Source organism: Manis pentadactyla, chromosome 6 (assembly GCF_030020395.1).
Source record: "Manis pentadactyla isolate mManPen7 chromosome 6, mManPen7.hap1, whole genome shotgun sequence".
Taxonomy (NCBI): Eukaryota; Metazoa; Chordata; class Mammalia; order Pholidota; family Manidae; genus Manis; species Manis pentadactyla.
Genome location: NC_080024.1, coordinates 118,231,306 through 118,303,394, shown reverse-complemented (window position 1 = coordinate 118,303,394; position 72,089 = coordinate 118,231,306).

Below are 72,089 nucleotides of genomic sequence, written 5' to 3'. Positions count from 1 at the left end.
ACAATTGCTCATACAGCTTTTATTAACGTATAGAGACATTAGTCTCTTTGAAAATGAAAATGAAATGAATTTAGATGACAAGAATTTCTTTGGTCACTATACTAATCTTTCTGCTCCTCTACCTTTGTTAGATGCTATTAACTGTATTTCATACTGACAGAGTTAAGGAAATTTCTTAAAAATCATGGTACTACTTCTCTTTATTTTTGTTGGGTAAAGGCTGAGACATTACAGAAGTATTAAGTTTCAGAGTAAGGAATTGTATTTCAGGAAAGGAAAATGTGGGTAGTGATATAACCTAACATGTGTTTCTTCTTTTATAAAGCCCCCATTTATCTGTACATGTAGAGAACAGTCTTATGCATGCGTCTTTGGGTCCTTCTATGATCATCGCCAAAGATGTAGGTGCCATACTGCAGCAAACTAAAATGGTCTCCTTTTTAAAAAAGGTCTTTGTGTTTAGGTTGAATAGATAGGAAAGGAAGAATGAAAATTACTCATTTTCTTCTCTCACCTTGACATGCAAAATGAAACATTCTAATGTCTTGAGATCCTCTTCACATGTGGTTGGTGTCAGGTGTAACTTGCTTTCTCTTGGACTGTGAATTGATCTCTGTTGCCCATGTTTTTGGTAGCTTATTTGCTGGGTAAATTATGACAGTCCAACTTGGAGCTCAGAATATTAGATGAACAAGCAGATGGACAGACATCATAGCAGCTCACCTTTTCAGAAACAGACACATTACAGCACTCTTTCCACGTGCTCATGTCCACCAGATGTAGACCTCACCTTTATCATTTAATTTTCCCAAATTTACTAAATAAGAAGAGTTGCTTCTTTTTCTCATTAGTTTATGTATTATTAAATCTAGTTGAGGAAGTGGAAAACTAATATGGGCTATGTCTCTTTAGCTTTCTTCGTGTAACAACATTTGGTAAATAGTTGAGGTCAGCATAATTTTCTGGCCAGGTCCAGACTACTTCAGATTATTTCTAGTTTGTTCATTTATTCAAGAAATGTTTATTGAAGGCTGTCAATAAATATTTATCAGTGTTGGGGATACAGCTCTGAATTTTATGAACAGGATACAGCTCAGAACTGGAGGTGCATTTTATGGGGGAGAGACAATAAGAAAATATGTAATAGGTTGGGAAGTGATAAATGCTATGAATAAGAAAGGCAGTAGGGTCAGATAATGATTCTATGTGTGACCTGCAAAGGGCCCTTTGATAACTTATCATTTGAGCCAAAACCCAAATGAAGTGAAGAAAAATGTCATGTATGTGTCCAGGATAAAATACTGCCAGTGAGAACAGCAAGTGGAAAGACATAGTGGAAGTGCAGCAAGGAGCCAGTGTGGTCAGAACGGAGAAAGGGAGGTGGTGGCAAGAGAGCAGGTGTAATCATGTAGGCCGCGATAAGGCTTCAGATTTCATCCTGGTCATTCAAGTGAAATGAGATTCCTCAGTTTCAATCTCTATTATTGTATTCAGATAGGATTGCCACCTATAAGAATCAAACATAAATTCTCTGTGGTGGAAGGTAATATCTAACTGTACCTTAAATCATATCTATTATGTCATATGAAATGTCTGGCATCCAAACAAAACATCCCATCACATGATAAGATATTGTGACTAAAAGCAAAGAGCATCAATACACAACAATTAAGAGAGGATCCAAATTATAGCATTATTATTATTATTATTTTTTTGTAGATAATTATTTTTTATTGAAGGGTAGTTGATACACAGTATTACATTACATTAGTTTCAGGTGTACAACATAGTGATTCAACATTTATATACATGATATTTCTAGGTACCAGCTATCACCATACCAAGTTGTTACAATATTTTGACTATATTCCTTATGCTGTACATTACATCCCGGTTACTTATTTATTTTACAATTGGAAGTGTGTACTTTTTTTTTTTTTTGTGAGGGCATCTCTCATATTTATTGATCAAATGGTTGTTAACAACAATAAAATTCTGTATAGGGGAGTCAATGCTCAATGCACAATCATTAATCCACCCCCAGCCTAATTTTCGTCAGTCTCCAATCTTCTGAGGTATAACAAACAAGTTCTTGCATGGAGAACAAATTCTTCCATAGTGAATAAGTTACATAGTGAACAGTACAAGGGCAGTCATCACAGAAACTTTCGGTTTTGCTCATGCATTATGAACTATAAACAGTCAGTTCAAATATGAATACTCATTTGATTTTTATACTTGATTTATATGTGGATACCACATTTCTCTCTTTATTATTATTATTTTTAATAAAATGCTGAAGTGGTAGGTAGATACAAGATAAAGGTAGAAAACAGTTTAGTGTTGTAAGAGAGCAAATGTAGATGATCAGGTGTGTGCCTGTAGACTATGTGTTAATCCAAGCTAGACAAGGGCAATAAAACATCCACGTATGCAGAAGATTTCTCTCAGAACAGGGGGGGTGAGATTCTAAGCCTCACCTCTGTTGATCCCCAATTTCTCACCTGATGACCCCCCTGCAACTGTGCCTGTCTTAGGTTGTTCCTCCCTTGAGGAATCTTACCCGTCTCTGGCTAACCAGTCATCTTCTGGGGCCATACAGGGAAATGTAAAGTTGGTAAGTGAGAGAGAAGCCTTATTGTTTGAAATGGTTAGCTTTTTATTTCTTTGCATATTTATGCCCTGTAGCTTCTATGCCCAGCATTTGTCTTGAGGTATCTTTACCACTTGGAAGAATTATGATACTCGGTAAATTTGATATGAGGCACGAATTCTATTTAAGGGTTGTAATTAGGAAGGAAGAAGAAAAGCTATAGAAGTAGCAGGCGGAAGAAAACATGGGAAGATTGATTATTTCTTTGACATATCTTCTTGTAGAGTAACTTCAGCATGTATAGGTTTTAAGCTACTACTTAAATTGCGCACACACATTAACATAATAGGAGTATAGTTACATAACCAAAGCATACCTGTAATTACCAGCCATCTCCAGTGAAACCAAGAAAACCAGTTAGGCACCTTCGGCATTTGTAAAAACTTATCTATGTTATAGTGGATATTGTCCAACTGAACTTGAACAGTCTGAGAGAAATCAGACAAATTAAAACAACCCGTTCCTGGGGAATGTTCACATCCCTTATGTTCTTTTAACAGTAAATAGTCTGTAGTTGTAAGATTTTGGAGCACTACACAAATTATAGCATTATTATAGTTAAACTTAAAAAATAACATTCTGCATGTATGAAAAAAAAGTTTGAGGAAACTTGCAGAGGACTGTAAATAAGATAAAGAAAAGGAAATCCTTTAATTGTAAAATTCTTTATTTGAAATTCCAAATTTCTTTGATTAGTTTATTAACAGATTCTGTGTCACTGGAGAGAGAATTAGTGAACTGAATGATAGGTCAAAAGAAATAAATTATCAGTCTAAATCATGGAGAGAGAACAGAATGAAATATACAGAAAAACTTTAAGAGATAATAGGAAATATTGTGAACAGAACCCCAGAAAAAATTGGGAGTGTTTAAGCAATATTTTGAAAGTTGATGATTGGCAATTTTCCAAGTAGGACCCAAAATATCAAACTACAAATCTAAAAAGCCCTACAAACCCTGGTGGAATAAAGAAAAAGAAAACTATACCTAAGGATATCACAGCAAAACTACCATAAAGGAAAAAAAAAAAAAAGGAGAAAAGAACAATATTAATAACAGCCAGAAGAAAAAGGGCAGCAATAGTACTGACAGCTATCTTCTCAAAAGAAACAGTGGAAGCCAGTTGACAATTGAATGATGTCTTCAAATTGCTGAGAGAAAATAACCACCAAGTTCAAAGCTATAATCAGTTAAAATAACCTGAAAATGATGGTGAAATAAATATTTTGGAACAAGCAAAAACAGAAAAGTCATAAACAGCAAACACTCCTTCAAGATGTTGTAAAGAAGGGCTTATATAGGTAAATTTAAAAATCAATTGACCATATAAACAAAATGATAATATCTTTTAAAGTTTTAAATATATATGAAATTAAATTAAGCCACAATAAGTAGGGAAAGAGCAAATAAAGTTAAAAAGTCTTAAAGCTCATGTATTGTCTGGGAAGAGATGCAAATATCAATTTATATTAGATGAGAAAGTCAAAGATGCATTTTATAATGTTAAAGATAACAGGTAAAAGATGAGTGTAACTCCTAAGATAATGGGAGAGGGATAACAAACAAGTAAAAAAGTAAAAAAAATTAGATGGAACAAGTATAAAACAAATACACAGTAGATTAAAAATTGTAATATAATTATATTAAATGTAAATTTAAAGACAAATATTGTCAGTTAGGATAATAAAGCCAAGTTCAATGATATGCTGGTTAGAAGAGATCTTTAAAATATCAGCATATAGAGAGGTTGAAAACAAAAAGATAGAAAGGGTATAGCATACAAATATTAGCCAAAGAAAGTCAGTTTAGGTATTTTAATGTTAGACCAAATGTATTTAAAGGCAAAACAAAACTCATTATCAAAAATACCATAGGTATAATGCTAAAAGTTCAGTTCACCAGGAAGATATAATTGTTCTAAATTTGAATACTTAATTATACATGATCAAGATATATAAAACAAATAAATATAGGAAAAAAGAGAAATCAACCTGCAGTCATAGTGCGGCACTTCAGTAAGCCTTTCTCAGTATTTGATAGAATAAAAAGACTGAAAAAATCTATAAAGTTACTGAATATTTGAACAGAACAATGAACAAAATGGACATGATAGAACACTGATTCTAACAACTACAGTGTGCATAGAAAATCTATCAAAATTGACCATACGCTGGGTCATAAAGAAAGTCTTAACAAACTTCAAAGAATTAAAAAAATATATGATCTCTGATCATATTGGAGTTAGGTTAGAAACCAATCACATAGAAGCAACTGGAAAATATCTGGGAATTAAAAAATAATTCACTTTTAAATAACTCATGGGTGAAAGAAGAAACCACAAGGGTAATTAGAAAATATTTTGAAATCTCATGAAAAATAAGGCATCAAAACTTGTGGATGAAGCGAAAGCAGTGCTTAGAAGTAAACATGTTAGAAAGGAGGTAAAACTAAAAATCAATGCTCTAAGAACTATCTGCCTCAAAAACATTACAAAAAGACGGAAGGATAACGCTAGCCACCTGAATCCAAGTCTCCCCCTATATTCTCTCTCAAATCATAAGAACAGTGAAAACAAATCTCACACTACCTACATTTTCAGCATTGCAAGGAGGTGGGTATACCATGAAATATATTCCCTATAAGCATGAGAAATAGACACCAAAGTCCAAGAGCTTGCACTTTTGCTATAAACCCATGGATATGTAGAGTGAGTCAAGGAGCCTTAGGGACAGAGGAGAAGACAGAAGACATGGGTGAGGCGTAGAAAGACATGTACTCCTTCAGATTATTTCTAGTTTGTTCATTTATTCAAGAAATGTTTATTGAAGGCTGTCAATAAATATTTATCAGTGTTGGGGATACAGCTCTGAATTTTATGAACAGGATACAGCTCAGAACTGGAGGTGCATTTTATGGGGGAGAGACAATAAGAAAATATGTAATAGGTTGGGAAGTGATAAATGCTATGAATAAGAAAGGCAGTAGGGTCAGATAATGATTCTATGTGTGACCTGCAAAGGGCCCTTTGATAACTTATCATTTGAGCCAAAACCCAAATGAAGTGAAGAAAAATGTCATGTATGTGTCCAGGATAAAATACTGCCAGTGAGAACAGCAAGTGGAAAGACATAGTGGAAGTGCAGCAAGGAGCCAGTGTGGTCAGAACGGAGAAAGGGAGGTGGTGGCGAACTTGTTTGTTATACCTCAGAAGATTGGAGACTGACGAAAATTAGACTGGGGGTGGATTAATGATTGTGCATTGAGCATTGACTCCCCAATACAGAATTTTATTGTTGTTAACAACCATTTGATCAATAAATATGAGAGATGCCCTCACAAAAAAAAAAAAAAAGTACACACTTCCAATTGTAAAATAAATAAGTAACCGGGATGTAATGTACAGCATAAGGAATATAGTCAAAATATTGTAACAACTTGGTATGGTGATACCTGGTATGATAGCTGGTACCTAGAAATATCATGTATATAAATGTTGAATCACTATGTTGTACACCTGAAACTAATGTAATGTAATACTGTGTATCAACTACCCTTCAATAAAAAATAATTATCTACAAAAAAAAAAAGATAGAAGACATGGGTGAAAGTCTAACATTAACAGTTCATGTTCCACAGAGATCTGGAACTTGGTAATAAACAGCACCAGCTTTAGGGGATGAATTTGAAAATGACCAGAGGAGGCAACCCCAGAGAAACATTGCTTGTGGAGTAATTAGAAACGTGGAAAAGGTGTGGTGGCCTTTGAATACATGGAAGGGAAGTAGAAGTAGGAATAGAGGGGGAAATTAAGGGAATATTGTCCCCTTGAACTCTTCTTGAGGAATCTAGTGAACGCTTTTCCTCCAACCTAGAGATAACCAGGAAAGACAACATTCATTATATTTAATTGTAGAAATAAAACTAAAACACAGGGTAGGGCCAGTGTTGGAAAAATTGTGTGTAAACATGGTATGTTCTGACAAAGTAAAAACTTGATACTAAAAAACTAGGAGGTAAATGCAGAGAGAAAAGAAAAAGCAGATCGTCACTGACTGCTGGATAGGAGGTAGGAGTAAAAGGCTAACATTTAAACTGACAGCCCAGACGGTAAAAATTTGAGTAAAAAAAAAAGAGGATTAAGAGGACAATAATAAGCATACATATAGAGGTAACCATTAGACAAAAATACAAACATTTCTGATACACAAAAAATAAATTTGTAATCAACAAAGAAGATACACCAAATAGAGAAACACAGCATAAAATAATACATGTAGTAATAGAAAGTAGGATGATATAATCGAGTTGATACCAAGCATATCTCGGTGAATCTTATTAATTAATAAAGGTGAAAGGGCTTAACTTGTGTATTAAAAGAAAAAGATTTGCAATTGGTTTACGTAGCAATAACCAATGCTAGGGTATGTACAAGGTGATAGAGCTAAAACACAGCAATTTAGAGGGCTAAAACTACAGGGATGGACGAAGATTCAGCAGGAAAGTGGAAATAATAAAGCACATGTCCTGAGCCTGAAGGATATTTCTGACTTTAAGGCTAATCAAGTCATGTGAAAGGGGCCTTTACACCGAATGCTCGCATATGGCCATTCAAGTGACATCTGAAGAATATAAAATGGACTGCTTGTCAGGGCATCCATACTTTAAAATTGGGTTCTAGTGTCAGCTCCTACTGTATGACTTGGGCATCTATATTTGGATTACAGAGAAAAAAGTTAATTTACTTTCTGTTCTGAGGCAAATCCTATTTCTTTCTGGGTCTTGAAGTAACTGTTTTTTTCCTCTACATTAATGCTTGGCATAGTGGGTTTCTATCTAAAATTATTTGTGGAGATAGAAGTGTTTGCTGGAATGAACAAAAATTTGATGTATTTTAAGACGATTTAGATGCCTGTTTCTCCTAGTTGTCTAGTGCCAGTTGAAGATTATTGTTTTTGGCCAAATTGCTAGGAGGAAAATATTAGCAGCATGTCCCTTTAGGGAATTTATGCTTTCTAACTCTTAGTAGCCTATGACCTCTGAAAGGTATTATACAAGAAATAGAGATACCCTGGAGCAGAAGTGGTGGCCAGTTTACTTGAAAGAACTCCTTACATTTTTTAACTGTCGAGCTAATTAGGTAATATTTCTTATTAAAGCTGCAAAAAGGTAGGACTTGAAGTTTGCCATCTAAAATTTTTATCCAATGACTGATTTGATAATTTAGGATATTGTGACATTTTAATTTCAACATTTGGAAGGGGAGAATTATCCTGTAAAACACTATTATTTGTTGAGGCTTTGAGACCCTGGGACCTTGCTTTACAAAATCCAAATGAATTCCAATTCCAAACTTCAGCTAGATTTTGGGTTATTTGGCTGTTTACAATATCTCCATGGTGATTTCCCAACACATTTCACACTTAATCTTAAAAATGAGTGTTTTCTGCCACATCTTCCACCCACTCTTTTATTTTTTCTGCAGAAACTGTTTTGGGTGATATACAATAGTTAAATATATTCGTGTATATTCTGGCAGTTATGTTTACAAACAGATGTAATTGCCTAGCAATATGGTTTGTTATTTCTGGGATTAAATCTTAATAATTAAATATTGTTTTTGAAAACATAAGAATTTAAATACAAATTTTCTCACCATCATCTTCCTGGTTTTAATAATTATAAATGAGTTTCCATAATCTAATGCATGAGACTCATCATTATAGTTATGCCAGTAAATATGGGAAAAAATTTGAGACATATTCTTTAATACCAAATCATAGTGGCAATAGAAAACATTTAATTAGTACTTACTATGAATTTAACTGATTTACAAACATGATTTGATTTAATTCTCACAATAATACCCTGAGGCAGGCAATGTCCTCATTCCAAATTTACAGATGTGGAGATTAAAGCCTAGAGAGTTTAAGTAAACTTCCCAAAGACACCCAGTCAATAAGTGATGGATATGAAACCAGTATCTGGATGTTTGCTCCCAAAGCCAGTACTCTTAAGCTATATGTGTTTTGTCACTTAGTGATTATGTATATAGATAGTCTTTCTTTGGTTTTAAATTGTCTGGAAGCTATGTGTTAAGAAATAAATCAATTGTGGGTGAGAATGGACTTTTGTAATCAAATTTTCTTTCAGAATATTCTTTATATGAATATTACTGATAGTAGATAGTTTTGTTCCCTGCTTCTTTGGCTGTGAAACTGCTGTGATTGGTGTTACACATGGATTCACCCTGGCAGGTCATAGCTGCATGACAGGAACCTCTACTACCAGCCTCCCTGACTCCTGTGTGCTCTGTTGCAGTGACCTGCTGGCTTGCAGTCAGAGCTGCCTGAACTATTCCCTGGGATATGAACTTCTTATTCAAGTGGCAATTCCTCTTATGTTTCCTTTTTTATATTGAGCATTTTCCTTTATTGTACTAAATTGTGCTAAAACCTATCATAGGACCAGTAACCAAACAATTGATGGAGATCTTAATGCTACCTGGGATTAACCAGGCCAGACAGGCCCAGAGGACCGGTAGGTCCCACCAAGAAGGAAATTCTGCACAGGAGAACTCTGTCTCCTGACATTTCTGCTTCTAGTCTAGAATGAGGTAGAAGAACACTGGTGTAGAAATTAGGACATGTTTTTTAGTACCAAGTCTTAATACATTCTCATGGGACTGCAGACAAATTATTTAATCACTCAGGGTACCAATTGCATTTGTAAAACAGAGATACAGCAGCTGCCCAACTTTACTTCATAAGATTAAATATGATAAAATATTTTCAAAAATATAAGGTACCACACGAATAAAAAGTAGGAGTATGTTTACAGATATGGATACAGACATAGTGATGCAGGCTTGTAAAAATGGAGGGGTATCTGGGAGCTGTGCATTGAGCATCCTTTCTGTGCAAGAAGACTCTGATGACTACTAGAAATTTGATCGAGGACAAATTCTAGGGAAATCTGGCTTTTTCTCTCTGACTGCTTAATGATATTTTGTTTATAAGTTTGCTTTTCAGCTCAGTTGACTGCAGGCTTTACTACTACTGGGATGACAGGAAAAGATACCTGCCATCCTACCAAATGGGAAGTGTGAAGCTAAGCTAATGAATTGTAAGGGCAAGAGGAGATCCCAAAGAAGAATACTTACAAATCTTGTATTGGGTACCTCTGTTTGGGATGCGCTTTTTGTGGTCAGCAGAATTTTAAGATGCCTCCCACCCTACACCAAGATTGCCTGCCCTAATTTCTGAAACTATGAATATAATGAGCGGTCATACCCATGATTAGGATTTGCTCAGTATTGCTGATCAGTTGACTGTGGGTTAATCAGAAAGGAGATTATCCAAATGGGCCTATTTTAATCATAGGAGCCCTTTAAATACAGAATTTTCTCTGGTTGGGGGTAAAAGAGGAAGTCAGTGAGATTCCAAGTACATGCCTTAGAAGATTGAGGGGGCTACTTAGCAAGGAATGTGGGTGGCTTCAAGGAGCTCACAGTAGCACCCAGCTCACATCCCCCAAGAAAACTCCTATTTCAGTTTTACAACTGCAAGAAACTGAATTCCACTAGCAACCTGCATGAGCTTAGAAGTCAATTTTTCCCTAGAGCTGCCTGGCTGACAACCTGATTTTGGAATTGTGAGACCCTAAACAGAATCTGTTGAGCCTGCCTAGATGGCCCTACAGAACTAAGAGCTAGCAAATGGGTGCCATAATTTGTTATGCACCAGTATAAAATTAATACACTATTGCCTTTATAATGCTTCTATATTCTAATTCTTTTCTATCTTAACGTCTTTGGCTCTCACCACTAAGAAGTGTCTTCTGTCTTCCTTACAGCTGTTGTTAGGAGTTCTTTTACTATTGACTTCATCTGTCATGAATACCTGTGACTTGAATATGGATGGGAAATACTCATGCACTCTCTCATTCAATAAACATTCACTAAGTATCTATTATGTGCATGGGCTCTTCTAGATATTAGGGATAAATTAATAAATAAAACCTACATTATTTTTGTCCTCAGGGAGCTTGCATTCTGGTAAGTAAATAGATAATACATATTATAAAAGGATCACTTTGGCTGCTCCATAGATAACAGACCCAATTGGTCTATTTGGTAGGGTGAGGGCAACAAGGGGTGTAGGGGACTGTGTGCAAGGCGGAACCCAGAGGAGACATGAGGTGGCCAGCACTCGGTGGACTGGGGGTGGTGGAGAGAGTGGGGAGTGATTCAGTTTGGAATATATGTGAAGACATAAGAGGGAGGATTAAGCAGAAAACACGTCTTCAGTTCTCAAATAAACGTGATTGAGAGGGGTGGTTTTTGAGGGATCTTCTCACCTTCCAATCTCCCTATTAACCAAGTACTAACTCCTGCCTTCAGGTGGCATCAGGAGATTCCAGGTCTGACTTGGCATTTCACATATATGATTTCATTTACTCCTTAAAATGACAAAATAAAGTTTCCCACCAAAAATTATGGTTTGTTATGGACCTTCAGAATTGTTTGAGAACAGATAAAATCATGTGTGTGAGCTCCCAGTGTGATGTGGAATCCAGCCTATAAATTCTATTCTACTTGAAAACCACACCGTATGGTCTTTCTTTCACAGTTTCTGTTTTGTTTTCTTTGTTTTTGTCATATGGTTCTTAATCCTGATGTCAGAGATCAGTACCTATCTCTCAAGAGGTGATAAATGAATTGAGTCTGGGGATTCTGGAATGGCATTATTACTTTTGGAATTTTCTTCTGCATTTCAAACATTGAATTACGGCTCAAAGCAGAAACTGTCACTAGCTCTGGTGCCAGCTTCCCCACACACTGGTGCCTCTTCTGAGTGTGCCACCAGAGCCGTAAAGAGCATCCGGAGAGATTATTCTAAATGATGTTGGAGTTGAGCACAGTTTCTGCAGAATCACTAGTTGAAAGCAGAATGCTGTTTCAGGTTTCCATTTGTGACATTTGGTTTTGAAATGTCTGTAACACAGGCAAGCACAGGGGTGCCTGAGTGTCTGAAATGCTCTGTTATAAATTCTACACAATTCTTTTAAAACCTAGTTGTTTAATAAGGAAAAGAAAACCTGAATATATAAAATCAATCCTTTGGCATGCTTTTAGGATATGAAGAGGGTAATTTCTGTGTTTTGAATGATTCTTTTGGTTGCCTGGTATGCACTGGGTGCTGTGCCAGAAACTGATGTTACAAAAGTAAGTCAGAGCCCCAGTCCCTGCTTTCGTGGGGCTTTGAGCCTAGTAGAGTAAGCTATCATAAATCAGGACCTAAGTGAGTTAAGTGTATAGTTGCAAAGTGAGAAATATTATGAAGGAAAAAACAATACAAATGCCATTTTAATGTTGAGTATGAAGGAGATCTTGCTGTATATATATATTTGTTTATGTCCTGAGAAAAGTTGGAGAAAGACATTTTCAAAAATCTGCTTATTCATAAACTTCTGTCTAGGGGCTATTAATTTCTTCATTAAGAAGGCACGGCCTCAACATTTGACCTTTTTGTATTCTGTGTGTTGCTGCGATCTCACTGAACTAGTGTGGTACATGGCCTGCAGTTCTTTATATGACTTTGGCATTTTAATGTCTTCACTCATCTATTCATCCATTATTCTTTCAAGAAAAATTCTATTTTCTGCAAGACTGCTAGCTTTTGGGTGAGTTTCAAAATTATATGATGACAATGACATTCATCATTAATTGCATTCCTATCCTGTACCAGATGTCATATATATATAAAATCACCTGTGATCATTTTAGCAAACTTGATATGTAGACACCAGCCTTATTTAAATGAGGAAACAAGGCCCAGAGAAGTTAGTAAATTACTCAAAACCATGTGGACAGTAGTTATCTAGAATTCAAATCAGATTGGTCTGGTTCTAAAATTGGTATTTTTTTCATCATACTTTTAGCAGAGACAATGATATTTGTATAGTAGTTACATTAAAAGTTGGTATTTGATGAGTACCATGCCCCAATATTAGGATTATAATTGGGGGTGGGAGGATACATTTTTAGCTGAAGTGACCACATTGTGTACCCTCATCTCTGTTTGCTAGGTCCCTAACTCTGCAACTTGTGTTTTAGGCCTCCCTACCTGGTACATCATCTTCATCTCCTTTATGCAAAAACCCAAGCATGATTATAAATCAAGTGGAAAAAGGTACTGCTGTCTCTCAAAGTGTTCTAAGTTTTATCCTGAGTGTTAAGAGAGAGACTTCTAGTCAAAAGTTCTTTCTTAATCTTTCATTCCAGTTTTCTTAAGAGATATTCCATTTGTGATCCAAGGCTGTTCCAGGGTATCAAATAGTATGCAATGTCATTTTCTTGTTTTCAGCAGTAGTGACATATTTGATGACTCCATTCTCAATTTCACTGTTGATTTAGGAGGCTCAGGAAGACCAATCTGGCAGCTTCTTGTCAGCCAGTGCCAGCTGGTGAGGCAAATGGCGATGTGGGCTCCAACTGTGTCTTCCCAGCTTTGCATCAAATTTGGATCACTTTCTGGTGTATACCATGCAAATAAACACTCACAAGTAGTCTGCGTGTGGAGGCATATTAATTCAACCATGGTGACTTGGGTGGAGAGAAAAGAATGGTAAACTATATTAATATACTGGCATTTTGCAGAACTATTAAAAACCCCTTAAACTCAACAAATATTTAAACCAGAATTGACGATGATAAAGCCATTGTTAACAAAATCCCATCTTTTTTTTGTAATCAGATCTGAATTTCTTACCCTTCCCCAGAGGTGCATGGTGTTCTCAATAATGCATATGTGCTCCGAGGCACAAAATGAACATGGATGTTTCAGTACAAGGGCTTCAAACTGAATCAGAATCTGTCACCCACATTTGATCTTGGGCAAGCTACTTATATTCTAAGACCATCAGTTCCCACTTTGGAAAACTGGGGAATAGCATGATCTACCCTACTTCTCAAAAGTCTTAAAAAAGAAAACAGAAGTTAATGTATGTGAAGAGTGTTTTTGTGACTGGCACCTCTCATACAAACATCAGTAATCTTTCTGCTGCTAACCTGTTCTTTCCCAGGATACATGGAAATTGACCATATAAGTAGACAAGTAATATTTTACTTGTAAAAATCATTTAAATAGAAGTTAAGAATCCTGCAAGATTTGATTCTGTCAAGTGCTTTAGGATTCCTGTGTGTTACTTTCCTCAAGGCAGTTGAGAATAATAGTACCTGGTTTATTTGCTTCATTGGAAAATCAAAGAAAATTTGGGATGATGCCATTTCCTCCTTTTTGTAAATTCTTGATTAACTAGAAATAGATGAGATATGGGGAAAAGATGTTTATCAGGATTGACTTCATCATTCACCTATAATCTTTTTAGCTAAATCAAGTGTAATTTAATAACTTAGCTTTCTGAAGAATAATTGTTTGCATATTTGCTATTTGAGCAATCATATTTTTCTTAGTTTTCTAATTTCAGCAAAATTGTTAGTAAAAATGCTTTCTCTATTAATTTTATGATGCTATAATTACCAATACTTTTCCTTTGTAATAAGCAAGAACAGTAATAACAGTAAGAATCTTTTAAGCATTTAACTCTGGCAGGTGTATGCAAAGCATTTTACATATATTCTGTCACTTAATCCTCACAACAACCTTATAATGTAGGCATTCTTATTCCATTGGTAGGTCCTATTCTCCTGATCTAGAGATGAGGAAACCAAAACTTGTAGACATTTCAGTAAACTTACTCGAGGTTACAAGGCTAGGAAGGTAGTGAACTAGAATTTTAAAATCATTTGAAATTTGATTCTGCACTTTTAACTTCTACCTCAGGATAGTTTCTCATTACAGGTGAAATTAAATAAGAAATTATACAATTAATATTTCTCTGCTGCTTTATGACATATGTTTCCAGCAATTAGTACCTTGCATTGCATGCAGGCACTCAGTAATATTTGTGAAACAAACGAATAAATGAGAGGAAAAATTAGACTCTTCTGGATAGAAAAAGAAAGTTATGGTGACAAGTGGTATTTTGGTGCTATGTCAAGTTTTCTCTGCTGATTTCTGCATAATTGTGTAAGCAGAAAGTCAGACCTGTTTTTAGTACTTAATCTCCTGTGGTCTGACTGAAACAGACTATGCCAATCAAAAACTTTCTTTTCCTGGAAGAGAAGCTTCCTGGATTTGCAAAGAGGCTTCAAGGATTTGAAAACTGGCAGGGTTGCTGAAACTCTGTAGGAGTGAATTCTGACAACTGATTCTGTAATAGTGAGTAAGGTAACTATTTTGCCCCTGGATGTTTATGTTTATTTAAATCTTACTATATTTGTGAATCCCACTTAAAAAGATTAAAAATACTGATTGATATTTAAACTTTTAAATAAAGAATACTATGATGGTCATATAAAATATTCTTGGCTTTCCTTCCAGGCACCCGCTAAGGTCACACTTCTCCACCCCTTTGGAGTTTAGGTGTGTGTACTTTGGATAATGGAATGTAAGTAGAAGTGACTTATATTACAAGTCTTAAGAGGCTATGTCTGTTTGCCATTTGTCACTTTTTCTTTGGCGCAGACAAGCAAATTCGAAATGATAGCCTTTGTCTTAAGTATAGAAGCTTGGGGTAAAGCCCCCCAGCCAATCCATGATAGACATGTAGAAGGAGTGAGAAATAAACTCTTAATATTCTTAGCATTTTAGGTTTTGACTTTAAAAATATTTCATTGTGGTAAGAGCATTTCATATAACATCTTCCTCTTAACAAAATTTTTCAAGTGTACAAAACAGTATAGTTAACTACAAGCACAGTGTTGCATAGCTGATCTCTAGAACTTACTCGCATTGCATGACTGAAGCCTTATGCCCTTTGATGAGCAACTCACCTGGCAACTACCATTACACTCTCTGCTTCTGTGACCTTGATGATTTTAGATACTTTATATAAGCAAAACCACATAGTATTTGTCTTTCTATAACTGGCTTATTTCACTTAGGAAATGTCCTCCAGGTATATCCATGTTGTCGCAAATGGTAGGATTTCCTTCTTTTTTATGGGTGAATAACATGTCATTGTATTTATTTTCTTTATCAGTTCATCTGTCAATTAATATTCAGGTTGTTTCCATGTCTCGACTATTGTGACTAATGTTGCAGTGAACATGGGAGGGCAGATGTCTTTCTGAGATCCTGGTTTCAATTCTTTTGAATACCCAGAAGTGTTATTGAAAGATCATATGGTAGTTATATTTTTAATTTTTGGAGGACCCGCCATACTCTTTTCCGTAACAGTTTCACCACTTTATATTCCTACCAACATTGTCCCAGGATTCTGATTGCTCTGCATCCACAGCAACACTTGCCTTTTTGATAACAGCAGTTCTAACAGGTATGGGGCAAGATCTCACAGTGATTCAATAATTATGTACATTACTAAATGCTCACCACGGCAAATGTAGTTGCCTCTGCTATCATACCAAGATATTACATTATTACTGGTTATAGTCTCTATGTTGTATTTACATTCCTATGACTAATTTATTTTATAATTTGCAGTTTGTGCCTCCTTATCCCTTTTATGTATTTCACCTATCCCCCCACCCCTTCCCCTATGGTAACCAACAGTCTCTGGTCAGTATTTATGAGTCCATTCCTTTTTTGTTTGTTTATCTTGTTTTTTAGATTCCACATATAAGTGAAATCATATGGCATCTGTCTTTCTCTGTCTGATTTATTTCACTCAGCATGATATCTCTAGGTCCATCCATGTTGTCACAGGTGCAAGATTCCCTTCTTTTTTAATGATTAAGTACTATTCCATAGTGTATATGTACCACATGTTAATCCATTAATCCACTGAAGGGGACTTGGGTTACTTCACATCTTCGCTATTGCAAATAATGCTGCAATGAACATGGGTAGGCATATATCTTTTCTAATTAGTGATTTTGTTGTCTTTGGGTAGATTTCCAGAAGTGGAATTTCTGGGTCATATGGTATTTCTATTTTTAGTTTTTTGGGGAATCTCTTTATTGCTTTCCATAGGGGCTGGACTAATTTACATTTCCATGGACAGTGTAGGATGGTTCCCTTTTTTTCACATCATTGCCAACACTTGTTATTTCTTGTCTTTTGGATAGTGGCCTTTCTGACTGGTGTGAGGTGATATCTTATTGTGGTTTTGATTTACATTTCCCTGATGATTAGTCATGTTGAGCATCTTTTTGTGTGCCTATTGGCCATCTGTCTTCTTTGTAAAAATGTCTATTCAGGTCTTCTGCTCATTTTTTATTAGGGTTATTTCTTATTTTGGTGGGCAGTCATATGAGTTCTTTATATGTTTTGGATATTAGCCCTTCATAGGTTATATCATTTACAAATATATTCTCCCCTACGGTTAGTTGTATTTTTGTTTTGGTGATGGTTTCCTTTGCTGTGCTGAAGATTTTTAGTTTGATATCGTCCTGCTTGTATATTTAGTTTTGTTTCCCTGGCCTGGGGAGACATATCCAGAAAAAAATTATTCATGCTGATGTCCAAGATATTCTTGCCTAAGTTTTCTTCTATTTGGTTTCATGTCTTACATTTAGGTTATATCCATTTTACTTTCGTGTATGGTGTGAGACAATGATCCAGTTTCATTCTCTTGCATGTAGCTGTCAAGTTTCCCCAACACCACTTATCTCTTCCCCATTGTATATTCTTGGGTCTTTTGTCATATGTTAATTGACCATATATGTCTGGGTTTATTTCTGGACTTTGTATTCCAATTTGGGCTTCTTATCCTTGTAAGTCTTGGCTCTGTGTGTTTGGAAGTCCTTGCTCCTACAGGAAGAAACTTCTACCCTTGTTCAGCAGTTCTATTTAATTTACACTTACATCTTCTTGCTATCTAGCCACTTTGGACTCCTTGTGGCCGAGGGACCCCTGGGCAAAAAAAAAAAAAAAAAAAAAGACAGATTCCCCATTCTGGGGAAGTAACTAACCTTGGCTGCTGGGAAGAAGTAGGACTGCTGTGCAAATGTGGGCTAGCACCTGGCCAATTTTGATGATAAATGGACAAGTGCCCCAGACAAGGCCTGAGAAGGGCATGGTGGCCAGGGAGATCTCTAGGGTTTTAGGGTCTAGCCTAGCACATGTGCTAGCCAAAAATAAGGGGGGAGGGGTCTAGAAAGAATGACTGAGGGGGGTAGCAATGAGTGCCAACTGTGCCTCTGAGTCCAGCTGCAGCAGCAGTGGCTATAGTTAGTTTCATTAGCTTTCCTCCTGTAAGTTTCCTCAAGGATAGAGACCAGCTAGAATCTAGAGAAACGCATCCCTCACGGGGTGGACTTTATGAGGCACATGGATCTGTGCGGCACATGGGGTGGGCTGTGGGCTGTAGTAATAGGTGTGGCCCCTCTTCAGGACAGAGACACTTACTCCATCAGTTGCCTCGAAGATTGGCTTCTGACAGCCTGCATTGAGTCCCTGTCTTAGAATGGCCCTTAACCCATGGGAACTGCTTCATCTGATGTCCAGTCTCCTCCCCAGGACAGCTTATGCTCAACAACTAGTCAATTTGTATTATAAAAGACTCCTCATCTCAATTTTGTACCAGTAGAAAGGTCCATCAAAGATCTCCATCTCCCTGAGGCACTGACTGGGGTCTCTGTGGCAGCTGCTTTGCTCTTCCACAGTTCCCCCTGCATCATCTGCTTCCCCCACCCTCTTACAGGTTGTTCCAGAGAATAAATCATTAAACTTTCTGTATGCAAATCTCCACCTCAGAGCCTATTTTCCAGAAAATCTGATCTGAGAGAGTAGATATGAAAATGAAAATTGCATAGCCATATAAATACACCAGATGTTACCAAGGCTTGTCTTGTGTGATAGGACTTTGGCTGATTTTAGTTTTCTGCCTTATGTCAGTCTGCTTTTACAAGTTTTTCTGCATTGGTCATATATTACCATCATAATCAGAATAAAACAATAACTGTTATAAAGTAAAAAAAAAAAAAAAGAAAGAAAGAATACTGTATTTGAAGCCAGCAAATTTAGGTTCTGCAACTGAAACTGAAACATGGGCTGTGTGGCTTTGTCAGTTCACTTAGCAGTTCTCCAGTGACTCAGTTTTGCCATCTGTAAGATGTGGACAGTCTTATACTGCCTGGGTTTGTTTTGAGGAGGTGCCAAGTTAATATGAAACACTTAGGAAAACTGTAATGTACTATAGAGGTATTTATTTTTTACTTTATTATCTCTTGGAATTGTTTCCTACTGTTTTTTTTTTTAATATGTTTGTACCAAATGAGAATAGTACTGGCATAAATGGCCAAGGGGATCACTGTATACATTTTATTTACCTTTTAAGTAAACCTTAGAGCTGGGCCAGCTCCCTTAGTATGACATACCCTGATCAGAACTTTGACATCATTTACTGGGTAAAGGAAATCAGTATCTTGTTTGAGTTCTGCAATAATTCTGCATATTGGGTCTATAATTACCTCTGGAACTCAAAGCCAGAATGCTTAATGCCTCCTAAATAAATTAACCCCAAAGCCTTTCTCTAACTTTTGGGACATAGTAAATGAATGCTCTATGCAGAATCCTGCTTTTACTCAACTTCCTGAAAAAATTCTGCTTATAAGGTTTAGACACTTTGTGTTTATATTTAAAGGAGTCTTTAAATTTCTCCTAGGCAGCTGTACAGGGACATGTAGTTATTAAAATCCTGTCTGCCTCTAATGTGGAAGGCAGCTGTTAACCACTGTTGAAGGAATTTTCCCAAATAAAATTTGTGAGAATTACCTGTAAATCCAACCATCTTCTGTAGCTAAATTAGTCTGGTTTTGGTTAAAACTAATTTGAAAAGATAGCATGCATTTCATATCTAGTACTTGACTAAATAGTTTTCCCTTCTGTACTAAGTAATAAAAGGAGACAGAGCATGTCTAATAAAAGGCTTAACGGAGACTACCGCCAAAGAGATTCTATTTTTACACTATTTATTCATTACACGCAGTGGGGATTTATGTTCATAGAGAACTGCAACAAATTTAGAAGCATGGCCCTCTTACAAGCATATGTGTTGAGCAAGTGTGTAGGGTGGGTGCAAAATTCTGCATCTTGGGAATTACTACTTGGGAAAATTTCATGTAGAAAATGATAAGTAAGAGCTCTTTGACAGAAGAATTTATTGCTTTTTTTCATGGAGATTTTTTCTTAAGGAAACTTTTGAATGGGAAAAAACATAATGCCTTCTCAGATTGGCAAATTCTTAAGGCCAGATTGGCAAACTTCCAAGGCCATGATAGTAAGAGACAATCTCTGTGGGTCTCTATTATTCTCAATGGAAAGGAGCTATGAATTTAGTGATAGGGGACTACCATATTTTCCTGATGGTAAGAACTACTTATTACACATGTCTTTGTAACTTTCTGTGTCATCTAGGTTATAGTTCTCTCTATACTTACAGGAGAGGTTAAAAGGAGAGGGAAAAAATGTATTATTGTCAGTGTAGTGTACATATCTAGGTCAGATGAAAATATCGTTGCTATTTTGATAAAGTCCTTCCTCTTGCCTGCTCCCTGGTAACATCCCCAGATCATCACTGATTTGCTTTTCATCACTGTAGATTAGTTTGCTTTAACTAGACCTTTACACAAGTGAAATCATAGAGTGCCTGCTTTTTTTTCATCTGCTTCTTTCATACAACATAATTATTTTGAGATTCATCCATATTGTTGCATATATCTATAACATTCTTTTTTATTTATAAACAGTATTCCATTGTATGGATATATCACAATTTTTTTCCATTCAATTGTTGATGGACATTTGAGTTTCTTAACAAATTTCACCACATTTTTCCTCTAATTTTTTTCTTTAGGAAGAAGAGAAAGCATTAAAAGGAGCTTGTGATGAACTTATGCCTAACCAGTCACTAAAAGCAATCAAGTGCCCACTGGAGGATCTATGGGAAAAAGTGAACATATCCCCTTTGAATTTGTTATAACTTGGTCAGACAGCTATCTAAACTTGACTTGAGCAAAGCAGATTTCAAAAGCTTTAGATAATATAAAGGTATATATCTACAACTAGGTATTAATCAGAGGTGTTAATCATTTAACCTTTGAAAATAGAGAATAAAACATATACTTGCTCAGCATAATGTAGTGACTTTCAGAGTGCAGTGCTAGCACCCCTGGGAGTCACTGAGACCCTTCAAGAGGTCTGTGAGGTCAAAGTAGTTTTCTGTTGATACTAAGACCTTATTCACCTTTTCTCAATGAAACATTTTAATACGTAAATATTGGTAGAAAAAGTACATATAAACAAAAGTTCTTTGGGATTTTCAATATTTATTAAGTGTGCAAAGGGAATGGGAGATCAAAGAGTTTGTGAAGCATTATAGTGGAGCATTACAATTTATTTAGCACTCAGGTAACAATCTTAGGTGAATTTTCCCAGTCAGTGGGTGGCTTTTATCTATGAAATCATTCAGCAACCCAAGCTCCTTCCATCTTGTAGCTTCTATATGCTGTGGGGCCTCCTTACCACATGCAGCTAGTCAATAACATGGAACAGAAACCTTAGGAGAAGGGTGACCCTTTCTTGAGTCTTGTTAGGAAAGTAGCAAACACCATTTGCCCCCATACTTTGTTCCTGAGAATATATCATGTTATTCAGCTGCAAGAGGGCTGGGCCTAGGGAAATGTAGTATCTGGTGGGGCAGCACTTTTCTGCTCATTTTATGGAAAAGGAGAACTGATTTTGGTGAATAATTAGCAGGAGAGTAGCTTAAATAGAACTGCTTTATTCTATTGAGTAGGAAATCCAAACTGTGATATTTATGGAGAATTTTCATGGCAAACAGTCATGAGTTATTTATTTTTCAATCTCCTAGACCTGAATGCCATACTTGGCAGAGTCCATGTGCTAATGATGTTTCTGGAGTGAGTGGCTGACCCACTGAATGAATGAATGGATTAAAAAAGGCTAAATGTAATGTACTACAACTCATAAAAAGATGGTATAGTTAAAAATTTTGTTTTTTTCACTTTTTCTTCTCTAAGGAGAAGTACTATCTTCAAATTGGAAGATGTTACATTTTTGGGTGATAAAATTGGGAGGGAAAATTTAGACATTGAATCATACTACTAAATTAAGCGGGAAATTTGACAGGTTGATTTTATTCTCTGAAATTGATAAGGTTATATCAGAATACTTAAAATCTTGCTTTGGGGTAGGAATTTTGAACAATTTACTGAAATAGCAGTAAAAAGACAAATTTTAACACTTGTTCAAGGAAAAATTTACTTCATTAAGTTAGTTGATCACAAGTTTTGAGTTGAGGTATGAAATGGCGGATAAAAGAGATACTACAGGTCTCGGCAGTGATGATATAGGCAGAACCAAATTGGAAAATAAATAGTTCTATTGAGCTGTTCAGTTTCTGACTCTTGTGCCGTATTTAGTCATTTTGGACCCAAAATTTAAAGAACAAATTTGACAAATAGAAGGACAACCATATTGTTAAGAGATCCAAAGATCATATTCCTAGGAGAGACAGTTTTAGACTTGGAAATATTTATCACTGAAAAGTGAAGATACAGAATGGAACAAGGTAACTTTTACAAATACTTGGAAGGAGTTGATAAGGAAAGGGATTATATTTATTCTCTAGATAGGCTTTTAGGGTAGACAGAGTTCTCAATCTCAGTACTGTAGACATTTTTGGCTGGATAATGCTTTGACGTGGGGGTTGTCCTATATAGTGCAGAATGTTTAACAGCTTGCCTAGCCTCTGTCCTCTGTTGCAGTAGCACACTTGGGTAACCAAAAATGGGCCTAGACATTGCCCTAAGTTCTCTCGTGCACAAATCCCCTCACTCTGCCTGCTCTGCTTAACAGCCAGTGGGGTGGAGTAATGAGCAAATACTAATGGGTAGTCTTATGCATTAATATATATTCAATGTACAGGATATCTTTTTCTCAGAATACTGCACAATGCCACTCTCTGTCATGACAGTGGCTGATCATCTCATTACAGGATCTATTTGAACAGAAGCTTCTTGATATGTATCAAGTATGTCATTGAGGGAATTTATATTTTTGATGTGAGTTTGAATTAACTTATTATGAATTCTTATTCAAGTTTAACTTTTGTGACTTGATGACTCTTAAAGATTATTATCTTCCTCTTGGAGATGACCCACCGGTTATCATACCTTTGATCAATATCATATAGATACTGAATATCTTTAAGTATCCTTAGAAAATTAATCATAATTCTTACACATTATTATGTGTAAGAAGCACAGCATAAATAAGAAAGTATGGAGTCAAAGAACCCTTGAATCATGCATGAAAGCTTGTATTTCGTGTTGCTTTGTGACCTTAGGTATTTTTCTCAATGGGCAGTGTCTGGTTCCTCATTATTAAATGGGGAAAATAGCTTAGGTCCTCAGTACATGTCAAAAATTTTTGAGTTAAGTGAGATATAACATATGTGAAAAATCTGGAGATACATGCAGTGGTATATAAAATCGTTATAATAAGATAATTGAATTGCTTCTGTTTTGCTCAATACTTTATTTAAATTTCTTCTCAGTAGTAATAAGTGTCAGAGAGCATCAGTAACTATGCTCAAATGGTTTTGAAAGAAAAGATGGTTTTCATACACATTTAAAAATGATTATTTTAATGCACAATATGGTGCTATAGTGAACCTATTATTCATGAATTGAAGATGTAAATTATAGGTACCACGCACATTCTTAATGATCTCTGGGCTCATTACATCCTGCAGATTTGCACCTACCATGAACTGGGTCACCACATGTCTAAGGAAGTGCATGGCAGTGTCAGACCTCAGAAGGCCAGATGGCACACAGGTGTTTATGTTGGCAATCTAATTGCATTGGCCATTGTGCTGGTCAGTATGTTCCAGACCTCAATCTAACTGACCTACGAGAAAGAACATACTTGTTTTGTCAGGCTACTAATTTTTCAGCTGGTTGTAAATCTCTGCTATGTGTGAGAAAAAATAGGCTTTCTTAGCTCTGCCTGTCATTTCCTCTACTAATCTTCCTGTTTGAGAGATGTGTAGAATTTTATTGGGGTAAAGAAAGGAACTACAGACAGATGGGCTGTCAGGCTTGGTATATAAAATATACAGAGGCCTGACTGGTAATATGTTCTAGCTCAAGCCATGCTCTTGAGTAAATTATTTAAAATTTACATATGAAAGATCTCTTTGAGATCAGTTTTCCATCTGTGATCTGACAGCTTGTAGATGAACCTTCAGTGTGGTTTTAAAAACCCACCTTTTTACATTGACACATGTGTATGCCAAATGAATGCATAGACCTCTCCATTCTCTAAACTTTCCTTACTAATGGGTAATTATAGGACTTCTTTGTGCTATCTGCTTTGTAAGAGGTATATCCCTGTTACTGAAGGTCACTCAGAAAGAATTTGCCATTTGTTGACGGTTATTTAGTTAACAACTGTAGTATATATTCTGCATGTCTGGCTATCTGTTCCCTCTTTTTTTATATTTCTATCTCACCTTCAAGCTTTGCCATAATAATTCTTCTTAACTGAAGGGTATATGATTTAGCCTTGTACTGTAAAGTAAACATGCATTTTTTAATTTCTGGAGATAGGATGATTCATTTTATATTTGGCTCTTTTAGATGTAATAGTTCACATTCTGAACTTTAAAAAATTATTATTGGGGTAATCAGCAATTTTGAATTCTTTTGGAATTGGTTAAAATGTAAGACCCTGAGTTTAATATTCTCCAAGAGAATATAATTGGTAGATTTATTTCATGGTTATGCTGTAATTAATGCCTTTTGACTAAACTAATAATAAAGAAAACAAATCTTTTAAAAGCTTGATTATGTTTCTGAGGTTTGAAATTTTTACACTCATTTGGTCACTGATGCATTATTTTCTTCCCTTATTATTACAAAACAGTGTTTTTACATTAAAGTCAGCTTTTAGAAGAAAAATTATCTCTGCTTTTCAATAACTGAATGCAACTTTTAAAAATAAGCCTTTGTAGTTTTGTTTTGTGAATATACTTTCATAGCTGTAATTTTGTATTCCTTTTATTCAATATTCCAGTTTTAACTATTTTTAATTTGCAATTATTGTTGTCAGTAACTACACAGTATCCTGTTAGTTATTGCAGTAATCTACCTAAACATCCCCTATCACCCTAGCTTTTGTTTTTTTTTGTACTATTTTTGATAATGCTGTAATGAATATATTTGCCTGGATAGCTGTTCTTTCTCTGCTGAATTAATTACTTATGAATATTTTATGACTTTTGAAACATATTATCATTTTGTATCCAGGAACAGTTAGGGCCACAATTTTATAATTTCACAATTATATGTAAATGTATTAGCTTTACCACATCATTAAAATTCAGCGTCAATGCTTTAATTTTTTTCATTTTATAGGCATAAAATTGCATCTTAATGATGCCTTAATTTTCATTTCTTTGATTATATCACACCAAAACTAAATATTTTTAAAAGTTTTGAAACTTTTTGTATTCCCTATCATATAATGATCTCTGGGATCTTGGGTGTTTTTAGGGCATTTACATAAACCATTTTTTATAGTGGCTGATACCTTGTTTTTCACACTTAACCAAGTACTTCCCAAGCTGCTTTTCTTTAGTATTTATTCAGTTTTATTTAAAAAAAATTATAAATATTTTAATAGTCAAATATGTGGTGGGGAGGCATGAGGGAGATAAAAGGGCACAAAAATTCTCAATAGTAATATAAGTTGGTCACGGAGATGGTAGTACAGCGTGGAGAACACAGCTAGTGATTCTGTAACATCATCCTATGCTGATAGATAGTAACTGCACTAAAGGGGTTGAGGATTTAATAACATGCGTAATTACTGAAACATTGTGCTGTATGTTTGAAACCAATATAAGATTGTATATCAATGATACTCCAATTTAAAAAGTCAGTCTTTCCTTAATAATTTTGTTATTGTAAAATGTTTTCCATTTTGGAAATGAACTTTATAGTTGATCTCAGAGCAGAGAATAAATTCTTGTAAAAAAATTTCCAAATCCTTGTTTTTGCCTTTAGCATTGTAATTGTTTATCAGGATGGCAATTTTGATTACCACTAGCAAATTGGAAACTTTGAAAATAGAATCAAATATGAGTATGAATGGGCTGTGTGGAGATTGAAGGTTGGAGTATTCTTGGTGTGGGTGTGTGTTTTGTTCTTGGATAGAAGTGGTAGAAACTAATTCATTTACCTAAATCAAAGATATTAGAGGCTCACTGAATGAAAGAGAGAGATGCTGGAGACCCAGGTTTAGAAATCCTTATTTCTAGGGTAGGAACAAGGGAGCTTTGGAGGTTTGAGCAGTGATGCTACAGCTGAGACCCACCACCACATAGTCTGGTTGATTGAAGCTACTAGGCTATTGGTGAGGCCTTTCTAATTAGCACCAGATTTTCAGACTGTACACAAGAGGATTTCCCATAAATGCAGATCAGGGTGCCAAGTAGGCAGGGTGCTTTAGATGTTCGATGGCCTTGAATGACGTGTTTACAATAGTACATTTACTGATTCAGCCCTGCCTATCTTTAGATTGCTGTTTATTGCTCATTAAGGAATAGTTAAGTTCTCATAAATTGAAACACTAACAAAATTCCAAGGAAACTAGGTTTCCTCTCTATTCCTACATTTCCCCTAGATGTGCACAGAAGATATAAATAGCTTAAGAATGCTGACCAGTCTACCAAGTCTTTTCTTTTATATCAGCTTATTTATCCAAATAACCATTAGATGTTTGGTCTGATGAAGTTAGTATGAGAAGGAGTGTAAGATAATTATTTTTTCATTCATACTCTTCTTTGTGGACATTTGAGCTGGCATGCCATGGGTGAATGCTGGTCTTTTGAAGTTTCATGTAAGGTGCTCTTCTGTTTGTTCATGGCTGGAACTATGGGTTTATGATAAAGCAGTTTTCTTTCTATGAGCTCTGCCAAATCTAACATTTCTCTTGTTCTTAAGGCATTAAATATTTGGAATCTTTGAATTTTATCATCTACTAAGTTTACCTAAAATTTGTGTGACTCTTTAATGGATAGCCATCTCTCCCTCAGCATCTTGCTTTCAAGTTCAGCCTCAGAACTATTGCGTATATATATTTTCAATTGTTAGAATTATTACATTTATTTGAATTGAAAATTGATTAAATTATTTGAATAAGTACTTATAAGAAACCATAAATATGTCAAAAGGTTTCAAAGTCTTGCAAAAAATTCTTTTTTACCATAAAGAATACTTCTGGAAAATATGCTAAAGAAGCAACAGGTATTAATTGTTTCTCACTTTGTACCAGGGCATCTTGGTCCAAGTACAATTTATTTAATGCTTGAGATAAATACAAAAGCATTCAAGCCTGAATGAGACAATAAAATGCTTTAATTCATTTTATTTTATTTTTTTCTCTTTAAGTTGAAACTATCTGGCATTAATGACTAAAATGGGAATATGAAAAAATATTCTGAAATTTCTGACCATTATACCAGGATTCAATACATTATGCATCTGACTTTTAAATGGACCAATTTCTGATAAACTTGGTATTCAGGAGACCTCTAAGTATGATTCTCTAATTTTCAGGGTAAAGAAAAATAAACCAATGAAGGAAAGAAACAAACTCAAAATTATAATTTTTCTTTTTAAAGTGTATTTTTTCTTAAAGTATAGTTGACACACAATTTTATATTGATTTAAATTATACAATACAGTGATTCAACAGATACACACATTATTAAATCCTCACCCCAACTAGTGCAATTACTATCTGTCAACATAGAAAGATGTTATAGAATTATTGACCGCATTCTCCATGCTGCATTTCCACCTCATGATCAACTTATGTTATGATTGAGAATTTTGTGCCTCTTTATAGTTTATAGTGATACTTAGGAGCCATTATCTTTCAAGACTCAATCAAGCTAAACCAACTGGAATGTGCATATAATCCTATTTGTTCAGTTAATCATTTAAATAATTTCTTGTGCATTTACTATGACAATTAGTATTCAGATAATGAACATGATCACCGACATTCAAGAAGTTCACAGTTCAAAATGCTATTAGTATAATTAACTCAGCAATTTATAACCTCTGCCCTGCCTGCTTTTGCCATAAAAACCTATACTATGATTGCAATGCTTGTCTACAGTATTGCTCAGCCATTGCTGCATAGCCCACCCCAAATGTGGTAGCATAAAAAACAACAGTTACTTATTATTATTGCCCATCCATGTTTGGGAGTTGTCTGGCCTCACCTAGTCCTCACTTGCATTCTTTTATGTGGTGACTTGCCAGATGGGGCTGGGCTGGAGTCATCAAGGAGACTTCCTCACCCACACGTCTGGCGGTTATTGCTGGTTAGCAGCTAGGACCTCAGTTGAGATTTTTGGCCAGAACACCTCCATGCAGGCTCTCCATGTAACTTGCTTACTCAGAGCATGGAGGCTGAGTTCCAAGAGCAAACATCCCAAAAGAGAGAGAGACAGGTGGAAGTCATATTGCTTTTTAAGATCTAAATGTGGATGTCAGTAGTGTCCCTTCCACTGTACTTTGGTGGTTGAGGCAAGCACATGGGACTGAATGTTATCTAGTAACAAAAACATATGGAGGTATTGTTACAAGCCATCTTTTAAACATACAACTGCCACAGCTATTTAATTTTGTATGTGGTATACTTGAGAATATCTGCTGAAAGTGGTTTATAGGGATTAATTTGGTAGCCACACATTTGATTAATAAGGAGGAGAAATGGAAAAAAAAAGACTAGAAAGCAATTTTGGACTAAGTGAATGATAAAAAAGAATGGAAAGATTGCATGTAAGAAACACTTTGTTGGAAAAATAAGTAGAACTCGATTATTATTGAAGCATAATATGAAGTACAAATTAGAAGATTTAAAGTGATTCTAAGACATTCATTATGGGTTGCTGGAATAATAGTGTGACAATAACAGAAGTGGGAATGCTGAAAAGTACATCTAATTGTATGGGATGCACAGAAGTATTAATTCATGTGCTTGAAATTTGAAATGATGTTTGAGCTCTCAAAGATGCCTGTATAACACTGAAATAGAAGTTAGGCATAACATTAGAATACCTTGGGTGAGATATATATGGGATAAAAGAATGTATTTTGAGATTATCAGTGTAGGTAGGAGAATTTAACACATATAAAGAATACTTTATCTCAGGGAAAAATGTAGAAAGAGATGACCCTAAGCTCATGGATTATATCAGGGGCTTCTTACAGTTAAATTGGAAAACTGTGCCGTATCTGTAGCACATCCTCTAAGGTAATTAGATTCTGGTCTTGTTCACTATGTTTAAGCTATTTTGCAACTTTTCGAAGGTGGTAGGTATATAAATCTGTCCTGTGACTAGTTGACTCTCTCATCTAAGGAAAAACTAGTTTTGTCTTCATTTGCAATTCATCTCAACATTTCTTTATATAAATTTGTACTATTTTCATTTTCCCTTTGAATCTGTTATAGCATCTGCCTTGGGCCCTCATATCATATGAGTAAAAAAAAATGTCCTTAACATGTGTTCATGTTTATATTTGTATGTTGTGAAAGAACAAATTATTCTGACACTTGTTAAAACAGTAAGGAAGACCTTATTCACGGCTATTGCAATAGGTGTTAAGACTATCTCAACAGGGAACAGAGATCAGTCTCAACTCTAAAAACAAGGAAAAGGGGGATTTACAGGCAAGGAGCAAGTGCAGAATGGATGGAAAACAGCTAAGACATCAGGGGCATGGGGAATTCTGGTTAAACTGACTTAACAGAATTCTTAATAAGTGCAGGCCCCAGTGATCAGATATCAGTGGAGGGATGAAGAACTCGATCAGATATTGAGAGTGATAAGATAAAAAAGGGTGGGAGGATTTTCTCTAAACTGGCTTCGCAGGATTTTTGCTACAATTGGGCTAGGCCGCCTTTGGGGACAAGGCCCCGAGACCTGTGAGAAGAGAGCTCAAAGGTGTCTGACCACATTTGGTCAGGGAGAGTCTGCCGATGTGAATCATGATTTTACTTTGTTCTGAATATGATCTCAGCAGCTGATAGAAGGGTAATCTGAGTGGCAGAAGAACCTAAAGTTGTGGTGTAATGTGAACAAATTGGGTCTAGAGTGAAACAAAGAAAAACAATTTATATGTGTCCTGGCTCTTGACAGGTTATAATTTTCTCAGCCTCTGGTCCATAGTAGTAGAGTTAGGAGGTAATATTGCCGACATTACAAGGTCATATGCAGCTAAGTGTGATAATTTGGGAGATGTTTCCCAAATCAGTGCCTTGTGAACATGAAGTTATGACTATACTTTAGGAGTCAAAGGAGGGGACTGTTTGAAGAAGAACAATGGAATAGCAACAAAGCAGAGATGGCTGGTTGCCATCTAATAACCATTCTCTCTTTTCTGCCCTAGAATTTTGCCTTTTATCTTGGTTGGCTTACTGCCCACTATTAGTCTACATCTCCCAGCCTCTTTGATTGCCTAGTGTGGCTGTAGGATTGAGTTATGATCATGAGAAGTGTGGAGTATGGTTTTAGAGTTTCCTTAATATACTAATTTAACTACCAGATGCTGAGCTTGCTTTGTAATTCAGCATCAAAAGTGCTCTGTATTCATATAGATTATGACATCACGAATAGTCATAATTTTTTCCAGTACGAAGTTTTACTGCAAATTTTTAAGCAATTTTTCTCTTAGCTTTTACTTCCTCTGATTTTTATTCCATACTTCTGTTATCAGTTGACCTACCTCTTGTAACCAGGGGTATTTAAAAGAATATGCAATGTCAAAGGAACAAAGAGAATGGGGGATTATATCTTTGAGTCACAGTTTGCTCTGAAATTCTGCAATTTGATTTCAAGTCTTTAAGTTCTGAGAGAACATAGCAAAATTGCATAAAATTCATTTTCAACTTTGGTACTTCTTTAACGTACTTTTAAAAAGAGTCTTCAAATTTTACTTTTACTCAGCTTGAACTCATCAGAACGAAGGTGAATAACGTTAATCATGTAGTCAAATGTCCATCTGGAGCCCAGAATTAACCACAGAGTTTTATGAAGGCCCAAATAACTGTGTAGTTGCACTCACTCATATTAGTGATATAATTTAAAACCTTAAGGAAACACTGGACATTTCTATTAGACAGTTCTCCCCCTCCTACTGGCCTCCCTAAAGAGTAAAATGAAATTGAACAAATGATTGTAACAAAATCATCTGGTTCCTTTCATTCTATTAGTCATGGCTGAGAAAATTTTACTGACTCCTTCTATACTTACTAAAGCAAACTTCTCCCCACCAAGAAGGCTTCATTTTGTAAATCCTTGTAGGATATAGTATCCTTATTTCCTTCTAAAATTTTAACCTTTTGATATTTTTGTTGTTGTTTGTATATTCAAGTTAAGAAAGAATCGCCTCAGCTTCCTAGTTTCCATGTCAAGGCCAACATAAAAATAACATGAAAGAGTAAGTTGGTTTGTTTTGGTTATGTTCTAATTAACACAAAATGATTATATTGATCTTCAACCAGCACTTGTGTTTAATGGATCAATTCACTGAGACTTACCTTTAAAGTGTATCAATTTCCTTCTTTATAGTCTGCCTTCCTGAAAGGGAATGTAAATGTCTGAGCCCTGAAAATACTTCTAAAAATTTACTTTTAATACCCAATAGTATATAAACTCATTTCAACTTTGGACAGATATTAAAGGAAGAAGTATGGACTCATTTATAATGATTCCCTAGCTCCAGGAAATCATTAACTTTGGAAACCATGCAATTAGGGTGACTAAATTTCTCCTTAAAATAGCGAACACACACACACACAAAAAATAGCGCACAACTAGGGAGAATTATGGGTTGGATAAAAGGTACTCATTCTAAGTGCAGAGGACATGAGTGGGGTTTAATATATTCATGATTAGATCATGGAATCAGGAAGGGATTACAATCTAGTCATCCAAGGCCTTTCTGATACACCACAGAATGTTTTACTTGTGTAATTGCACAAATTTAAAAATTGTTCTCTCATCATGTAATCCTGACCAGTTCTCTCAACTGATACCATATTTGCCATTTCTTCACTGACTTCTTGCTGCATTTTTGCCTACCGTGTCACCTTCCTAGTAATAACTATGGGCTGCTCTGGCAGCTGGCTTACATATAAGCAGGACACTTTTTTCTGATTTCTAGTTGTCTTATCAGCCTTGGTAAGCTACACTGGGCAGTATGTAACAAATTTTAATGCGATACCTCCACCAATCTCCTTCAAAGGAAAGAAGACCTACCTGAGTCCCCATGCCTTCCCCTCTGCCAATTCTTGCTCCTATAGCCCCACTTGTCCCAAGTTCACTTGACCCAGTCATCCAGGGATCAGAAGGTTCCCAGGTTCTTGGAGCTATTCATGAGGTGGCCCATCACCCTTTGACTGCAGTGTGTCACCCTGCACCTTGAGAAATCATGTTTTGGGGCAGTGCAGGTGGAAGAGGAGGTGACTGTTAATTCTCTGTTCTACCTTCTTTCTACCTTTTAATGTCAGTGTGACTCCATTTTAAGTTTTTTTTTTTTTTATTCCTCTTGATCTTCCATAAGTAGTTTGAGGTGAGAGTAAATACATTTATTTGATAGGTGTTGCCTATTTTCAAAGAGGACAGCAGAACTTGAGATTTTCTGAGGGGCCATCAGATCAGATGCAGAAGATGGTTATAAAAATGGCTCCTAAACGTGCTGCTTTGTGACGCGACATCGCTGCTTTCCTGAACTAGAGGTGGAGCTTATTTGTCTACTCCTCTGAATCTGAGCCAGCCTTATGACTTGCTTTGGCTAATAGAAAGCAGTAGAAGTGACATCATGTGAGCCCCAAAGCTTAGGTTGTACAAGGCCTTGCAGCTTCTGCTCTTGTCCCCTCTTGGCACCTCATGGTATCAGAAAGCCTGGGTAGACTTCCGGATAATGAGACCTGTGTGAAGTCTCTGGGCAAAAGCCAGCACCAAGGTCCCAGACATGTTAGAGTATTTTAGACCCTCTAGACCCTTTCCTTCAGAAAGATGACTGAAGATGCATAAGTGACCAGGTGAGACCAACAGAAGAACCAACCAGCTGAGCCCAGCCAAATCACGGAATCACAAGCCTTAATTCATTGTTGTTGTCAGCCCTTGGTTACAGCAGGAGGGGGTTGCTATGCTCCAATGGACAACTGACACACCAGACCAGAGATGACTGGGCTTAACAGAGACTCGGAGGAGAAAGACCGGATAATCTGGAGAGAGAGAGCTGGGCAGACAGTGTTATGAAGGTTTGGATGGATTTATCAGGGACCCAGTTTAGGTTTTTGGATCAGGAATTTAGTCCCAGGAATAAGGTGGTGGATGAATAGCAGAGATACGGAAGCAGAAGGAGGACTTAAACACAGTGATGGTAATAAAGACCCAGTTATTTAAGCTGATATGTAAGGTGAGGATAAAGCCATCACTGAGGTGACTTTTTGATCTGTGGATATGCTGCCTACTGGACTAGGCTCTAGTTCTCCAGGTCAAGATTCAATTGGTACAGACTCAGGGAGCAGGCAAGGAAGCCAAAATATCTACTCTAAAGCAGTGAATTCTTCTTTAAATATTATTTTAGGCAAGGTTTAATTATATCATTTTGTTCAGAAAACCAATGTAAGTAGTTTTAGTTCCCTGGCATCTTATCTTCATGTATTAATTTATCAACTGTTCCTTGAGAGCAGACAGAGGACAAAGTTCCTTCTCTCTGACAGCTTAAGGTTGCTCGCACACAGGAGGTAATTACAGGGTAGGGAAGGGCAGGATGCAGCTAAGGCCCAACCGTGTCATAAGAAGGAACCTGAGAGAACTTGTGCATTCGAACCTCAGTGAGAAGGACTGAGGAGAAGAGAAGCAGTAATGTCGGGAGAACATCTATGAGGCTGAGGATAAGCCTTTCTTAGTCCAGGGTGAAAGAAGAGAGGATCCTGGCAGGAAGCACAGAGTCAGAGAGGGAGCAGGGAGTAATTGTATTAGAGAGAAATGAAGTCCTGGTTATGTAAGTCTGATGGACCCATTTCCCAGAACTTACTCCAAACCAACCTTAAATACTTTCCCAAGGTGATAATGCTAGAATAAGTTAAATAAAGTTAGTCATGTGTAGCAGTCTGCCAAGAGATAAATTTGGTGTTGGTTATTTTGAGAGATGCTCCAGGCTGTGGTACCTGATCTTTGACATTCTGGAAGAATATATTGGAGACTATGGCTCCATAAAGATTCAGTTACTGTGGTAGGTTTTAAATTGTACCATGACACATCTCGCTGTTGCATATCTGGATTTAGTAAAATGCCATAAACAGTAAGTCATACAATGTGCAAGGTCATATTTCATAAATTTTCAGTTATGCTTAAGAAGATAGTGCTAAGAATTGGGTCATGGGTGGACTCTCATTTTCATTGGCCACTCTAAGCAGGTACATGGTAAATTTGATTTTGAAAAACCTTTCAATATAGAAATATGGTATGACCCAGTAATTCCACTTGTAGGAATTTACCTGAAAAAAAACCCAAACAAAATCACAAATCTGCAAAGATATATGCACCCCTATGTTTATTGCCACATTATTTACAATAGCCAAGATATGGAAGCAACCAAAGTGCCCATCAATAGATGATTGAATAAATAAAGAAGGTGTGGTACATATATACAATGGAATATTATTTAGCCATAAAAAAGGAATAAATCTTGCCATTTACAACAATATGGATGGACCTAGAGGATATTATGCTAAGTGAAATAAGCCAGGCAGAGAAAAAGAAATACCATATGATTTCACCTCTATGTGGAATCTAAAAACAAAACAAAAAACAAATGAACAAAATAGAAATAGACTCATAGACACTGAGAAGTGACAGGTATTTACCATGGGGGAGGGGTTAGGATGGGTGGGTGAAACAGTTGAAGGTGATAAAGAGGCACAAAATCTCTATCCTAATATAGAGATGAAAATAGTCATGGAGATGAAAATACAACATAGAGAATATAATCAACAGTTCTTTTACATCTTTCTATGTTGGCAGATAGAACTACACTAGTTGGGGTGAGTATTTAATAGTGTATATAACTGTCAAATCACTATGTTGTATACTTGAAACCAATGTAATATTGTATATCAACTATACTTCAATAAAAATAGTTAAAAAATATAAAAAAGATAGGTGTACTGATATATTCTACAACACTGATAAAACTTGTAAACATGCTAAGCTGAAGAGGTTGAAAACAAAAGTCCCTGTATGATTCTATTTATATGAAATGTTCAGTATAGGAAAATCTATAGAGACAGAAAGTAGATTAATGGTCACTGGAGCTGGGGTGAGAGGATAACAGAGAGACTGCCAAGGTGGATGGGATTTCTTTTGAGGGAGATGAAAACGTTCTGGAATTAGTATTGATCATTGTATGGTTTTGCGAATCTACTAGAAATAGTGGAATTTTCCACTTGAACTGTGGATTTTATGGTATGTATAGTATATATCAAAAAAAGTTATAAAAATAAATAAACACCTTTGAAGACTTTTTCTAAAAAGCATGTCAGAGAGACATGTATCTGATACACATCATTTTATTTTGCCTCCTCTGTCAGTGCTGAAGCTTTTATTGACTTTGTCCTGGCTCCAGTGGAAGCTGCTATGATAAAGTTGTCTGCTCAGGATATGCTGATATTTCGTACACATTTGCTGACTTTTAAGCTGTGAGATAATGTCCAAAGATATCGTAGTTGGTGGTAGTAGGTGAAGCAGGTTCCTGAGCTGGGATGCTATCATCTGTCGGCCTGCTGATTCTGTAGCAGCTGTGGTGTATTCAGGCAGCACCACTCACATGCTCCAAAGGCTTGGATGTAAAGGATGGACATGGCCTTTTGGGTATCATCACAGTTGGGACTCTGACTAAGCTACAGTGGTTTTTTCAGGAACCCAGAAGGGCTGCCTGAGCTTCCATGTCTTCTGACATCTGAGATTGCCATCTCTGAAGGAGCAACATGCTTCCCCTGAGGAAATACATCAAGGCAAATATGGAATGACTTGCTTGCTGGCCAATGTTGACATAAGTACAAAAATAACATGTATACATTTGACGACATAAGCAAGTTCGTATTACTGGTATCGCACTTGGCTGCAGTGAGGGTTTCACATTTATTTGTTGAAATAAACCAACTATCCATGGCTTATCTGTGACATGATAATTACTGAAAGCTCATTATGTAAAGATGGTATATTGAATCTGAAAATACTTAGAAAAAAGTAAGTTTGCTCCTTAAGACCTGTTACCGAGATAATGGAGGAGAACCATGTTTAGAATGGGATGCTTTGATTCCTGCTCATTAATGGTCAGGTGTCCAAGTGGGGTCACTTAACACAACTCCTAATTCTGTATATTCTTTTAGAGGTTGTCAAAACGTACTGGCTTACTGTGTGAGATTTTTATAGGACTTTTGGGCCTAATGTTTTTTTTTTGAGAAGAGTAAATTATCAACTTGGCCCTTGTTAGAACAAAACATAGTTGATAAAATGCTTGTATTTTATAGCAGTGCTAGAAAGCTTCAAACAAGTAATTAGAAGGACTGAACATAAACCTTAATGAGAGCCATGTACAAACCTGACAATAGAATCTGGCCCTAATCTAATAAGTCTTTCTGTGTGTCTGTGAAAGAGAATTTTCAATATTATGAGAATAAATGGCAAAAGAGTTTATCTCTGAGGGACAAGAAGAAAATTCAGAATATTCTTAAATCAATGTAATAAGCAGCACCAAATATTATTTAGAAGATATAGGTAACTAGGGTGCTACTAAGTCAAAAGGTATTTTATTTTCATATAGTTGGAGGAGAATTAAAGCAATTTAACCAACACTGTAACTTTATTAGTTATAAATGTTTAGTTTGGAGATGATACTTAGGAGATAATCCAGGGATAATAAGACAGGGTAAAAATAATTGGACTAATTTCTTTGCTTCAAATGAAGCCCTGAGTGACAGCTTTTATATCAACCTCTAAAATAAAATATCAATAGAGTAATATAAGACAGAAACTAGTGCCATGTTGTATATCCTGGTTAAAATAATAATGCCTAAGGGATTGTATGGAGATAATGTGGAATGGTGGTTCTGAGAAAATTAAGTTCAATCATACTGCAGCAACTTACTGGCTATATCATCTCAGGCTAGTCTAGTATTTAATACTTTTGAGCTCCATTTCCTCATCTTTGAGATGACAATAATGTGTATCTGGGTGTGTTTTATGAAGGTTACGTGAAATGGCATATCTAAAATTATGTGTGTAACAAATGGTACCAAATAACATTTTTAAAGAAAAATACAATATATGATCCTGAAAATATGGTCTTTTGAAGTTAGCATAATTTTCCATACAGTCAGATAAACCCTCAGTTCTGATGAGTTTGGACAAATGTATATACTCATTAACCACAAAACCAATCAAGATAAATATTTCCATCATCCCCAAATTTCTCACATGCTCTTTTGGGATTAGACCCCCAACACTCCCCTTGCCCCTGGCATCTGCTAATTCTCTTTCTGACACTGTAGTTTCAATTTGCCTGTTTTTAGAGGTTCATATAAATGGAATCATGCACTGTGGACTCCTCTGTGTCTGGCTTCTTTCACGCAGCATAATGTTTTTGTGACTCACCCATTTTGTGTATCAGCTGTTTGTGGCCTTTTATTGGCAAGTAATGGTCTCTTTTAGGAATATTCCACCTTTCCCTCACAATTAAGTGTTAATGGGAATGTTAGTTGTTTCTCTGTATTTTTTGTAAACTTGTGTTTCCTTCTCTTGGTCAAAGATCAAAAGATCAAGGGGTGGAATTGCTGATTTCTTTATAAGAATTTTCACTTTATAAGAAATGGCCACTTTTCTCCAGCTCTTAAGCCCCTTGGCACTCCCAACATCAGTGTGTGAAAGCCCCAACTGCTTCATATCTTTGTCAGTCCTTGGTATGTCCAGTTATTCTGATTCTAGCCAATCTACCAGGTGTGAAGTGGCATCTCATTATGATGCTAATTGTATTTCCCTGATGGCTAATGATGTTGTGTATATTTTTCATATGCTGATTAACCATACATTTATCTTCTATTCAAAAATTTTGTGCAGATTCAAACCATATAACCATGGGCCTGTAGCTTGGCTTGATCAGTTTGGCTTAAGTTGCCTTCTAGGTGGAGCCTGTTTCTTCCAAGATTGGGGAAATTTCTGTCTCCAAGAGTGGCATGGAGCAAAGATAAACTAAACTTCTGTCAGTCAAGTAGTAGCTTATCAAATTTTGCTGATGCTGGTAATGATGATGACTAAGGACTTCAAATTGTAATAGTATCTGGGGAAGATTAGATACCCATTCTTTGATAATGTCATGTTTGGCTACTATAATCAACACAAAATATATACTTGGTTAATCTTTCAGGAACACATTGTATTGTAAAGACTTATGCATTTTGTACATGAGATCCATGTGAAATCTAGGTGATGTAACTTCCCAAAGGAAGTGTCAGGATAAGATAGAACTAGGATTGTGAGAAAAAAACAAAACCAAGCATGGTTTAAATTCTCTCCCCACTCCCTTCCTTCCATCTCCCCTCAATTTTCCCTTTCTCTGTCCCTCCTTCCCAGGTGTGGTTGGAGACACTCTAGTGGAACAATTGCAGTTAACTGTTGACCTTCCTACTTTTCTCAGCAGTGATGAACACAATTTTTTTTTTTTGGTTAGTTTTACATCCAAAGATACTTATTTTCCAGTAGACAGTACTGTTTCCCGTGTATGATAAAATTGACAAATTGCACCTGTGCACAGCATGGTGTTTTGGCCGTACTATTTCCATGAAGGCACTAAAGCAAGTTCATGTATTTTCCCGGGAATGTTAAAAATGTCAGCTCTGAGCTCTTTCTACAGTATTTATGTTTATCCAGGTGTATCTGTGCTACAAAAGCGTGGGAAGAGATGCATGCATTGTTTTCAGTTTGATCCTTATAACTGTGTTTTATGTCTGAGGGGAAATATATCCTATAAGTAGGAACTTAGATACTTCTCACGCAGGTTGTTCTTGAGATCCTGGCGGGCTTGGTTGTGATGAAGCATGAAGTTAGATGGAGGTAAAGGAGAACTGATTCTTGTGATGTGCAGCTGTGCAGCCAGGTCAGGGGCTGCTGATGGGGTCGTCTCGATGGCAGATGGTCACCATGGCTTGGGCTGGGAGCGTTTGGGAACCCTGGCACATTCGGCAACTTTACGTAGCAGATTACTGGTCTAAAAATTACACCGATGAATTCTATCTCAGGAGAAATATATTTTGTGTTGAATCACTTTGAACTGACTCAAGCCCCATTCTCATTCTCCCTGCTAACAAATTTATAGGTGTTCACTCCTGTGTTTGTTTCACTGTATATTAAAAATACTTATATAGGTAAATAGTTAAAGTATTTGGCTCTTGACTACAACATACAAGAGATTAGCTTAGGATCCACTTATAGGCTGATTTGTAACATTTATATTCAAGGATATGAAGAGAACATGAAGAGAATGAAAACACAAAAACTTCCATGACATTTTTCCATTTTCATTAATTTTTTTCTGAAAAACTGAGTCCTAGTTGAAATCACTTATACAGAAACTGACTTTTAAAAATGGCTTTGAATGTGAATTGGTTGTTTTGTAAATAATTAGAAAAATGTAAATAGGGAAATGCGAATATTTTATGAAAATAGAAACACAAAGCAGTCTAGGTTGAATAGGATTTTCAAAAAAGTGTCTGAAATTTTTTTATTGGAAATTTCATTTTGAATTCTTTTTCCTAAGAATTCAAGGCATATTCTACTCTCTAGAGACAGACCTGATGAGGCACTTTAGCAGGCATATATTGACAGTTCTTCTAAACTGTTTTGCTATTAAAGATTTTTGGGTTAAAAAAAAGCACTCTGCCATAACTTGGCCTTAGAATGTTGGAGAAATAGGAGCTCATTTCACCCATAAACTGCATCGCCTAGATTTTTAGGGGGTTTCTGAGTTTTCAGTTAGAAAAAGGAACTCTTCTTGTTCATCTTACTCAATATGTCACACATGTGCTTAAATCTGGGTTTCCTTTTCTTTTGACCCCTGATCCCTGGCTCTGATCTGTGCCTTTTCTTTTCAGTTGGGGATGAAGATATGGACAGGACAATGGCTGGCTCTTCATTCTCTGATGCCAATAATGGACGTTCTTTAACCTGAATTGCCTCCTGAGAAATAGTCATTTCACATGTTAACCATTCCTACATTTCTGAAAAACATCAAGCTTTTTAGACAATTGACACTATTTGTTGTTTTATGTAGGTTTTGATTTTTAAACACATGTAAGATTTTTCAAGTGGTGTAGTTATGGGCAAAATGAGAGATGTCTGGGATTTACTTCAGAATAATTCAGTGTCCAGCGAATGCTTGTTTGAGTCACGTCTATTTTCCTACCTTACTCTGATCTTCTCTCTGTTAAGAAAGCACATCTCCCCTTTCACTCCTGCTTCCAGGAAGTTGGGTCAGAGGCAGGTGCTGGTGAAGGAGTAGAAAGTGGGAGAAAGGGTGACCCACTCCAGATCACTCTGCCCCTGTAGCATCTCTGGCTTTGTATGGACTCCTTTGTGGGTCCAAGCCTAACTGACAACTCCCACCATGTCCCAGCAGTGCAGCCTCTGATGTTTCAGCTCCTGCCCTGACAGCTGTGCTCTGACAACATCTCTTTCCATTGTCTTTCCAGCCCAAGTGCTGGTAGCAGCTTTCAGCTTTGTCAATCTCTGTGCTGATTTTCTGTCTCCTCTTAAGCCTTTTAGATCTTGCATTACCTGTGAAACCAACCCACTTATATTTAAAGTCCTTGTGTTAGAAAAAATGGGAGCAGTTCTTATTTTCTGGATGGGCCTTACTGACATATCCACAGACAAACAGAAAGGTGGGAGGAAGATCCAATTCTGGTATGGTGGTGTCAGTCCACTTCAGCCAGATCCACACACTGATGACACTGAGAAACTCAGAACAAAATAAATGAACAAGAACATGACAACTCTGAAAAATAAATTAAAGCACAGGATTGTAGAGGGCATTACAACTTGCAGAAGTCAAATCCTTGGGAGGTGGGTGTACTATTTTTTTGACTCACAGTTTTACTCTAGGGCAGGCCTCATCTATGGAGATGTAAAGTGGCATGTGCAATTAAATCTGATATATAAATTCCATCTTTCTGGAGAGGAATCAGCAAAAGGAGCCTCATTTGGCCAGAGTTTGGGGAAATCCTAAAAGAGAGAGAGCTATCCAGCAAGAGTTCTGGCTAATTCTAATTCTGTCTACTAACAGGAACTAGTCCCAGACTAACCCCTGAACTATGTGTGCATGGGACATGACCAAAGGACTATAGCCAGGGCTCAGGGGGTTTAAATGAAATCTGAGTTACCTGAACAAGTCTCCTGGCTAGCACACACATGGGGCAGACTCAAGCCAATGCACCAAAGGCTTAAGAACTAAATAGAAATTCGAACTGCCCCTACAGAAGGCAAACAGACCTGAAGTTATGAACTTAACCAGGTTGAATGCCTTCCAAAATACAAACATCATCATCGTCCAGAGAATTATAAAAGGACGTTGCACCTATGGAGCATAATGTTCAGAAAATCTAGAATACAATAAAAAATTACTTAAAATGCAAAGAGTTGGGAAAAATGTGGCCAATTCCCAGGAGAAAATCAGACCCTCTGCCCCCCTCAACACACACCCCAACCATGAGATGACCCAATGTTGCCAGCACCAGGCAATGATTTTAAAGCAGCTATTATAACTACGCTTCATGAGGTAAGGGAAAGTACACTTGGTCTCATGCATTTATTGTACATAATTGGCATAGGGGAAATAATAATTACCAGGATTACAGTTTTGGACAGCTTCTTTTCTTGTGGAAAGATATACATAATGCAGAATGCACCATCTTACCTCTGTATAAATGTACTATTCTGTGTCTTCTTGTGGTGAGTAAACCTCAATGTCAGTCATGGAGTCTGAATTAACATTGAGACTAGGGGACCTGAAATGCCATCCTGGTCCTCCAGGTAGAGTGTGGGCTCGGCTCAAGTTCACTTCAAAGTGTGCTCTACTACTAGTCTCTGGACCCCTTTGCAGTTATTTCCTCAGATCCTGATTATGTAATTGGGTACAAAATTACATACAACCAGCAACTGGCAGGAACTTCTGACTTGTGTAGATCTGTCTATGGAGTAACAGCCATTATAATAGAAGGAGTTAGTTGAAGCTCTTGCAAACCTCATCCCCTGTCCTGGCCGTGATGACTAGTTGTGAAAGGGCTGGAGGAAGGATTAGTCCTCCAAGCAGAATAAGCAGCCAGTGTAAAAGCTCTGAGTTGGGAATAAAATCAATATTTTCAAGAGACAGAAAGGAGGGTATTGTGTCTGGTGGGTAAAGAGAGAAGAAAATAGTAGAAAAAGGTGAAGTATAAAAGTAGAAGAGTAAGATGATACGAGGGGCTCTAAGGCCATAATAAATAATGTGTATTTTATTCATTTATTAGCACAAGAAAGAAGTGCAAGGCAGGGGCAGTTAGTAGGAGGCTTAACTGTAGTGAAGGTATGTTTAGGGGGGGCAACCCAAAATGCGAGTGCCTGGATACTGCGTTTGATGAGGGCCACGAGGGTAGAGTAGCATCCTAGGATGATTCTTGGGTTTCTGGTTTGGGTCACTATACTTACATTATAGTAATATTATCTGAAAAAGAAATAATAGGAGTAAGACCAAGTTTAAGGGGACAGAATAATGATCAAGATTTGAAAGCGTATTTGAAGAGAATTACCAGTGATATAAGTGTGTTAGAATATTTGACAGTAAAAGTAAATATGTAAATATATGACTGGAAATAACTGATTGAAAATAACAGTGATTTAAACAAGATAGAATTTATGTCTTCTTATGTCAATAAAGCACAGAGGTAAGATGTTCCGGGCCTGATTTGTGCTGGCCGTCTTAATCACAAAGGTGATTGAATGACAGCAGAGGGAGGTCAATGCCACTGAAAGAAAAGATTATTGTTGCTTCCAGTTCTTCTAGAAAGAGAGTCATGGCATGCCCTGCAGGGCCACGTGGGGAAAGCACCAGAGGTGGTCAGGAGGCAGAAGCAAGAGTGAGAGGAGAGCATGGGTCACAGAGCTTACTGTGGTTTCTGCGGGGAAAGCAAGGCAGGGCTGGGCCAGCTGGTTAGGATTGGCTAGTTTGGATGAACCTGGTTGGGATTTGGAGCAATGGAGATGTCCCTAGTTGTCTAGTACCTGGCCCGGGGCTTATTTAGGGCAGGAAAAATATTGGCTTGGTGTATGAGTTAGAGAAAGATGGTGGTTGGGGATGTGGACTCAGTATTGGTTGGTTTGCATGTGGTTCGTATGTTTATTATCTCTAGGAATTAGCTAGCCCTGGAAGGGGCAGTCTCCTCAATCAGCAAGGCCTTGCCCCAAGATACCAAAATATCAAAAAGTAAACAACATGATTAATATAAGGGCTGGTAAAGCAAATTCATTGTTATTAATGGTCCTTCTGTCTTGTTACTCTCCATCCTCAACACATGGAACAGCCTCAGGGGTCATGATGGCTCCCTGACCTCCAGATAGCACATCTGCATCCTATCTAGTGGGGAGGGGTGAAGAAGAACACATCCAATCCTTTAAGGATGTTCCTGGAAGTATCATGCACCGGTTTCCTTATATTCCATTAGTGAACATCTGACAGGTCTGTGAAAGCAAGCAAGAAGACCTGGCCTGGAACGGCAAAGAGCACAAGAGCAGGGCATGGAGGCCAGGCTTGGAGAGCCTCTAAGAAAGGAATGAGGTGTTGGGAGACTATACTGTAACCGACAGAGCAAAAGTGTTCTGTGGATAGTCCAGATGAAGACTGACTGCCATCATCACAGTGATTTTGAGGGAGCAGTAAGAAGGGAATACAAGAGAAGTGAGGAAATAGACAAGGCAGCAAGCCCCAGCTACTCTTTCCTGAGGGTTGGCTGGCAAGAGAAAGTAGGAAATTGGAGGAAACATAGGATTAAGGATTCGTATTGTAGATGTTAGGTTGACAATTGTTAGTGTGGTATACCCAGAAAAGGTAACACATTTAGGAAAAGAAAAGAGACTGGTAAATAAAAACAGAAATATTCAAATAACAGTTGAATGCTATTCTTATGGATGTGTTTTGAAATGAATAGTAGCTTATAATGCACTGGGATAAGCTAACACACCACATTCGTTAGGATGCAAGTAAGTGAAAACACATTTACTTCTGTATGCAAAGCTGAATACTGGGTTGGTGTAAACAGAAAAAAAGAAGGCTATGTCATTTGTCTTTAATTTGGTAATACAAACAACTACCTTTTTGTCTCTATGAGGTGGTTTCATAAGTCTCAGTTTAATGCGATGTTGTTTTCTTGTACTTTATATGTTCTCCCAGAGGATGTGTTTAACATGAGATTTTATTTAGGAAGGTGGTGAAAAATCAGTGTGATATATTATGGAAGAGCATGTGAGTGCTATCTCTAAAAAGAAAGGTTTTAAGGAAGGGTTTCTTGGGAGTATTTACTATGTAACCTGCCTGACAGTCTCAGTGTCAAATATGCAGAGTTTAAAGACCATTAAGAGACTTAAATATTAATGTGACTTGTCCTTTCATGGACACCTGAAGTATTGGTATTCAGTGAGTGTTTCTTACTCTTTCACAGGAAAAAAACACCCTCTCATTTTTCTCCTAATACTCAACAGTGTTCTTAATTATGTCACTGATCTTGCTACAGCTGCTACACTTGACATCTAATAAATCTGATTCTAAATTGGTTTGTAGTCAGATTTTGGAAAGGATCAATAAATTCATTTACAACACCTCTTGCTCTGCAACTGAAACGTGCCTGTACATGCAAAGAATGAGATTACCAGATTTGATTCACAACCTCTTGGCTGTTTTAGAAACAACACCTGAATACTTTATAACATATGAAGGATTAAATCAGCAGTACTGGTCAGACCTGACACTCTCACGTGGGCCTAATATACAGCAACAAGCATATAAAATGTTGATTTCTCCTACCATTAGAAAATATTTTTGTTTGGATTGACAAGACTCAGAAATAAACCTGTAACTACCACCATCATCATTAATGGTGATAATAATGACTGTGATAGAGTCAAACACTATGTTATTTATATAACTTAAAATGGGGAAAACTATATCAGTAGATTCTTCTTTTAAATTTAATTTGAACGATTTAAGAAAATTACATGTCTTACATGTAATATATTACATTTCAGATTAATATTACATTTATTACATAAATAACCCATTATGGATTTATTTGCTATTTATTTGACTACATTACTAGATTCAGTTCAAAGGTTATTGAAAGAATAAATGGTACCATTTCATGTTGTTTGGTGGTGGATAAAAATACATATAGGCTAGATTCTATTTTCTCAAGTTACTTCTAATTTAATATAGAGCATGAGGTACAGTATAAGAATAAGAGATTTTCACTAATACAAGTCCTAGTTCTCTACAATGGTTTCATCAAGAAGGTAGCAATCAATTCTAAAAGGGGACTTTGGAGATGGCTTTGTGGGGGTGGAGGATCTTTAGGCTATTTTTTGAGGAGAGGCAAGTGTCCAGTAAGTGGAGAAGGCAGGATGGTGTCTTAAAGTAAGATATAATCATAACAAAGGAAAAGTAATATAAAGGACATATCATGCTTGGGAAATACTCTGGCATAACTGGAATAGGATGTAGAAGATGAGATGGGGAAGGTGGTGGTCAGAGCACAGAGACTCTTTTTTTTCTATTACATGAGCAACATATGGCTGCTAGACTCCCCCTATTATCCAGTCCCCCCCACATACCCCATTACAGTCACTGTCCATCAGCATAGTAAGATGCTGTAGAGTCACTACTTGTCTTCTCCGTGTTGTACAACCCTTCTCATACCCCGCCCCCTACATTATGTGTGCTAATCATAATGCCCCTTTTTTCCCCTTATCCCTCCTTTCCCACCATTCTCCCCAGTCCCTTTCCCTTTGGTAACTGTTAGTCCATTCTTGGTTTCTATGAGTCTGCTGCTGTTTTGTTCCTTCATTTTTTTTCTTTTTTCTTATACTCCTCAGATGAGTGAAATCATTTGATACTTGTCTTTCTCTGCCTGGCTTATTTCACTGAGCATAATACCCTCTAGCTCCATCCATGTTGTTGCAAATGGTAGGATTTGTTTTCTTCTTATGGCTGAATAAAACTCCATTCTGTATACATACCACATCTCCTTTATCCATTCATCTACTGATGGACACTTAGGTTGATTCCATTTCTTAATTTCTTAGCTATTGTAAATAGTGCTGCAATAAACTTAGTGGTGCATATGTCTTTTTCAAACTGGGCTCCTGCATTCTTAGGGTTAATTCCTAGGAATGAAATTCCTGGGTCAAATGGTATTCTATTTTTAGTTCTCTGAGGAACCTCCATACTGGTCCAACTAATTTACATTCCCACCAGCAGTGTAGGAAGGATCCCCTTTCTCCACATCCTTGCCAACATTTGTTGTTTGTCTTTTGGATGGTGGCCATCCTAATTGGTGTGAGGTGTTATTTAATTGTGGTTTTAGTATGCATTTCTCTGATGATTAGCCATGTGGAGCATCTTTTCATGTGTCTGTTGGCCATCTGAATTTCTTCTTTGGAGAAGTGTCTGTTCAGATCCTGTGCCCATTTTTAATCAGATTATTTGCTTTTTGTGTGTTCAGGCATGTGAGAGATTTTTGTCTATGTTTTTTTTTAGGAGTTTTATGGTTTCATGACTTACATTCAGGTCTTTGATCCATTTCAAATTTACTTTTGTGTGTGGGGTTAGGCAATGATTCAGTTTCATTCCCTTACATGTAGTTGTCTAGTTTTGCCAAAACCAGCTGTTGAAGAGGCTGTCATCTCCCCATTGTATATCCATGGCCCCTTTATCATATATTAATTGACCATATATGTTTGGGTTAATATCTGAACTCTCTATTCTGTTCCACTGGTCTGTGGATCTGTTCTTGTGCCAGTACCAAATTCTCTTGATTACTGTGGCTTTGTAGTAGAGCTTGAAGTTGGGAAGCGAGATCCCCCCAGTTTTATTCTTCCTTCTCAGGATTGCTTTGGCTATTTGGGGTCTTTTGTGGTTCCATATGAATTTTAGAATGATTTGTTTCAGTTTGTTGAAGAAAGCTGTTGGTATTTTGATAGAGATTGCATTGAATCTGTAGATTGCTTTAGGCAGGATGGCCATTTTGACAATATTAATTCTTCCTACCCAAGAGCATGGGATGAATGTCCATTTGTTAGTGTCCTCTTTAATTTCTCTTAAGTGTGTCTTGTGGTTTTCAGGGTATACGTCTTTCATTTCCTTGGTTAGGTTTATTCCTAGGTATTTTATTCTTTTTGGTGCAATTGTGAATGGAATTGTTTTCCTGTTTTCTCTTTCTGTTAGTTCATCATTAGTGTATAGGAAAGCCACAGATTTCTGTGTATTAATTTTGTATCCTGCAACTTTGCTGAATTCAGATATTAGTTCTAGTAGTTTTGGAGTGGAGTCTTAAGGGTTTCTTATGTACAATATCATGTCATCTGCAAATAGTGACAGTTTGACTTCTTCTTTACCGATCTGGATTCCTTGTATTTCTTTTTTTTTCTAATTTCCATGGCTAGGACCTCCAGTACTATGTTGAATAACAGTGGGGAGAGTGGGCATCCCTGTCTTGTTCCCAATCTTAGGTGAAAAGCTTTCATCTTCTTGCTGTTAAGTATCATGTTGTCTCTGGGTTTGGTATGGCCTTTATTATGTTGAGGTACTTGCCCTCTATATCCATTTTGTTGAGAGTTTTTATCATGAATGGATGTTGAATTTGGGCAAATGCTTTTTCAGCATCTATGGAGATGATCATGTGGTTTTTGTCCTTCTTTTTGTTTATGTGGTGGATGATGTTGATGGATTTTTCAATGTTGTACCATCCTTCCATCCCTGGAATAAATCCTGTCTGATAATGATGGATGATCTTTTTGACGTATTTTTGAATTTGTTTTGCTAATATTTTGTTGAGTATTTTTGCATCTATGCTCATCAGGGATATTGGTCTGTAATTTTCTTTATTTGTGTGGTCTTTGCCTGATTTTGGTATTGGGGTGATGCTGGCTTCATAGAATGAGTTTGGAAGTATTTCCTCCTTTTCTTATTTTTGGAAAACTTTAAGGAGAATGGGTATTATGTCTTCTATGTATGTCTGATAAAATTCAGCAGCAAATCCATCTGGCCCGGGGATTTTGTTCTTGGGTAGTTTTTTGATTACCAATTCAATTTCCTTGCTGGTAATTGGTCTTTTTAGATCTTCTGTTTCTTCCTTGGTCAGTCTTGGAAGGTTGTATTTTTATAGATAGTTGTCCATTTCTTCTAGGTTATCTAGCTTGTTAGCATATAGGTTTTCATAGTATTCTCTAATAATTCTTTGTATTTCAGTGGGGTCCGTCATGATTTTTCCTTTCTCTTTTATGATTCTATTTATGTGTGTAGATTGTCTTTTTCTCTTAATAAGTCTGGCTAGGGGTTTATCTATTTTTGTTTATTTTCTCAAAGAACCAGCTCTTGGTTTCATTAATTTTTTCTATTGTTTTAGTCTTCTCAATTTTATTTATTTCTTCTCTGATCTTTATTATGTCCCTCCTTCTGCTGACTTTGGACCTCATTTGTTCTTCTTTTTCCAGTTTCAATAATTGTGACTTTAGACTATTCATTTTGGATTGTTCTTCCTTCTTTAAATAGGCCTGGATTGCAATATACTTTCCTCTTAGAACTGCCTTTGTTGCATCCCACAGAAGTTGGGGTGTTGTGCTGTTGTTTTCATTTGTCTCCATATATTGCTTGATCTCTTTTTAATTTGGTCATTGATCCCTTGATTATTTAGGAGCATGTTGTTAAGCCTCCAAGTGTTTGTGAGCCTTTTTTTTTTTTTCTTTGTAGAATTTATTTCTAGTTTTATGCCTTTGTGATCTGAGAAGTTGGCTGGAAGAATTTCAACCTTTTTGAATTTACTGAGGCTCTTTTTTGTGCCTAGTATGTGGTCTATTCTGGAAAATGTTCCATGTGCACTTGAGAAGAATATGTATCCTGCTACTTTTGGGTGTAGAGTTCTGTAGATGTCTATTAGGTCCATCTGTTGTAGTATGTTGTTCCGTGCCTCTGTGTCCTTACTTATATTCTGTCTGGTTGATCTGTCCTTTGAAGTTAGTGGTGTGTTGAAGTCTCCTAAAATAAATGCATTGCATTCTATTTCCTCCTTTAATTCTGTTATTATTTGTTTCACATATGTCGGTGCTCCTGTGTTGGGTGCGTATATGTTTATAATGGTTATATCCTCTTGTGGGACTGCCCCCTTTATCATTATGTAATGTCCTCCTTTATCTCTTGTTACTTTCTTTGTTTTGAAGTCTATTTTGTCTGATACAAGTACTGAAACACCTGCTTTTTTATTTGCTGTGTATTGTTTGCATGCAATATCTTTTTCCATCCCTTGACTTTTAGTCTGTGCATGTCTTTGGGTTTGAGGTGAGTCTCTTGTAAGCAGTATATAGATGGGTCCTGCTTTTTTATCTGTTCTATTACTCTGTGTCTTTTGATTGTTGCATTCAGTCCATTTACATTTAGGGTGATTATCGATAGATATGTACTTATTATCATTGTAGGCTTTGGATTCGTGGTTACCAAAGGTTCAAAGACACTTTCCCTTTTTCTCTCTTTTCTTCTTCTGGTACCCCTATTATACAAATATTGTTCTGTTTGGAGTCGTCACACAGTTCTCTTAATAGTCTTTCATTCCTAGAGATCCTTTTATCTCTCTCTGCCTCAGCTTCTGTGTATTTCTATTCTCTGATTTCTATTCCTTTAACAGTCTCTTGCACCTCATCCATTCTGCTCTTAAGTCCTTCTATTGATGGTTTCATTTCTGTTGTCTCCCTCTGGACTTCATCCCTTAGCTCTTGCATATTTCTCTGCAGGTCTGTCAGCATGGTTAAGACTTTTATTTTGAATCCTTTTTCAGGAATATTGGTTATATCTATCTCCCCAGGCCCTCTCTCTGGGGTTGTCTGAGTGATTTTTGACTGAACCAGGTTTTTCTGCCTTTTCATGGCAATAGAAGTGATTGCTGGCAGGTGGCACATGTGTCAGCTGGGAGAATGAAGTCCCTTCCTGCTTGCTGGTCCCCTTGCCCCTCTCTGCAGCCTGTGTCAGTTACCTGCACACAGGGAGCAGTCTCTGGGTTAATTCCCTGAGCTTCTGTGGGCAAGGTGGCCCTCTGGATAGCCTAGGGCACTGCCCAGTGTGGCAGGTGTGCCGGGTATGTTCTCCTGTGAGAACAGTGCCCCTTCGTGCCTTCTGGACTTTGTGCTAGCTTCTTCTGTCTGTGCTGGACAGCTGTGTGTTTGTGGCAGCCTCTGGGTCTGGCACAGTTAGCTGCACGCTGGGAGAAGACTCGGTGTGGTTGCCGAGGGCGGGGCTGCTCTCCGACTGGTCTGCAGCAGTGGCAGGTCAGCCGGTTTGCTTGCAGCACCTGCTGTGGGTGGGAATGAACTGCAGGCTGCTTATCGCCATGAGGGGCTTCAGAGCTGCATTATCACCCAGGAGGTTAGGGCACCTGAAGTTCCTTAAGATTCCCAGCCTGCTGGGCTGTGTGTGCCAGGACAATTTTGTCTGCCTTTTAAACCCTTGCCCCTTTAAGACTTTTAAAGTGCCCACTTTTGTTTTCTCCCAGGGGAGCTGGCTGTGAGGACCAGCTTGCAGTCTCCATCTTGGATTTTACTTTTCCCTTTCTCTAATATCCAGTACACCATGCAATGTGTGTGTCTATGCTCCCAGTGTAGATTACTAGAGCTGGTTATTTAGCAGTCCTGTGCTTCCACTCCCTCCCCACTCTGACTCCTTTCTTCCCACCAGTGAGCTGGGGTGGGGGAAGTGCTCGGGTCCCACCAGGTCACGGCTTTGTATCTTACCCTTTTCGGTGAGATGCTGAGTTCTCGCAGGTGTAGATGTAGCCTGGCTGTTGTACTGTATCTTCTGGTCTCTCTTTTAGGAATAGTTGTAGTTGCTGTATTTTCAAAAATATGTATTGTTTTGGGAGAAGATTTCTGCTGCCCTACTCACGCCGCCATCTTGAGTGCCTCCAGGATCCATAGAGACTCTTTAATGCCAAGGCAAAAAGCTTGAATTTAACTTCAGGTCAATGTAATAGGAGGGCTAGCACTTTATGCAGGGGAATAAGAAACATTGGGATTAATTAATGCCATAGATTAGTTATCAAATTGCTCTGAGCATTCTCCAAGTTCCTAAATAAACTTTATACCCTATGTGAATCCAGTGTAATATTACTGTACTCTTCAGTCCCATCTCTGAAACTGGGAAATATCTAAATTCTGCTGCTGGCTCCCCCAGGGACTGGTCCTGTGATTTGAGAAATCATTTCCCTGCTGTGTCCCAGTTTCTTCACCTGTAAATAGGGACCAGGAGGTTGTGAGGACCAGATGAGGTGATCGTAGCAGTGGTTGTTTATATAAAAAAGCACTGCATAAATATAAATTCACCCCAAAAAGTCATGTGCAAAAATATGATTTGTTTTAAAATTTTTATTATGAAATATATATACAAAGAAGTATATATTATGTTTATTCATGGCTTAAAAAGTAATAAAATGACCACCCATGTCTACATATGGCTTAAGGAACAGTAACTTAAAAATAAAACACTAAGTTAAAGTCCTCAGTTACATTCTTCTTGCTCACTTCAGGATAAAAAGCATTCCTTTAAAAAGAAGTTTTATCACAAATGTTTCTATAAATATCTTGTAATTTTGTGTTTCTGATCATTATATAAATTAAATCAGATGGTAGGTATTCTTCTGACTTGTTTCCTAAGTATAATATTAAATGTTTACATTGAACCACATACATACTTTCATTTTCATTCAATCATTCATAAAATATTGATTGAGCCAGCTGTGTGCCAGGCCTATTTGTAAGTGATGGGGTTCAAGAGTGAATAAAACAGACAAAAATTCCTGCTCTCATTGAACCTATATTCAAGTTGGGAGACATAGTAAAAACATAATTAATAATTTAGCAAATTAAGTAAGAATTGCATAATAAAAATATAGTAGGACAAGGGAAAACAAGAATGTTTAAAGGGGAGTGCTATAATTTTAAGTAAATTGGTCAGAGTAGGCAACCCTGCAAAAGAGCTGTTCAAGCACAGACTGGGTCAGTTGTAGGGCTTAGTTTAGCCATGTGGGTACTTAAGAGAGAGTATTTGGGGAAGAGAGAGCCAAAACAGGTGCAAAAGCCCCTCGGTTCTCACCTTTTTGGCATATTTGAGGACTGGAAAGGAGGCCAATATAATCTAATTGGGGTTGGTGAAGGTTGGAAGTTGAAGAAGATGAAGTCAGAGAAGTAATGGGGCCAGATATGTAGAATCTTCCAGACAATTATAAGGATTGAGGTTTTTGTTTTTCAAGGGGAATGGAGAACCACTGCAGAATGTTGAGTAAAGGAGGGATGTGATCTGACATAACACTTAAAAAACATCAATCTAACTGCTATGGTGCTACAGAAAGGCAAGTGTGGAGACAAAACAAAACAAATCAAAGCCCTGATTTGGAAGCTATTACAATAATACTCCATGAAAATAAGGTGGTGGGTCTAGGGTGATAGCAGTGAAGGTGAAGAGAAGAGATGAGTTTGTATATGTGTTTTGGTGAAAAACTGAGTATTAGATGATTGAGAAGCAGAGATGTCAAAGATGAATCTAAGGATTTTGGCTGAACATCTGGGAGATGGATGATCATCAACTGAGATGGGGAAGATTGGGAAGGGAGTAGATTTTTGTAGAATACCAGAAACTCTACTTTGTACATTTAAATTTCCAAATAGAAGTATCAAGTGAGAAGCTGGAAATGATAGGAGTCTGGAGTTTGGAGGTCTCAGCTGAAGATATAAATTCAGATAGGATGATGTATTGATGGCATCTAAAGTTTTGAGACTAGATAATGTCACCAATAAGAAAAGAAATGATAGCCAAATATTGTGTCTTGGAACATTCTACCACTAAGAGTTCAAGAATCTTAATGAAGAGAAACTAACAAAGGAAACAGAGGAGAGACCAGTAAGTAGGAAGAAAACCTTGAGGCCAAACAAAGAAAGACTATTAAGGAAGAGGAAATAATTCCCAGTGTCAGATGCAGATGCTCAGTCTAATGAGATGTAAATCGAGAACTGACACTGGATTTAGAGATGTAGATGTCATGATTAACTTGAAAAAAAAAGTTTCAGATTAGTGGTGGTTTGGTGGTAAATATCTGATTCGAATGGACTTCAGAGTGATTAGAGGAAGCCAACATAGGTGAATCTTTTGGGAGACTTTGCTGCAAAGGGAAGCAGAGACATGAGGTAATAGATGGTGGGAGAAGTGGAGTCAAGAGAAGGTTTTTAAGCTGGCAGAGTTAACAGCATGTTCATATGCTGATGGAAATGTTCCATCAGAGAAAGGAAAAAAATAAGACTATAAGACAGGCAGACTTGCCTATGTGACATCCATGAGCAGATGAGAGGAAATGGAATCTGGCATATACATAAAGAATTAGTCTTATGAAAGCAAATGGGCAGTTACGTTATGAAAACAGGGAGGAAGAATGTGGAGAGGTACAGATGCTGATAGGTGAGTAGACTGAGTAAAGAGCATCTGTGGAAGTATTCTTCTGATGGTTTCAATTTTCTTGGTGAAATAGAAAGGTCATCAACTGAGAGTGGGAATGAGGTAGGAGTATTGATTGGATGAGAGAGGATAAACTTATTTGAAAGAGTGGGAGAGATAATGGCTCAAGGAAGTATTACATAATTTGTGGGTAGCATTGTTTATGGCTCTCAGTTTAAAATAAAATCTCTAAAATGGTTGTATGCTTTTTCCTAGACACTTTCAATTTGAAGAGTATTAAAAGATATGTTTTAAAAGTATAATTCTGATTACTCTGATTCTGAACTCCCTCTTATAATCCTTGCCACATACTTAGACTATAATCCAAATTCCTTACCAGGGCCACTCTGATCTCACTCTTCCCTTATTCATAATATTCTAGCCTTGTTGCCCTTTTCCTAAACTGTCATACTCCAAGGTCCTCCCCTCATCAATCAGGCTTTTGATAAGATGCAGTTCCCAGAGAGGCCTTCAGTGATCACTCTAGCCACAAGAGTCTTTCCCCACAGAACATTTTCTCTATATATTCTTTTATGGTCTTCCTGTAGCATTTATCACCATTTCAAATAAACTTATTTGTTCATGTGATTTTTTAAAAAATCTTTTCTCTAGTTCAAATATAATGAGAGCACAGGTTGGATCTACACTGTTCTCTGCTGAATCCCCACTCTCATGTAGACTATGTAGAAGTCTTGGTTGAATGAATGTTATACCTGGACATAACCTGATAAAATGTCAGAACAATAAGATATAACCAGAACAATAAGATAACCTTTATTTTATACCATACATAAAAATCAACTCAAAAAGGATTGAAGGCTTAAAGGTAAGAACTGATACTGTAAAAGCTCCTAGAAGAAAGCATAGAGAAAATTGTTGATGTCTTTGGCAATAATTTTTTAGATATAACCCTAAAGGCACAGCAAAGCAAAGCAAAGCAAAATAACAAGTGGGACAACATCAAACTGAAAAGATTCTTCACAGGGAGGGAAATAATCAACAAAATGAAAAGTCAGCCTTGCAGAATGGAGAAAACATTTGCAAACCATTTATCTAATAAGGGATTAATATCCAAAATACATAATGAACTCATATAACTCAACAGAAAACCCATGTAACTCCATTAAAAGATGAAGAAATAATCTAAATAGACACTTTCCCAAAGACATATAAGTGGCCAATAGATACATAAAAAGATACTCAATTTCACTAATTATCAGGGAAATGCAAATCAAAACCATGATGAGATATGATATCACATCTGTTAGAATGGCTATTATCAAAAAGACAAGAGAGAACAAATGTTGGTGAGAATGTGGAGAAAAGAGAACCCTTGTACATTGTTAGTGGGGATGTAAAGTGGTATAGCCATTATGGAAAACAGTATGGAGGTTCCTCAAAAAATTAAAAATAGAACTGCCATATAATCTAGCAATCTCATGTGTGGGTATAAATGCCAAGGAAATGAAATCAGTATCTGGAAGAGATACCTGCGCTCCGATGTTCATAGCAGCATTATTCAGAATAGTCAAGATATGCAATCAACCTAAATGTCCATCAATGGATGAATGGATAAAGAAAATATGGTGTATATATATATGTATATGTATACACACAGAGACAGGAATATTATTCAGCCATAAAAAAGGAAATCTTGCCTTTTGTGACAATGTGGATAGACCTGGAGGACATTATGCTAAGTGAAACAAGCTAGACCTAGAAAGAGCTTTTCATATTGACTTTGGACCATGCAGATGATGGTATTCTCCTTGATCAAAATTAATATGTAATAAGATTTACATGGGAACTTATTCTTCTTTGTTCATTTACTAAGATGTTTTAATAATGACATTATGTGCATGTCCCTATGCTCGGTGTAAAGGATAGATACAGCAGTGACAATAGTTTGTCCCTGTCATTCTAGAGTGCAGACTCAATCTTAAATGTTTAAATAGTCATCTTTCTGTCCAGCGTGACTCTATTGTTTTGTTAGTTGTGCACCTGGAGAATCCAAATATTTGCAAAAGCAGAACATAATTTAGAAAGTAAATCTTTCTACACAGATCTGAAAATGAATTCCAAAAGAGTAAAGTGCACTTTTGTTTTTTATAGGGATATCTAGATTTTCTCCATAGTCATTAAGAAAGGTCAACCCTCTACGTGTGCACGTGTGTCTGTGTGTGTGCATGTGTGCACCCTTGCTCATCCCATCTGTGTGTGGTTGTATGTACATTCCATATATATAACATTTTAATATAAGCGCAACTGTTCAGGGATGAGTCAGTAAATAACCTTAACTGCACCGAGGACTTTCTCATCTTGGCTTCTCTCTTTAGCAGTGGGACACATTGTAATCTGCTTCCAAGCTTACAGTGGGGGAGAAAATGCTCTTTCCAAGGTTCTTTTCCATTGAACCAAGCAGAGTGGTGATTCACTCACTTGTTGCTGATGACCTTTGGGGTGGGTGACTGAAGAAGACTCCCTACAAAGCTCCTTATGGCTTTCCTACAAAAGATTTGTCTTTGAAATACACGTGGGTGAGGGAATTGTTTGATAGTTCCCAGATGTGACCTTTTCACAAATTGTTATTCTCCACAGAGATATTCAGATATGGCCATCTTTTCCTGGGTACTCATTAAGTGCCAGGTACTATGCTAAGTATTGAACACTTAGTCTCACTTAGTACTCATAACACTCTATGAGGTGGGTACTGTCATTGGCCCCAAACAGGCACGAGAAAGCTGAGGTTCAGAGATGTTAAGTAATCTGGCTAAGTTGCTAAGCCAGTAAATGGGGGAAATAGGCCTAGAAAATAGATTTGAGTTGACCTAAAGATTTATTATTTTGAAGAATAACACTATCATCTGGTCTTTCCAATTATCCTCAACTGATATCTTTTATCTTCATATATTCCCTATTTTCTTTTCTTTTTTTATTGCTGTCATTTACTTGTAAATACTAGAATAATGATGAGAGCTGTTTGGCCAGAAGCCTGATGAATTAAGTGACAGCTCTAAATTTGACACTGAAGGTCATTTTAAGTTACTATCCAGTAAGGGAACCATAATTTATTAAAATTTGGTAACTATATTAAAAAATATTTCTTACTAATATTGAATCAGATAAAATCAACAGGCAGGAATGATTCACATTTTAAGTGGTTTGCCTTCTAGATGTTCTTGAAAAGGACCACATGGCAGAATACAAAGAGCACTGAAATAAGAATCAGGACTTGGATCTGAACTCATTTCAGCTAACAGTTAGTTTTCTTTTGAAATCTGTTTTTCAAGATTTGTAAGGTCACTTCCACCTGCAACCGAAAATTCTATGACTTGGGAATACTATGAGTTCATATATATAACATTTTAATATAAGCACAACTGTTCAGGGATGAGTCAGTAAATAACCTTAACTGCACTGAGGACTTTCCCATCTTGGCTTCATGGCAAGAATGTACAGCTTCTCCAGGAGGCTAGTGGGATTTCATATATAATGATATTTATAATTATATATCTGTAAAATAATATTTTAAAGCCAAATTAGATATGCATGGTATTAATGCAGGTTTTGAAAGGGCAGACTGTGCAGTGAAGAGATTGAAATTGTAGGTTTCATGTTATTGCTGACTAAATTCATTTATAGGTGTCAGTCTTTAGAATTTTTCAAGTTAGGTATTAGGTGAAAGATTAGTAGTGGAAGAGGTATTGCTATTTGTTAATTCCAAAGATAATTCAGCTTGTGTTATCTGAAGCCGAGCAATTGCTCAACCACCATCTTGCAGTGGATGAATGGAGATGACTCTGGTCCAAACTTCTGTCAGGGCATCTGTATCTCTTTCTGGAGCTGGTAGTAGATGAGCACGGTGATGGAAGAACGTCATTTGGTTTTCATGAGCTCTTCCTTTCAATTGAATGGAACATGAGGGCTAGAGGATGTGTGTGGGATATAAAAATGCATAGGGGAGGAAATAATTCAGATGCCAGAACCCAGAATAGGAAATATATTCAAATCCTACACTTTAGGAAAGATAAAAATATATCAAAGCATAAATGGAGCTTCTATTCTCAATACTATCATTTTAATTCATTTTTACACAAATAGAAGAGGAAATTTTGTTTCCATAATCTCAGCTCAGAGTGGTATTTTTGCTAGGTTTAATAAAAAGCCTCAAATCATATGACTTAGTGTGATGAATATATTCTTTAATAAAGATGAGTTATTGGATGAAGTATGAATAGAACACACTGTGTCAAATTTTATCATCTCACCAGTGGTGTAAATACTGTGAACTAAAGCCAGGAACATATGGCTTAAAACAATAATTCAGAAAAAAAGGCAAACTATCCTTGTATCTATATGCTACCCAAAATTAGAAGTTAGAGTTCCTATCCACCCTCTGAAGAGAACATATTTCTGATGACTTTTATGAAATTTATAAATCCATAGGGCTTATTTTTGGTGAATTTTACTTACAGTTTCCATACACACACCTACTTTATGAAGCAAGCACACTTAGTGTAGAGGTCATATGCCCTTCCTCACTGCTTTTCTCAATTAAGGATATTTGCTGGAGCAAAAACAAATCTTGCATCAGAGATCCAACAGAAAAAAATTGCCCATGTTTCTTATGAGTTATTGTGGTATCTACTCTTCTATGTTAGAAACATACATTATTCTCTTCTGTTACTAGAGAAGACATGCAAAAGATTTGAATAGGCAAGTCACAGAAAAGAACTAGGTTTTATTTTATTTACATTAGTGCAGTTACAAAGCTAAATAGGATTATATACTTTTTAAAAATACATTTTATTATCATTCATCTACAATTGCATGAAGAACATTATGGTTACTAGACCCCCCACTTCACCAAGTCCCTCCCCACAAACCCCATTACAGTCACTGTCCATCAGCAAGATGCTGTAGACTCACTACTTGTCTTCTCTGTGTTGCACAGCCCTCCCTATGCACCCCCACCACACTATACATGCTAATCGTAAGGCCCCCTTTCTTTTTCTCTGTCCTTATCCCTCCCTTCCCACCCCTCCTGCCCAGTCCCTTTCCCTTTGGTAACTGTTAGTCCATTCTTGGGTTCTGTGATTCTGCTGCTGTTTTGTTCCTTCAGTTTTAGGATTATATACTTTTAAATTTGAAAATTTTAAATCTTTTTTTTTTAAAGGAAGAAACTTGCGCTGTAGTTTTCAGGCATTAAAGTGAATTAAAAATTTCCTTTAGCATAAAGCAGTGTTTTTATGATTATGCAAAAACAAAAGAAACTATTATTTGCTATAACTTAAAAAATTACTTTGTAAGGACTATTTTGCAGTATTCTTTCCTTGAACATACTGCCTGTGAGTGCTTTACATACCTTAACACTTCTATGTTTACATTTATTTTTGAACAGAGGTGAGACCATAAACTAAAGAGAATTATATAAATGTGCAATCAGAGTCTTGGCAACTCCAGTCTCTATGCACCTTCTCTTTGCCTCAGTGGGAAAAAGGAGCACTTTCTCATCCCCTAATTCACACTGTTTTAGCTTTGGTATTTTTCTCTTCCAATTCTTTTTTCCTTTATCTCCTCATACCTTTTCTCTTTTTCTGTATTAAAAAAATTTTTTATGCTTTCAATTCACCTCTTAATAACACATTCCCTTTTACTTCCCATAGGTACTCTGTTCTTTTTTTTTCTTATTTTAGGATATCCCTTCTTGATGTTGTTTTGTATTTTATTTCAAGTTCTATCTGCTCTCACCAATTTGTTCACCTTTCTGATTCCTTTACTAACCGCCTTTTCACCTTCTGGCCAATGATGTGTCCTTATTGCCCAGTAATAAGTGACCAATGCAGAATTCCATTTTAGAGTCTGCTTCTGGTGCCCACTTCAGGTACTAAACCTCATAATTTTGTTTCCCTAGGGAACAGATTATAAAATTAAAATTTACATGCCGATGATCTATTAGGGGTGTACTCTCAGAAATAGCACAGGTAAAGAAATGAATGAAGGCAGTGGAAACAATGGCAGAACAGGAAGGCAAGGCGGAAACCTCCTCCCACATACATACCAAGGAAGCAGCTACCACAAATGCAGCTATCCCTGAAAATGACCAGAAGAGTGAAAAACAGATAATCTATATCTGGTGAAGAAGAGAAGACCACACTGAGAAGGGTAAAGTGTCAGAGCTGTGATAGATCAGGACCCAAGTCCTTCCTCCATCCCAGCCCACAAGCGGAGTGAGAGGAGTGGAGCGGGGAGGGGATAGATTTTCAGGAACTCTGCACACCTGGCCCTGGAAACCTGCTCCAGGAACATGAGACCACATTGCCTTGGGCTTTGGTGATTTATGTGCTAGACACCAGGTAGAGTTGGAGCACTCTGGGAGTCTGGGACTCCTCCCACTTGTAGAGGACAGGCGTGTCCCATTGGTCCCACTGAGATCCAATATTGAGGCGAACATTTGAAAGAGTTATGAGCAGTGGGAAGCGTACCAGAGGGGAGGGGGTTGGAGGGAGCTCTCTCTCCAGATGAGAAAAGGCAGGTAGATGATGTTTCCCTAGTTCTCCATTGGCCCAGTTGGTTGGGCATTCAGAGGAGCCAGCTCCAAATGCTCCATCTACCTCACCAGTAGCTTATCCCTACAGCATGCTCCTCTGTGCATCTGCCCCACTTGCCTACCAGCCCCATTGCTGACTGACAAGCAGAGGTTACCCCACACTCAGTGAATCCCAGCAGAAGACCCTTCAGACACAGAAGTGACCTGTCAGCCTCTTCAGATGGAGATCAGCACTGTCAGCAGACAGGCAGGAAGGTAGCCCCACCCTCAGCCCACCAACACCAACTGAGGCTCCACTGCGAAGGAGAATCAGCCACTGGTGAGCAAGGAGTCTTGAGCTTTTGGGCACCAGAGGATGTACACTTAATAAAGCCATTACTTTCTAGACCATGAGGCATAGTTGATCTATCTAATAAAAGGTAAAACACATAAACCAAGACAAAATTAGGAGGCAGGGAGTATGCTCCAAACATGAAAACAAGATAAGACACCAGAAATAGGGCTAAATGAAATGAAGATCACCAACCTTCTTGATAAAGATTTCAGAGTAAGTCATACATATGCTCACTGATCTGCAGAAAAGTACTGACAATCTCAGGGAGGACTTCCAAAAAGAGTTAGAAGAGCTGAAAAAGAGCCACTCAGAGCTGAAGAATACAGTAACTGTAATGAAATATATGGTGAAGAGGATAAATAATAGATTGCTTCAATTTGAGAAGACAGTGAGATGGAAATTAGAGAAGAGGAAAACAATGAAGCTGGGGAACAGGGAGATAAAAGAAACTAAAAATAAGAGGATGATAAGAGAGCTGTGTGACAACTCCAAATGAAACAATATTCACATAATAGGGGTCCAGAAGGAGAAGAGAGAGATGAAGAGGTAGAATGTGTATTTGGAGAAATAATAGCTGAACAATCCCCCAATCTGGAGAAGGAAATAGACACTGAGGTCATGGAAGCACAGGGAGACTCTAACTAGAGGAACCCTAGGAAGACAACACCAAGACATATAATAATTAAAATGGCAAAGAAGAAAGAGAATATTAAAAGCAAGAAGAGAGAGGCCATTACCTATAATGGAAACTCCATAAGGCTCGCAGCATATTTCTCAGCAGAAATTTTACAGGCCAGAGGGAGTGGCATGAAACATTTAATGTATTACAAGGGAAGAACCTACAACTAAAAATCTTCTACTCATCAAGATTATCATTCAGAATTGAAGGAGAGATTAAAATTTTCCCAGCTAAATGGAGTTCAAAGAAATCACCACTAAGCCTGCCTGACAGGATATGATAAAGGGACTTCTTTGGAAGGAAATGTTCTTAAACTGAAATCTTTTTCAACAGTGAAAGTAAACCTACAGTAAAGATAGTAGACAAATTAATTACTAAACAAGTATGAAGTTAAAAAAATAAAATAGTAAAATCAACTATACAGAAAATCAGTCAAGGGATACACAGAAGATGTAGATTATGACATCTAATACGTAAAGTGTAGAGGAGCAAGAAGAATAAAAAAGTACTTTTAGGTTGTGCTTGAAATAGGGCAACCATAAACTTAATATAGACTGTTATATGTTTAAGAAACTTCCTATGAGCCTTCTGGTAACCACAAACTTAAAGCCTATAATAGATGCACAGAAAATTAAAAAAAAAAAAAGAAATCCAAGCATGACATTAAAGAAAAGAATCAAATAAGAGAAGAGTATAAGAGAGGAAGAAAGGAATAGAGAGGAACTATAAAAACAACCGGAAAACAATTACTAAAATGGTAATGAGTACATACCTATCAATAATTATCTTAAATGTAAATGGACTGAATGCACTAATCAAAAGACATGGTGGCAGAATGGATAAGTAAACAAGATCCATCTATGCTGCCTATAAGGGACTTATTTCAGACACATATAGACTGAAAGTGGAGGGATGGAAAAAGATACTTCATGTAATAAGAGTGAAAAATCAGGAGTAGCAGTACTTATATCAGACAAAATAGACTTTAAAACAAAGTAACAAGATACAAAGATGGACATTACATAATAATAAAGGGATCAGTGCAAAAAGAGGATGTAACAATTGTAAATATCTATGCACCCAACATAGTAGCACCTAAAAGTATACAACAAATACCAACAGACTGAAAGGGGGAAATAGATAGCAACACAGTTATATTGAAACATTAACACTCCACTTACATCAATGAACAGATCATCCAGACAGAAAATAAATACAGATAGAGTCATTGAATGGCACATTTTACCATATGGACTTAACAGATATGAACAGAACATTCCACCCAAAAGCAGCAGGATACACATTTTTTCAAGGGCACATGGAACATACTCCAGAATAGATCACCTATCAGGCCACAGAAAGAGCCTCAATAAGCTCAAAAAGATTGAAGTTGTACCAAAAATATTTTCAGATCACAATGGTATGAAACTAGAAATCAATTACATGAAGAAAACACATGAAAGCTAAACAAGATGCTTCTAAATAATCAATGAATCAATTAAAAAATTAAAGAGGAAATCAAGCAATACATGGAGACAAAGGAAAACAAAAATACAACAGTTCAAAATATGTAGGATGCCTCAAAAGCAGTTTTAAGAAGGAAGTACATAGCAATACAGGCCTACCTCAAGAAACAAGAACAATTACAAATAAACAGTATAAGTCCATGACTAAAGAAGCTAGAAAAAGAAGAACAAATGATGCCCAAAGTGAGTAGCAGGAGGAGCATAATAAAGATCAGAGCAGAAATAAATGAAATAGAGAAGAGTAAAACAATAGAAAACAATCTGTGAAACCAAGAGCTGGTTCTTTGGGAAGATAAACAAAATAGACAAACCCCTAGCCAGACTTACCAAGAAAAGAAGAGAGAGGACACAAATAAAATCAGAAATGAAAAAATGAATAGTAACAAATCACACCACAGAAATACAAAGAATTATTAGAGAATTTTATGAAAAATTATATGCCAATACACTGGACAACCTCGAAGAAATTGACAAATTCCTAGAAAAGTGCAACCTCCAAGAATGACCCAGGAAGAAACAGAAAATCTGAACAGACCAACTACCAGTAATGAAATTGAATTGATAATTTTAAACACCCAAACAAACAAAAGCCAGAACCAGATAGCTTCACAGCTGAATTCTACCAAACATTAAAGAAGAGCTAATACCCATCCTTCCTAAAGCATTCCAAAAAGTAGAAGAGGAGGGAGTACTTCCAAATTCATTCTATGAGGAAAGCGTCACTCTAATACTAAAACCAGGCAAAGACAGTACAAAAAAAGGAAATTCTAGACCAATATCCCTGATGAACATTGATGCAAAAATCAACAAAATAGCAAAAGAAATAAAAAAATACATCAAAAGGATCATCCATCACCACCAAGTGGATTTAGTCCAGAGATGCAAGGGTGGTGCAATATTTGTAAATCAATCAATGATACACCATATTAACAAAAGGAAGAATAAAAACCACATGATCCTCTCAATAGATGCTGAAAAGCATTTGACAAAATTCAACATCCATTCATGATAAAAACTATCAAGAAAATGGGTATAGAGGGTATAATAAATGCCATATACGACAAACCCACGGCTAACATCACAACCAATGGCAAAAAGCTGAAAGCTTTTCCCTAAGAGCAGGAACAAGACAGGATATCTGCTCTCACACTTTTATTCAACATAGTACTGGAGGTCCTAGCCACTGCAATCAGAAAATGCAAAGAAATAAAAGGCATCCAAATTGGTAAGAAAGAAATTAAACTTTCACTATTTGCAGATGACATGATACTACATATAGAAAACCATAAAGACTACACCAAAAAACTATTAGAACTAATAACGGGATTCAGCAAAGTCACAGGATACAAAATCAATATACAAAAATCTGTTGCATTTCTTGTATACCAACAATGAACTAGCAGAAAGAGAAATCAGGGCAACAATTCCATGTATAATAGGATGAAAAAGATTAAAATACTTAGCAATAACTTAACCAAGAAGGTTAAAGACCTGTACTCTGAAAACTATAAGACACTGATGAAAAAAACTGAAGAAGACACAAATAAATGGAAATGTATCCTATGCTCATGGATAAGAAGAATTAATATTGTCAAAATGGTCATTCTGCCCAAAGCAATTTACAGAGCCAGTGCGACCCCTATCAAAACACCAATGGCATTTTTCAATTAACTAGAGCAAACAATCCTAAAATTTACATGGGACCACAAAAGACCCCAAATAGCCAAAGCAATCTTAAGAAAGAAGAAGAAAGCAGGGGGTATTATGCTTTCTGACTTCAAGCTATGCTACAAAGCTATAATAATCAAAACAGCATGGTACTGGCATAAGAACAGACCCACAGATCAATGGAACAGAAAAAGGAGCACAGAAATAAACCCACCCACATACAGTCAATTAATATATGATGAGCCTTGAATATACAATGGGGAGAAGCCTGTCTCTTCAATAAATGGTGTTGGGAAAACTGGACAGCTACATGCAAGAGATTGAAACTGAATTACTGTTTAACTCCACACACAAACATTGTCTTGAAATGGATTAGAGACCAGAATATAAGACATGAAACTGTAAAACTCTTAGAAGGAAACATAGGCAAAAATTAACTTAAGCATGAGCAATTATTTTTTCTGGATACGTCTCCCCAGGCAAGGAAAACAACAGCAAAAATAAGTGGGAATGTGTCAAGCTAAAAACCTTCTTTACAGCAAAGGACACCATTAACAAAGCAAAATGGCAACCTACAGTATCGGTGAATATATTCCTAAATGACTTATATAATAACAGGTTAACCTCCAAAATACATAACTCATATGACTCAATACCAAAAAAACCCAAATAACCCAATTAAAAAATGGGCAGAGAATTAGACAGATATTTTATTGAAAGAAGACATACACATGGCCAATAGACCCATGAAAAGATACTCCATATTGATAATCAGAGAAATGCAAATCAAAGTCACACTGAGATATCACCTCCCACCAGTTAGAATGGCCACTTTCCAAAAGACAGGAAATAACAAGTGTTGGTGAGGATGTATAGAAGAGGGAACCCTCCTACACTGTTGGTGGGAATGTCAATTGGAGCAGCCACTGTGGAAAGCAATATGGACGATCCTCAAAAACTAAAAAGAAATACCATATGACATAGTAACTGCACTTTTAGGAATTTACCTGAAGGAAGCAAAATCCCTGATTCAAAAAGATATGTGCACCCCTATGTTGATTACTACATTATTTGCAATTGTCAGACATGGATGCAACCAAAGTGTCTATCAATAGACAAATAGATAAAGAAGGTGTGGTACATATATAGACTGGAAAGTTATTCAACCACAGAAAAGGAAGAAATCCTGCCATTTGCAACAACATGGACAGATTTAGAGGGTTTTATGCTAAGTGAAATAAGCCAGGCAGAGAAAGACAAATAGCATATGAATTCACTTACATGTGGAATCTAAAAACAAAACAAAACAAAATGAACAAAGCAGCAGTAGACTCATAGACATGCGAAGTGGCTGGTGGTTACCATTTGGGAGGTTTTGGGGTGGGTGGGTGGCATGGGTGCAAAGGGCAAAACAAACTGTGATACATTTGCAACAGAGAATTCAGATGTTTTCCTGCCAAGCTCTGAAGGTGGGATAGCCATTCAGAGATACTGAATTAAGTCACCTCTACCTTCTTACCCTCCCATCTTCTTTGCTTATTCATTGCACGTGAGCAACCCTTGTGGAGTGGTTAACAGTTGGCAAGGAGGATCTCTTTGTTCACTGGCAGTTCCTGGGGAAGGACATAGCTGTGAGTGCCCTCAGTACCCAGTGCTACCAGCAACTGAAAGAATCAGTGTCTTAGTCATGGAAAACAGACTTGGTGGGCACACTGCCAGAGGTGGAAAAGCAAAGAGTGCAGAGAGTTTAAGATCTTCTCATCTGTCTATCATCTATCATCTGTCTATTATCTATCTCTATCTATCTATCTATCTATCTATCTATCTATCTATCTATCTATCTATCTATCTATCTATCTATCTATCTATCTATCTATCTATCTATCTATCTATCATCTGTCATCATCTATCTGGTAAAGATAAGGTTTAAATTTTTTGCAATGTGCATAATTTTCATTTATTTTAAAATTATATTGCCAAAGTAAATGAAGGGGGTGAGGAAGAAAGGGAGGAGAAAGAGGAAGATGAGGAAACAATCTTGATTTAACCCAAATAATAATCTCTGGTACAAATTAAAAGTGCTCTTGGCAAATAAAGTAGGCTGTGCTAGGTAAAGTGACAATCTATTTGCTGAAATCTTAGATTTAATTACATTTATAAATCTGTATGTTTGATTGTTAGTTCATTTGATAATGAAAGGAACAGCATAAAACCAAAACCCTTTGAAATCACATGAAAAACTGGTTTGTAAAGATCAATGGAGGGAGCATAGGACATCAAACACAAGCCAGCTGGAAGAACATAGAAGTATCTCGGCTGTACCTACATTTATGTTTGTCACAGGACACTCTCTGTACATGAAGAAACCACAGACTTAAACAGCAAATAGACTTCTGAAGTTACTTTTGATGCATGTGATATTTTGTGTATATTAGTTTTTGGAAATAACTTTGAAAGCAGTGGAGTAATTGTGGAAAGCAAACAAATATGTATGCTATTGTCATGGAGGTTCTAAAATATATCAGTGACTTTAATAAGATAGCTTGTTCTTTTCATTTGTGAAATAGTAAATTTTTTTTTTTTTGTAGACAATTATTTTTTATTGAAGGGTAGTTGACACACAGTATTACATTACATTAGTTTCAGGTGTACAACACACTGATTCAACATTTATATACATGATAATTCTAGGTAAAAGCTATCACCATAACAAGTTGTTACAATATTTTGACTATATTCCTTATGCTATACATTATATCCTGGTTATTTATTTATTTTACAATTGGAAGTGTGTACTTTTTTTTTTTTTTTGGTGAGGGCATCTCTCATATTTGTTGATCAAATGGTTGTTGACAACAGTAAAATTCTGTATAGGGGAGTCAATGCTCAATGCACAATCATTAATCCACCCCAAGCCTAATTTTTTCGTCAGTCTACAATCTTCTGAAGCATAACGAACAAGTTCTTACATGGAGAACAAATTCTTACATAGTGAATAAGTTACATGGTGAACAGTACAAGGGCAGTCATCACAGAAACTTTCGGTTTTGCTCATGCATTATGAACTATAAACAGTTCAAATATGAATACTCATTTGATTTTTATACTTGATTTATATGTGGATACCACATTTATCTATTATTATTATTTTTAATAAAATGCTGAAGTGGTAGGTAGATACAAGATAAAGGTAGAAAACATAGTTTAGTGTTGTAAGAGAGCAAATGTAGATGATCAGGTGTGTGCCTGTAGACTATGTGTTAATCCAAGCTAGACCAGGGCAATAAAACATCCACGTATGCAGAAGATTTCTCTCAGAACGGGGGGGTGAAGTTCTAAGCCTCACCTCTGTTGATCCCCAATTTCTCACCTGATGACCCCCTGCAACTGTGCCTGTCTTAGGTTGTTCCTCCCTTGAGGAATCTTACCCATCTCTGGCTAACCAGTCATCTTCCGGGGCCATACAGGGAAATGTTAAGTTGGTAAGTGAGAGAGAAGACTTATTGTTTGAAAAGGTTAGCTTTTTACTTCTTTGCATATTTATGCCCTGTGGCTTCTGTGCCCAGCATTTGTCTTGAGGTATCTTTACCACTTGGAAAAATTATGATACTCGGTAAATTTGATATGAGGCACGAATTCTATTTAAGGGTTGTAATTAGGAAGGAAGAAGAAAAGCTATAGAAGTAGCAGGCGGAAGAAAACATGGGAAGATTGATTATTTCTTTGACATGTCTTCTTGTAGAGTAACTTCAGCATGTATAGGTTTTAAACTACTACTTAAATTGTGCACACACATTGACATAATAGGAGTCATACCTGTAATTACCAGCCATCTCCAGTGAAACCAAGAAAACCAGTTAGGCACCTTAGGCATTTGTGAAAACTTATCTATGATATGGTGGATATTGTCCAACTGAACTTGAACAGTCTGAGAGCAATCAGACAAATTAAAACAACCCATTCCTGGGGAATGTTCACATCCCTTATGTTCTTTTAACAGTAAATAGTCTGTAGGTGTAAGATTTTGGAGCTCTACAATTTGCATTTCTCCTAATTCTTGGTTGAGTTCCAACAGTATAGATCCAGTCAAATTTGTTGTTTTACTGTATGCACAGGCCAGCTTAGATATTTCCTTCTTCATTCCCATGGCAAGTCCAGGAGCTGGTGGGATGAGTGCATCTACAGCTGTAGCAGTGCGTGGATCTTTGTTGGGGTTTTTTGATGATCATCTTCTGGCATGAGTCTTCCAGAGAGTGCTGATGTTGGAAGTTCTTTTTCATATCATATCTTAGTTCATTTTCAGGGTAGCCCAATTAGGCTTTGATCCTCTGTATAAACACAAACAGACCCTTTGCCTACACTTTTATATGCCCTTCCCTTTATACCCTTGTGTAGAACTCATTGGAGGTTACCACACAGGAACTGCCTTTTTTTTTTTTTTTTTTTTTGGTATCACTAATCTATACTTACATGACGAATATTATGTTTACTAGGCTCTCCCCTATACCAGATCCCCCCTATAAACCCCTTTACAGTCACTGTCCATCAGCATAGCAAAATGTTGTAGAATCCCTACTTGCCTTCTCTGTGTTGTACAGCCCTCCCCTTTCTCCCAACCACCCATGCATGCTAATCTTAATACCCCCCTCCTACTTCTCTCCCCCTTATCCCTCCCTACCAACCCATCCTCCCCAGTCCCTTTCCCTTTGGTACCTGTTAGTCCATTCTTGGGTTCTGTGATTCTGCTGCTGTTTTGTTCCTTCAGGTTTTCCTTTGTTCATATATTCCACAGATAAGTGAAATCATTTGGTATTTCTCTTTCTCCGCTTGGCTTGTTTCACTGAGCATTATACCCCCCAGCTCCATCCATGTTGCTGCAAATGGTAGGATTTGCCCTTTTCTTATGGCTGAGTAGTATTCCATTGTGTATATGTACCACCTCTTCTTATCCATTCATCTATTGATGGACATTTAGGTTGCTTCCAATTCTTGGCTATTGTAAATAGTGCTGCGATAAACATAGGGGTGCACTGATCTTTCTCATACTTGATTGCTGCATTCTTAGGGTAAATTCCTAGGAGTGCAATTCCTGGGTCAAATGGTAGGTCTGTTTTGAGCATTTTGATGTACCTCCATACTGCTTTCCACAATGGTTGAACTAACTTACATTCCCACCAGCAGTGTAGGAGGGTTCCCCTTTCTCCACAGCCTCGCCAACATTTGTTGTTGTTTGTCTTTTGGATGGCAGCCATCCTTACTGGTGTGAGGTGATACCTCATTGTAGTTTTAATTTGCATTTCTCTGATAATTAGCGATGTGGAGCATCTTTTCATGTGTCTGTTGGCCATCTGTATTTCTTTTTTGGAGAACTGTCTGTTCAGTTCCTCTGCCTATTTTTTAATTGGGTTATTTGTTTTTTGCTTGTTGAGGCGTGTGAGCTCTTTATATATTCTGGACGTCAAGCCTTTATCGGATGTGTCATTTTCAAATATATTCTCCCGTACTGTAGGGTTCCTTTTTGTTCTATTGATGGTGTCTTTTGCTGTACAGAAGCTTTTCAGCTTAATATAGTCCCACTTGTTCATTTTTGCTGTTGTTTTCCTTGCCCGTGGAGATATGTTCAAGAAGAGGTCACTCATGTTTATGTCTAAGAGGTTTTTGCCTATGTTTTCTTCCAAGAGTTTAATGGTTTCATGGCTTACATTCAGGTCTTTGATCCATTTTGAGTTTACTTTTGTATATGGGGTTAGACAATGGTCCAGTTTCATTCTCCTACATGTAGCTGTCCAGTTTTGCCAGCACCATCTGTTGAAGAGACTGTCATTTCCCCATTGTATGTCCATGGCTCCTTTATCAAATATTAATTGAACATATATGTCTGGGTTAATGTCTGGATTCTCTAGTCTGTTCCATTGGTCTGTGGCTCTGTTCTTGTGCCAGTACCAAATTGTCTTGATTACTATGGCTTTAGAGTAGAGCTTGAAGCTGGGGAGTGAGATCCCCCCTACTTTATTCTTCTTTCTCAGGATTGCTTTGGCTATTCGGGGTCTTTGGTGTTTCCATATGAATTTTTGAATTATTTATTCCAGTTCATTGAAGAATGTTGCTGGTAGTTTCATAGGGATTGCATCAAATCTGTATATTGCTTTGGGCAGGATGGCCATTTTGATGATATTAATTCTTCCTAGCCACGAGCATGGGATGAGTTTCCATCTGTTAGTGTCCCCTTTAATTTCTCTTAAGAGTGACTTGTAGTTTTCAGAGTATAAGTCTTTCACTTCCTTGGTTAGGTTTATTCCTAGGTATTTTATTCTTTTTGAAGCAATTGTGAATGGAGTTGTTTTCCTGATTTCTCTTTCTGTTGGTTCATTGTTAGTATATAGGAAAGCCACAGATTTCTGTGTGTTGATTTTGTATCCTGCAACTTTGCTGTATTCCGATATCAGTTCTAGTAGTTTTGGGGTGGAGTCTTTAGGGTTTTTATGTATAGTATCATGTCATCTGCAAATAGTGACAGTTTAACTTCTTCTTTACCAATCTGGATTCCTTGTATTTCTTTGTTTTGTCTGATTGCCGTGGCTAGGACCTCCAGTACTAAGTTAAATAACAGTGGGGAGAGTGGGCATCCCTGTCTAGTTCCCGATCTCAGAGGAAATGCTTTCAGCTTCTCGCTGTTCAATATAATGTTGGCTGTGGGTTTATCATAGATGGCCTTTATTATGTTGAGGTACTTGCCCTCTATTCCCATTTTGCTGAGAGTTTTTATCATGAATGTTGAACTTTGTCAAATGCTTTTACAGCATCTATGGAGATGATCATGTGGTTTTTGTCTTTCTTTTTGTTGATGTGGTGGATGATGTTGATGGACTTTCGAATGTTGTACCATCCTTGCATCCCTGGGATGAATCCCACTTGGTCATGGTGTATGATCCTTTTGATGTATTTTTGAATTTGTTTTGCTAATATTTTGTTGAGTATTTTTGCATCTACGCTCATCAGGGATATTTGTCTGTAGTTTTCTTTTTTGGTGGGGTCTTTGCCTGGTTTTGGTATTAGGGTGATGTTAGCTTCATACAATGAGTTTGGCAGTATCCCCTTCTCCTCTATTTTTTGGATAACTTTAAGGAGAATGGGTATTATGTCTTCCCTGTATGTCTGATAAAATTCTGAGGTAAATCCATCTGGCCCAGGGGTTTTGTTCTTTGGTAGTTTTTTGATTACTGCTTCAATTTCATTGCTGGTAATTGGTCTGTTTAGATTTTCTGTTTCTTTCTGGGTCAGTCTTGGAAGGTTGTATTTTTCTAGGAAGTTGTCCATTTCTCCTAGGTTTCCCAGCTTGTTAGCATATAGGTTTTCATAGTATTCTCTAATAATTCTTTGTATTTCTGTGGGGTCCGTCGTGATTTTTTCCTTTCTTGTTTCTGATACTTTTGATTTGTGTTGACTCTCTTTTCTTCTTACTAAGTCTGGCTAGAGGCTTATCTATTTTGTTTATTTTCTCGAAGAACCAGCTCTTGGTTTCATTGATTTTTGCTATTGTTTTATTCTTCTCAATTTTATTTATTTCTTCTCTGATCTTTATTATGTCCCTCCTTCTGCTGACCTTAGGCCTCATTTATTCTTCTTTTTCCAATTTCGATAATTGTGACATTAGACCATTCAGTTGGAATTGTTCTTCCTTTTTTAAATATGCTTGGATTGCTATATACTTTCC